The 72,089-nt window shown below is 38.8% G+C and overlaps 5 protein-coding genes across 9 annotated transcripts in view; 4 read left to right on the top strand and 1 right to left on the bottom strand.

Annotated features, from left to right (window-relative positions):
* Positions 1-25,772: 25,772 nt before the first annotated feature.
* LOC306883801 (neurite extension and migration factor-like) lies at positions 25,773-29,441 on the top strand (the record flags this gene model as incomplete). Its single annotated transcript, XM_079439289.1, has 1 exon — positions 25,773-29,441. The coding sequence occupies one exon, from the start codon at positions 25,773-25,775 to the stop codon at positions 29,439-29,441; it is 3,669 nt and encodes a 1,222-aa protein (XP_079295415.1).
* A 10,539-nt stretch (positions 29,442-39,980) lies between these two features.
* Positions 39,981-50,933, top strand: LOC306883421 (E3 ubiquitin-protein ligase RLIM-like). 5 transcript variants are annotated; one of them, XM_079438668.1, is made up of 5 exons: positions 40,520-40,657; positions 41,440-41,633; positions 45,381-45,525; positions 47,136-47,240; positions 47,345-50,927. In XM_079438668.1, the coding sequence occupies exons 3-5, from the start codon at positions 45,507-45,509 to the stop codon at positions 48,982-48,984; spliced, it is 1,764 nt and encodes a 587-aa protein (XP_079294794.1). In that variant the 5' UTR covers positions 40,520-40,657; positions 41,440-41,633; positions 45,381-45,506; the 3' UTR covers positions 48,985-50,927. The 5 variants fall into 5 exon arrangements, with proteins under 5 accessions (XP_079294793.1, XP_079294791.1, XP_079294794.1 ...); XM_079438669.1 differs by lacking the exon at positions 40,520-40,657 and adding an exon at positions 41,198-41,250; XM_079438667.1 differs by lacking the exons at positions 40,520-40,657; positions 45,381-45,525 and adding an exon at positions 39,981-40,095.
* Positions 50,934-54,186: 3,253 nt separating this feature from the next.
* On the top strand, positions 54,187-59,089 carry LOC306883420 (glyoxalase domain-containing protein 5-like). Its single transcript, XM_079438664.1, has 4 exons — positions 54,187-54,396; positions 57,318-57,470; positions 57,553-57,708; positions 58,877-59,089. The coding sequence occupies exons 1-4, from the start codon at positions 54,343-54,345 to the stop codon at positions 58,997-58,999; spliced, it is 486 nt and encodes a 161-aa protein (XP_079294790.1). The 5' UTR covers positions 54,187-54,342; the 3' UTR covers positions 59,000-59,089.
* A 6,535-nt stretch (positions 59,090-65,624) lies between these two features.
* On the bottom strand, positions 65,625-69,126 carry irg1l (immunoresponsive gene 1, like; the record flags this gene model as incomplete). Its single annotated transcript, XM_079438286.1, has 5 exons — positions 65,625-66,552; positions 67,543-67,748; positions 68,314-68,406; positions 68,638-68,825; positions 69,045-69,126. 5 exons carry the CDS (start codon positions 69,124-69,126, stop codon positions 65,625-65,627), a joined length of 1,497 nt encoding a protein of 498 aa, XP_079294412.1.
* A 2,113-nt stretch (positions 69,127-71,239) lies between these two features.
* The window catches only part of LOC306883809 (uncharacterized protein), a gene marked incomplete at its 5' end in the record, with an annotated part of 4,481 nt that continues 3,631 nt past the window's right edge, over positions 71,240-72,089 (top strand). Inside the window, 2 exons of the mRNA XM_079439300.1 lie at positions 71,240-71,396; positions 71,579-72,089. The exon at positions 71,579-72,089 is cut by the window's right edge and continues 956 nt beyond it. Coding sequence (XP_079295426.1) covers positions 71,240-71,396; positions 71,579-72,089 — 668 coding nt within the window. The remainder of the gene's footprint in view (positions 71,397-71,578) is intronic.

Here is a 72,089-nt window from a genome sequence, read left to right as displayed (position 1 = left end):
AGGTCCCTCTGTTTGCATGTATCCCATGTGAAAATGACAAATTTACCAGCTTAAACTTTAACGCACAAAACCTTATAACCACTCTGAGGTACTAATATGCATCGTTTAGGGGTAAAGAAGGTACAAAGGTGTCCCGTTGAGAGTCCTACCCCACTAACTGTTTACCCCTAAAGTACAGTTTTTGCATTTTGTTCTGACAGTGTATGTGAATTTTGTGACAGTGGCAGATTTTTACCACCGCGGTGGTAATGGACCAACTACCGTTGGTGGTACGGTGTTGTTGTTTTTTTATATATATATATATATCGCGATTAATTGCATCCGAAATAAAGGTTTTTGTATATGTGATATATCTGTGTACTGTGTACATTTGTTATATATATATATATATAAATACACACACATGCATGTATATATTTAAGAAAAATGTTATATTTGTATATTGAATATATTTATATATAATATAAATTATGTAAATATAAATATATACATGTAAATATTTTCAAAATATATACTGTATGTGTGTGTATTAATATATGCGTAATAAATATACATATATATTAAACACAAAAAAATGAATGAGGCTCAAACATCTACACGTGTGTTTATTTTAGCACTTCCATCAAACAGGCATCCTGCAAAACACTAAAATAAATATCAAAGAAATAATACAGTTAAATAAGAAAGTTGTGAATTGACAGACTTACAGGCCTGGTTTCACAGACAGGGCTTAGACTAAGACAGCATTAGGCCATAGTTAAATTAGGACATTTAAGTCATTTTTATAATCGTGCCTTAGAAAAAAAAAACATTTCTGGTGTTCATCTTGAGACAAAACAAAGACATTGATATATTTCAAGATCAATCAGTGTAATTTTCTTCCAGATGAAACAGCTCAGATTTACATCTTAGTTTGGGACTAGGTTTAAGCCTTGTCTGTGAAACCGGGGGATAATCTATAAAACAATTTTCAACTGAAACAATTAATACACTTGTATAAATAACTTTGTATTTTATGCTGGTTATAGACTGTGTGACGTCACATGCACTTCACATCACATTTTTTTATTTCATTCACATGTGTTTCATAAACACATAATCCTTTCTGGATTACAATCCGCCATCAAAATGATACACTTAATTATTCTAGCTGCTGTGAGATAAGTCTATAAACAATGCTTCACATGCAGGATCCTCACATGCGATAGCCTACTAGCCGGGACAACTCCTTCATGTTTACAGACGTGACGTAATGACGCAGCGGCATGCTCTAATTTCCCGTGAAAACCTACCCGTACCACTCAGATTAGAAAACATTATTATACCCTAACCGCTGTGAATCGGGCTAAAGTAAGGTGATAGTTTTGAACACTGGCTGGTTATGTTTGCTCAAAAATTGATTTTGGATCATTTTTAACCAAAAAAAGTTACGGACTGCAGCTTTAAGTACCAAAAGTAAATTTATTTTTTATGTTTTATTATTGTTGTATGTAATGCTTGCAATACCTCAGAAGTAGCTTGCAATACATTACATCTACTGAATACACTGACTAGCTTATGGTATCCTTGGAATAAAGAGCTTTTACTCACCCCCACAAAAGCAGGATGGTAAATACTGAGTGATAAGGAATAAAAAACAAACAAACCTGCTTTAAAACCATGCAACACAACTGTATAACTTTACAACAATAACACTGCTTTAACAAAAAAAGCAAAACAGCAAGATTTATTTGACATCAAAACAAAAATTTCAAAAATGTTGTCTAATCGCTCTCGCTGTACTTTGCTGTCACACACAGAACGGTCTGCAGTGCTGCTTCAAGTCCAACACCTATTGTGTTTTATTAGGAGACACACAACAGTTCTTCTGTGGCTTTATAGGTAATATTATCACTTTACATTTATGCATTTAGCAGAGGCTTTTATCCAAAGCGACTTACACTGCATTCAAGTTACAGTTTTTACATTTTATCAGCTCTTGCTTTCCCTGGGAAACGAACCCATGATCTTGGCGTTGCCAAGTTGGTAAATCAAGGTTGGACAGAAAAGATGCAAAAGAGTCAGGGTCACCATCAGCAGAAGAAGTACAGAGGTTAGAGTAAAAAGAGTGAAAGGCTATATTAATGTCTTTAGGGTCTGTCATAATGAGCCCAGATTGGGATTTCACAGCTGAAATATTAGCAAACTTTTCATTGTTGTGTAAACTTAGGGCTAAAAGGTGGCTTGGTCTACTCCCTTGAAAATAATAATTCTGCCTGGATCTTTGGATCAGGAATTCTGCCCTGGATCTCAGTAATGAACTGAGTTTGGACCTAAATGCCATGATTTTACTGAGTGTATTGCCTGAGAAACAACGCTGATTATCTCTAGTCAGATTCTGGAGCTGGGATTCCAGTTCAACTATCTTTTTGTGTCGGTTTTTCTGAAGGAAAGAGGCATATGAAATTGAGTTATTCCTTATAAATCCTTTAACCCTGTAGGCGCCAGGGATATTTTGGAAAAATGCTGGATTTTGACATCAAGATTTCAAAAGCTTGTGGCTTGAAAGGGCTTAAAGATAGAGATCTGCTGTAAATTAGAAAAATGTTGGGCATGTTTATGTGGGGTGTAAATATACTCATCTAATTTGCATATTATGATGTCACCAGGGGGCGGCCCTCTTGAATTTCATAATATTCAGGAAATAGTCGATATTGAATTGATGTTTGAACTTATTTGCATGTTTTTTTTGTTGTTGTCTTTTTCTCCTCATTCCACATTATCAGAAAAAAGGAAACCAACAATAAAACAGGATAAAGTACTAAATTATTACTATATTACTATTCTATATAGTAGTAAAATGCATGTCAACAGTAGCCTACTTTTTGATCAATTCATCAGTAATATTCAGGAAATAATAGATATTGAATGGATGTTTGAATTTATTTGCATGTTTTTTTGTTGTTGTTTTTTTTTATCCTCATTTCAAATGATCAGGAAAAGAGGAAATCAACAGTAAAACAGGAGAAAGTAGTAAATTATTCCTATATTACTGTGCCATAGTAAAATACATGTGCCTATTTTTTGATCAGTTGACCAGCTATCTGCCCAATCAGGTATCTATGTGACACAGTTTATAGTTGTTGAGAGTATGGTACCTCTCATTGCATGGCACAGCGCACAGACATACCCCACACTGACTGCACCTGTCCTGTCTGCTGGCAGCCCTAGGAGCGCGCGATCAGAACAAACGGTGCAATCTGGCCGATTATCAGAGAGCAACAGCTCTCCTATGGACACTACGACCACGTCCACCCCTGCCAGCCCCATCCCCGTTGGGCAAAGTGTTGAAATGATCACTTGTTTGTGCTTTGTGAACGATCGCGCCTTTAATCTTAGGCCATTAATATTACAACTCAGAATATTAAGGTCAGTCATAGGTATCAAACAGAATTACTGCATAATAAGACAAAATACAAGTTTGAAAATAAAACCATTAAACCACCCCCCACCCTCCCCGTTACCATTCAAAAAAACAAACACATTCCCATGAACTATGGCAGATCTATGACGACTTTCTTTTGTTTTCCCATCTCCGCTGTAAGAAGATCCAGTTTAGAGCATAGCGACTGAACAACTGACATGAGAGAGGCGAACTCGTTCCTCATCGCCGTCAACTCGGTTCTTAGAATATCCTCAAAGTGTGTAACAGTGTTCGCCATCTTGTCCATCATATCGCTTGAGTTTGGTGACTTGGATTTCTTCTTAATCGGAGAAGCCAACGGAGACAACTCCTGATGTTTACGACTGCATGCCATCAGGTAAAGCAACACCAATGACTAAAACTTAAAACAAAATAAATAAAAAAATCAGCAAAAAGAGGCCAAACATACGGAGCTCTACTCAAGTGCAACTAGGTTCATGAGCGCGTCACGTGACCCATCATCAGAATTAACTTACAGAATTAATAAATATCACATTTGCAACTGGTCAGTGTTAAACAAATGCTGGGAAATCACTTCATGTAGCCTTACGAGAGTGATTACTGATAAACTTTCTGAAAAAATGAAAGTCACATTTTAGAGAAGAAAAAAATCACCCACTGACTTTCAAAGCTGCTACATAGTAATGACTTTCTACTTCCAGGACCTTGAACTGTAGTGGAGTGAAAAGTACAAAATTTGTCTTTCAAATGTAGTGAAGTTAAAGTCAAAAGTTTCCAGAAAAAATAATACTCAAGTAAAGTACAGATACTCAAAAAGTGTACTTAAGTACAATACTTAAGTAAATGTACTTAGTTACTGTCCGCCTTTACCTACTTTACGCACAATTTTGGTTTGTGATAGAAAAAGAAAGCTTTGCATTTCTCCATAATTTCATGCTTAGCTGATTTTGAATGTGCGGATGTTTGGGTGTCCTGTTGGAGACAGACTGGCAGAGCCGCCCACGCACCAGCCATACCTTTCCTGTTTCTCCTTGTCACTTGCGAAGAGTTCAAACGATAATGAGGAAAGCCAGGAGCGGAGCATTAGAAGTGTGGCGAGGAAAAAACAAAAGGTTGCAAGGGCCATGTCAGCAGCAGCAGGTAAACACTGAGGTGACAGACGTCCTCTGAGCTCCTTCAGCTCATGCGCCACGTCGCTTTAAGATCACTCATGTAGAAGGTGCTGCGTCACTCTGGTTTGTAACTTTCCCTGCTATTTGAATCGTAAGGGGGGGCTTTCATATCCTTGCAGGATGAAGCCTATTGCCTGTCAATGTAATAGCGCATGCTGGATTACGGGGTTATTTCCCTGGAGTGCAGATATGAGAGAGCATGTCACTCATCCGTTTCTGGCTCCAGCGTTGCCAGGGAGCCTCCTTGCACCAAAATTTCCACGGCTGCGTTCTGGACCCCGTGCCACACGGCGGAGCGGTATGAAATATGCCATTTGTTGTTATTCCAGTCACACTTCAGATGCGGCGAGCTCCAATAAAATTCGCTCTAATTGGCAGGCTGCAGACAGAGCTCCTCCAGCACACGTGGGGCTTTCTCCAGGGTTTATTAAAATGCCTATTTCTTTAATTAGCAACTCTAATATGTGTGTTAATCAGTACAGAGCTCTGATTGAAAGAGCCACAGATTGCAAATGTCAGAATTAAGCATTAATTACTGTTTTTTTTTTTTTTAAATAAGATAACACATTTTATTTACCTTTCATGACAATCAACGGCTTCTTCACCTCTCCTTATCTGTTTCTTCTTAAGTTATTATAAATATAGAAGCACATTAAGTAGCTAAGCAGTGATTGAACATTTCACTTTTTTACATTACATATGTAATTACGTCAAGTTATTAATACTTAGATATCAAATGCTTATACATAGATGCATATAAAGACGTTTTTATGCTTTTAAATGAAGAGAAGCTGGTTTGATTTGGAATGTGCCATATTTCTATACAATTTTAAATTTATATTTGTGTGGCAAGTACACAAAAAATAAGTAGTCATTGTTGATCCTATTGTGAAGGTTGACTGATAAAAGATAAATGCACTCCATTTTGATCAATTTCTTAACGTTGATATAGCAGGGAAATTAGTGTCATTTACGTATTTTTAGAATTACAAACATTTTAGTTAAAATTAATTTAAATACTTGATGTTTAGGTTGACGTGTGTCAAATTACAGTTTGAAAATCATTGCATTATTAACATAATATTTAAAGCTGCAGTCCGTAACTTTTACCTCTTCGTCGCCCTCTATGTTTGAAAACCTGGAATTGCAGTTTCTTGCGGAGTTATCTATCTTGTGATCCGGTGTTCCAGCGCGGCTCCAGTGCAGATGAATCTAATGTTTTGAGGTGAATGTGTAGTTGTCGGTCCCTGCACCGGTGTGGATATTTACTGCCTATGTCTTGGAATATATGACCCAAATCTGAATTTTCACCATATGTTGCTATCTGAACAAGTAAGTAACAAGTCTACCACGCTTGTTCTGCCCAACTGAGGAAAGAAGCATTACAATAAATCGTGCTACCAATGGTGATTAAATCTAAAGATCCGTTAGCTCACATCTAACTGTGCAAAGTATTATCATTGTTATACTTTGTTCTCAAATTATTAATGTTAACAACATCAGCATTGCGTGGACTAAAGTAAGGTGATAGTTTAAAGATAGCCAAAGATGGTAAATCACAGAAATTGCTTTCTTTTTGCCTCTTCCCTCTGTTATTTCCAGTAATAATTTTCTGTTCTGAAATGGATTGCTTTGAGCAACAGAGCAGCTAAAAAGATATAAGGTAAAGATTGACCAAGACAGGATGAGAATATACTTCTGGACCATAATGCATCAGTCAAGCAGATACATAAGAAAAGGCTGAATTAGTCAAGGGTTCTGCCAGATAAAAATTCACTGGAGAAAAGAGCAGCAGATTCATGAAGAACCTTTGTCTCTAGAGACATGATGATAGATTCGAGTCTCAGGCCACATCCTAATGGACAATTACCAACAGAGCTGACCGGGACGCTTGATGGAGAAATTGACTTGTTTTTTTCAGAGCACTGTCACAAGCTTTCAGACCTGATACAAGGATGATCCCTGGAGAACATGGATGTTAGTTGTTGTTTTTTTGTTCGTAACCACTGCAGACAGGCAGATTCCTCGTCATGTTAAAGTTGATGAAACAGAGCGCAACACCAGTTTGACGGTCAGGAGTGATTTCACACCCTGAATACTGTCTGATTCATCTGAGCCTAATTAGTATAATGAGCTTTTGTCTAATCTATACAGTCTGGCATTGCACATACAACTGAAACATGGCTGAAAGACAAAGGTGTGCTCTAGATCAACATGTCTCATCTCAGTTTTATTGATTATTTCACCCCAAAACCGTGCTTTTACATTTTACCAAGAGTGATGCTTGCCTTTTGTAAAACTGATGGTCTGGGATTGCAATGCAGATGTTAAGGTGTCCTGAGTATTTGTTATCATGATGCTAAGTTTAGGGGCTGTCGACACCGAATGCATTTTTCCATTTAGTTTTGTTACATTTCCATTGTTTTTCTGTGCAAACAATCACCATTCCACTTTTTTTTTTTCCCAAGCAAAACACACGTTCTGTGTGAAGGGCCAATGTGAAGAGAGCCCACCTTAAGTCTCTGTGATATTCTAGTCTCTAGATGCATCTCAGGTTCAAGCTTTATATAAGTCTGTATTTTATCCACGATATTAAAAGGTGAGGTTCAGTCACTAAGGAAATTAACAGCATTCTTCTCTTCAACACGTTGCATGACTTGACACATAATTCACATCCGTAGCACAAAGGTGAAGGAAGAGTTAAGCACTGTGTAATAATCAGGACAGGAGTTTGTCAAGCAAGTCTCTGAATCTATGAGCAATAGTAGTAGTTAAAACTGCGCTATTACCTAAAACAAAACTAAAATCGTAAAGGCCTTGATTTAATGAACATCTGAACTGTCACCGACATGGAAATCTGAATTCTTGGAATGCAATATCTATAATAATATATTCTCAGCTTTCTTTGAAAAAGTTGTGTTTATAATTTCCATGATTTTGCTCCACTATTATTTTAAGCATTGAGAAGAAGGAACCACCTCTGGACAGTTATCATTTGCTTTTAGAGGAACACATGACTGGAATAGACTTCCATCAGAGCTAAAGTAATTCAAATATCTTACAGGTACTTCCTCTAGAAAACTGAACATGTGGTTACTGTTGAATCAGATTTATGACCATTTGTATAGATTTTGGAGTTTCTTCATTCGTTGTGTGTTTAGAGAATACATTGTCTGCTGTTTTCATTGTCCTTAACATCAACCAGCTGTCAGTGAGTCCCAGTCACCGCAGTCATCAGCCAGCACTTACCCACGATCACAATCACCTGTGTTCTGATCACCTGCACCTGCCAAGCCCCAATCAAACCACCTATAAAGCCACGCTTCACTCACTCACTGATCGTCCGGTCTACCGGTCACAACAGGAACTAAGCCAGACCCTCTAAACCAGGGGTGGGGAACGTTGATCCTGGAGGGCCACTGTCCTGCAGAGTTTAGCTCCAACCCTGAAAAAAATATCTACCTGTATCCTGAAGACTTTGATTAGCTTGCTCAGGTGTGTTTGATTAAGGTTGGAGCTAAACCCTGCAGGGACTCCGGCCCTCCAGGATCAACGTTCCCACCCCTGCTCTTAACTTTACTTACCTCAGATATCCCGACGATTCTCCACCGTTCCCGATCTCCACCGCTCCTTGGATTCCTCCTTGTGCTCGCCTGTCCTTCCCTGGCACCGGCTAGCCTGCCAACCTGCACTCTGTCCCCTGGATCTGCCTTCACGTAACTCCCCGGTTTCACATCTGATCACCTCAATAAAGTTCCCTGTCTGATCAAACTATGGATGAAAATCAGCCAGTTTGGCTAAATCCGACACATTTTAGATGTCATGTATTATCAATGTGTATTGTCTCTCATTAAATAAATAAAACAGTTTGGTCTCTTATAAAGAAAATAATCAGCAGATTGTCATTTTCAAAATAAAGTAAAAAAATCTATCGACGTTTACTGTAATGAAAATGTACTGGAAGAAAAAATATATTATGGTCACACTTTATTTTAAGGTCCAATAATTTTCACTACTAACAAACTACTGCAGTCCTCTGGGATAGTGACAGCTTCGGCGATATGACCTTTAGACACCTAATCAACTTTTAACACCTCACTGGATCTCCTCAGCAGAGAGAGCGAGAGGAAGATGACCAGTCGGTGAAATCACCCAATCTGCTCGATACGAGTGCGTCGGCCCCCGAGGTGTTGCTTCAGCCGGAGAAATCTGTTGAGCAGCAATCTCTGTGAAGCTAGAAGCTTTTTATAGGAGATGAGAAGAACAATCTGACCTGCACAACAACTAAACAGACAAATACAGAGCGCTGGCACCATTTATCAAGCCGTCGTGGTTTCTGTGCAAACTCTTTTGGTCGGTTCACATTTATAGTAAATGCGTTTGGAAACCTATTGTTAGTACATGTCTCAGTTTCTTAAATTCTCTTTAAATGCTTGGCAGAATCTTTCTACACAATGTTTTATCAATAATGTCATATACAAACTTTGAAAGAATTATAATTATGCAGTCATGCTATCTTTGTCAGAGCGATTGCAATTAGGTGCTCTTTTATTCCAGGGATGAATTGATTGGAGATGTCAGTCTCGCATGCTATATATAATCCAAAACTACTTCATATATATATATATATATATAATAACCATGCATGCTGTTTTTCATGACAATTAATGCAAGCTGGGTTACTATATTGTGTCCAGATATTTTGATATTATTATTATTCTTGTTTTCAGCTGGATCATCTGTAGTACTACAGTATTTTATTCAGTTTAAATCAGAGTAAAAGCAGTACATAAAATATGACCATAATGTATAAACTGTTTGTTAATTATGTAAGTACTGTATGTATGTATTTATTTAACATTACAGTAATGAGATTTATTGCATTATTATATTGAGAATTATGCTTATTTGTCAAAAAATAATGTCGCAAGTTTTAAAAATCATAATAATCCTAAAATGGTCACTTTTTTATCATTTTTTTTCTGAGTAAGAACATTAACCTTATGCAAGAACACAACAACTAACCCATTGCCCATTACACAATATGGAAAGTAATAGGACATTTGGGGGAAAAGTACCATTTAGTTCTCAAACACATAAAGCGTTATTTTATTGAGCATCTGAAGAACAATGGACTAATTCAGTTGTGGAGTGTTTTAAGATGCATGTTACGTGTAGAGGCAGTGAAAGCAGCGCGTGTCAGCAGAGGAATAATGAGAGGTATATGAGAACAGATGGTTAATTCAAGCCTTCCTGTCCGCCTGCCTCCAGCTCTCAGATCCACAGCTTTGACTCAGTACTGCAACACAACAACAGCTTTTCTGTTCAGACCTTCATATTTATTTATTATCTTTTTTTAGAATAGAAGCTCTAGTGTAGGGGTGGTATGACCCACATCTGATATTACAATACAAGTACATTTATTTCACAATAACAATCGGTATCAGTTTTTTTAAATTAAGGATTCTGATTCTGAAGGATCACTGAGTCAGTGTTAATTGTCTTTTTAAAATACGCATATTTTCTGTTATGTAATAAAAAACATGTTTATAATTTAATTGTCTTTATTTATTTTTTCTGTTTCACTCATGGTTTTGCAGCTCTTGTGATTTCTTTTGATTTATCAAATATCGAATCTAATGCCTCTTTATAGTGAAAAAGAAGCCGCAAACTGATGAAAAAGGTGCCAATCTAAATCTGAGTTACACAAATGTGACGGTTGGTCTGCATGTGTATAAGAGAAAGTATATGCAAATGCTGTTTAATATTGAGGCTTTCGATCGCAGGTATGTTGGCAGATCTGAGCGCATCTGTTCAGAAACTATTCAACTAGACATGTGAAATTACTGGGCTGAAGTCTGCTTTACAATTAATCTCATTTCTGTAGAAGAAATCATTTTATGTGATTGGGCTTTCCTGTGGGCAGAGGATTTCAAATGGGGAGAAGTATGTGCAGAGGTGTGTGTGAGTGCATGGGTGTATGATTATTGTGAGTCTTGGGTCAAACATGCTTAGATGAAGAGTTTTTTGGTGAGGGAGGGAGAAGACATTTGTGATTAATCACTCAGAATAGCCTTTTGTTCACATTCGCAATTTAATATATGTATATTATATATATGTAGTTATGTGCTCTAAAGTGGAGTAAATGGTTGACATAATTTCAACCAAACCATTTTATCCAGTTGGATATGCATACAAACTCCTACAAATGCATATTAAATATTGTGAGCAGCACAAATAACCGTGTCCATGACTTTCACTACATGTCTTTAGTAAATCCTGACAGAGGGTTTGCACTGGCATAAGCTGTTAGTAAATCTGGCCCTTATTGTTTAATTCAAAAACTATAACGGTGACAATTTGGTTTAGTCAGAATATGTTTAAACACAACACCAGTCATAAACGCCTAAACTAAATGACACATGGAGACTCCTGTGAACATTTGTGATTGATGACGCAAACAAATCATTGAATCAGAGCTTTGAAAAAATCAGTTGTAGCGGACAGTTTGAACTGATTCACAGAACTGATTAACAGCATGTTTGGTTCAAAATATTACAACAATACACCATTATATATATAATATTACATCTCATTGAACCTATACATCTATCCCTTTCATTCACATCAAATTAAATACAGTGTCTACCCTGACTAAGGTCCAATAAAAGTGTATATGTACAACAGAATGAACTCTGTTCTGGGACAGAGATGCCTCCAACACATTACTGGAGACAGGTTTATTCTTAAATGCATTTGGCCAAACGGCAAATTATCTGTCCTAAATAACAAGAATTAAAAAATAGGGGCTATTCAAAAAGAACGTTTTCCATTCAACTGTGCTACTTTCCATGTTTTTTTAATGTAAACACACACTAGATGGACGTGTCTGACCATTGTGCTTGCTGTGTCTCTTGCAGTGTTTGTACATGACAGTCTAAAAACACTGCAGTCAAGTTAAATAAGTTCAGCTTTTAAAACAAACGTGACCATATGTTTTATCTCTGTTCCACTAACCGCGTCTCACATTTTTTTTATAGCATATCGTAATGTGAGTTTCCCACCACTTTTAATTGTTTTACTTCAATGAAAGGCTAGAATTTTGTGATTTTTTTTTTTTTAACTGAAGATCGAAAAGATAAATGGATTTATTTTCACAGCTGCCTTTGCTCACATTTACCAAAGATGCCAATATTATTGGAAGGCACTGTGTATCCTTATCATCAAATAAAATGACTCGTATCGTGAAATAAGATTTTGGTCATATCTCTCATCCCAGCTCAGGACCTCAAATATGATTTTAGTGAAACAAGTTTTGTGACTTTTTTCAACATCGGAGTTTTGACAAGGCAAAACTAACTTATTTGGCAATTATCTCAACATTAAAATGTGCTTTCATCAAATCCCTACTCACAGTGCATAGATTTATATTAAACTAAAGTTTGATTCAGTGTCATAATGCTTCATGGGGTGATTATGGCTTTATTTCTCATAAAGATTTGAAGTAAATAGACTTTTTCTCCTTTCAGAGCATGTTTGTTTGGTTCAAGAGCTAGAGTTGTTGCCTATTGTCACGAGTCTGTTCTGTTTTTGCCTTGTTTTCCATTGACCCAGTTTCCCCGATTAGTTAATTAGCTCCTCACCTGTTTCTGTTCTCCCTTAATGATGACCTGCCTTTATAAGCCTGTGTTCACCCTTGCCATTTTGTCTGCTATTATTTGATGTTACTGGATGAAAGCTCTTATTATTAAATACCTCTTATTCTTTTTGATATCCCGTTGCCCGTGTGTTTTTTCCGCCTGTCTGGAAGCACGTTCCGTAACAGAATAGCAGACCGAAACAGTTTTTTTTTTTTGCGGCGTTTTTCTTTTTGCTCATTTTTGTTTCTTTTTCCTCTCCCTTCCGGTATGGATCCCGCCTTCCTACTCCTTTGCCTGGAGCAGAAGGACCGTTCGCTGGTGGAACACACCATGGACTACATCAACCTGGCGCGCCTTACACACTTTGAAGACCGCTCGCTCTGTGTGTTCTACATCGCCAACCTGAGCGAGCAGTGTAAGGTACGCCTACCAGCGAACGGTCCCAGGGAGAATTTCGCCGCTTGCGTGGAGTGGGTGCTGGAAAATAATGGACTGTTTATCTTCGGTGGCCCTGCTGAGGACAGCTCCAGCCCCACTCCCGATCCAGAGCCCAGCCAGCCCTCACCAACTCGCTGCACGGAGGTTTCGCCAGAGCCCACCACAGTCGCAGAGCCTGAGCCGGCCGCGAGGATAGAGCCGTCACCGCGGGAAGTGACCGAGCAGCTCATTGCCTCGGGAACCGTACTCGACGCGACTGACCAGGTGTGTGAGCCGGCAACATCGTGCGTCGTGGGAGTCTTAGTGGAGATTTAGGGAATGGAGGAATCCCCAGCCCACGCTTTCACCGCTGAGGGTGAGCAACAGCTGGTTTCTGGAAGCTATTTTGAGGAACTGTTGGACCTCTTCGAAGAAACTCTTATTGACTGGTTTGGGGAGGCATTACCCCACTCTGAATCCCCTGTGTCTCCACTGGTTCCGTCCAGCCCTGAATCTCCTGCGTCTCCGCTGGCTCCGTCCAGCCCTGAATCTCCTGTGTCTCCGCTGGTTCCGTCCAGCTCAAGTCCTTCCCTGTTCCCTCCCAGCCTCCCTCTCCTGCCTCCTCGGTACCAGTCAGCCAGTCCTTCAGTCCTCCCTCAGCTGCATCAGGAAGGCCCCTCAGCTCATCCTCAGCATGCCATGTCCGGTGGATCGGTTGAGCTTCGGGTCTCCCTGCAATCTACCACCTCGGGATTGGAGGATCCCCAGTCCTCGCCTCCAGCCTGCGAGACCCGGACTCCACCTCGGCCCTCCGATCCATCGGCTCCACCTTGGCTCGTGGCTCCCTCATCTCCACCGTGGCCCCTCACTCCACCAGCTCCGCCGGGCTCCCTCGTCCCTCCGGCTCCGCCTTGGTCATTCGTCCCCCTGTCTACTCCATGGAACTCCACTCCTCCAGCTCCGCTTCGTCCCTCCATTCCTCTGGCTCCGTCGGGTTCCTCCCTCCCTCTGGCTCCACCGTTGTCCTCTGTCACTCCGGCTCCACCGCGTCACTCGGGATCCCCGCCTCCGCCTCACTCGCCTGAGCCGCCGGCTCCGCCGTGGCCCTCCGGCCCATCCGTGTCACCCTGGCTCTGCGGCTGCTCTGCTCCATCCTGGGCTCCTTCTCCACCGGCGTCATCTCCGGCAGTCGGCCCCATGGTGTCGGTGGTCCCATCCCCACCATGGCTCCTCCCGCCATCGACTCCGCCATGGGCCGCCATCCTGGCTGGCCTCTGGACTGCCATCTGGCTTCCCCTGCTCCGGGCTCCTCCCTGGCTCCTCCCACCCTCCACTCCCCCTTGGACTCATTTTTTGGACTGTTTTTGTTTTTTCCTGCTCCCTATTGCCCGGATCCCTCCTACTCCATGCCCGCCTCCTGAACCTCCACCCTCCCTCCTCTGTTGGTCTGCATTTTTCGGTGCAGATCTCCTCCATTTCTGTGTGTGATTTCTGACACTTGCACACTTATATGTCCTGATTCTTTTTTGTTATAGCAGCGATTTACACCGTCATTCTGCACCATAAAATATTACTACTCCACTTAACATTATTCATGCGAGTTGTTTCAGTCTCAGAAGTTATTTCACCCAGTTCCTTTTGCCTGCAGTGAATAAATTGTGACTGCTTGAAGTAATTACCATAAACAAATATGTTGAGCGCTATATATACATATGCAGTTTCCAGGGGTTAACAACTGTACTATGGGTCTTAAATTGAGCCTAAAATAGTAGATTGTTGCATGCAGTTGCTGTGGAGATGGAAGCTCTGGGTCTTTACTTACATCTTGCCGTGCAGCTTTTGAGTTCAAACTGTAAATGTCTTGGTTACAATTAGTTTAAAAGAGAGAAATGTATAATACATCATAAGGGTATTCTTAAGGCATTATAATGAATGCATAATGCATTATAAAAAACCTTATAATGTGTTATAAAATCTCATGAATAATGAACACCATATTAAATCTACTTCATTTATAATGGGCTATATCATAGCTTGACGTTGTTTATTTAAGATCCGCACAGTACCTTACAACATTTCTTGAGTGTATGAATGTTTATATAAAACTAATTGTATTAGTAGACTTAGGTAGGGTAGGTAAAATGTTCACATACTTGCAAAGAATCAGTATGTCTGTTGAGGAACCATCAAAATAAAGTGTTAGCATACAGTATATTCAGCAGACACACTACTAATACTCTCATGACTGCTAGTTGACATGTAGTTGCAGAGTTTATTTTCAATAGCTGTCTAAAGTGTGACATCAAAATAATCAAACTGATATTACAATGGTTCAAAGCAAATGTGTCATATTACACATTCATCTGATCTTATGGCTGTTTGAGAAAAAAAATATTGTTATTATTATTACTTATAAGTGGTCTTTGTCTGCTTTAAGTAAAGTAACAAGTAACGTGGCAAGATATGAGACTTATAATACATTATAACTATGAGAAATATAATCCATAGTAACTTCTGGATCGTGTTTATTGTGTGTTATAAATCATCATACTCTTAAAAGCTATCACCACAAATAAGTAACTATTATAATATATTAAAACTGTTCTTATGAATATTCATGATACAACATATTATAAAGTTATTTATAATGCATTATACATTCATTATAATGCCTTAAGAATACCCTTATAATGTATTATTAATACGGGCTTCATAGAAAGTGTTACCATGACTTGTTATTTACGAATCTTTTTATGTTTATCATTTAAAGGAAATGTACACCCAGAGGACCAATATTTGCTAATAGATAAACTTTGTGTCCGATGTCATTGTGTGTGTCTGTGTAGGCAGGAGTGATATAACGAGCACCACTCGAGCAGGACAGACTCCCATTGATGGACAGCAAACAGGCCTGGATCATCTCGCATGCTTTGGGCTCAATAGAAACCAGTGAACTGGACCAGACGGGTAAGAACATCAACCACGGTGTTTCAGTGGCAGCTCTGTAAAATAGCTTATTTTCTTCTTTAGAATTTCATGTTGCTTTGGTTAGGTTATGTTCATATTGCAGCTTCAAGTAGACACAAACCACAGTTTTTGTTTCTTTTCTTCTTTTCTTATTTGAAATAGCTTTCGTTGTTACTCAGTGTTTCAAACCAAACTATTAAAGGAATATCTCACCCAAACATGAAAATTTGCTGATACTTTACCCTCAGGCCATTCAAGATGTAGATGATTTTTTGTTTTCTTCAGCCAAACAGTAAAGAAGATTTGGTAACACTTTAGAATAGGGAACACTTATTCGCTATTAACTACAACTTTTCTCTCAATACATTTCTAATTTGCTGCTTATTAATAGTTAGTAAGGTAGTTGTTAAGTTTAGGTGTTGGGTAAGATTAGGGATGTAGAATAATGCATTAATATGTGCATTAAAAGGTAACACTTTATCTTAGGGTCTCTTAGCTAGTTGCTTATTAATATCTGAGTCTCGGCTGGTTAGGGACGTTGCTGCTTAAGGATAACAGAAAGAGATGTGACATAACAATCTGTAAAGTGGCAAATATCGCAGATGATTATGCTTAATAAATCAAAACATCACAACTAAAATATGATTTATCATGCAGCACTAGCAGTATACGTTTCTGCTTTTGAAGAACAGTTACCCTGTAAACCTCCATAGTAAGAGCAGTATTGCACGTGTTGTTTGATAAGAAAAATACATTATATTCTGTGGTGATCAACAGTATGTCAGAGATGCTGTTCACGTTGGATGAATATCGGTTGCAGTCTTGGATCAGAGGTTTGCTCATTCAGTGGCTGTGCTTGGGCTCTCAGAGCAGGTTTGACTCAGGCCTGTCATGGCACTGCAGGCTTTGGTTTATCATAAGCGCACTCCTCTCAGTTCCAGCTCAGGGAATTGGGGCCTGGAGCTCAAGCAGCCACACTATCACAATCAGATAAACGCTGAAAGAAGGCCCACTCTCAGAGACTGAAAAACAGCTTCATTGAGCTTGCAGTTTTAATAGAGGGCCAATAAATCATCCTGCGTTTCTTTTGCTCTCATTACCTACATCCGGTGCAGATAAATTGATCCTTTGTATCCATTCACAAATGCCAGAGACCATTAAGCACTGGACGTACGTCTGTGAGTTGATGGATGTCCTGATGCTGTTTTCCACACCTCGGGTATTTAAGTTTCTGCATGTGTGTGGCATTGAGATGAGAGAGTGGAAAGGACACGGTAAGGTGACAAAAATCTGTCTTTAGACAGCTGCATGATGTAATAGGACTGCTCGATTAATCAAAATAAAATCACAAGTGAGATATGGCTTAGTGCAATTATCAAATACCAAAGGCTGTGATTTAATTAAATAAATATAAATAAACACTGTGTCTTTCAGAGTGAAGCGTAGCACTGTGTTCATTTACACATGATCCTCCAGTGTTTGCAGAGTCTCACAGTAAATGCTGCTCTGCACAAACTCAGTCTCTGCATCTGCATCTGGGTTGCTTTAATGTGCATTAGGTAACATAACATATGCTGACCATCTTCTCATACTTCTGAGACGCGATTCTCAACCAAATATAAGCTTTAAGGGCAAAATAGAAGTTTAATGGTTTAACTTAAAAATGACTAAAACCAGCCATATATTAGAATTGTAATTTTCCTTTTGTAATGAAAAATTTAAATATTGCCATTTTATTTTATAAATAATATTTTCTTACATCTTTATTTCTTACAGTAAAATATTACAATATTAATATTTCTTTGTGTTTTTATTTAGTTATTAATAATAATAATAATAATAATTTATTATAGTATAAATAATAGTAATATTCTAATAATAGTATATTTAATTCGTTACATTTATATAGCGCTTTTCTAGGCACTCAAAGCTCTTTACATAGTAAGGGGGGTATCTCCTCATCCACCACCAGTGTGCAGCATCCACCTGGATGATGCAACGGCAGCCATAGTGCGCCAGAACACCCACCACACACCAGCTTATTGGTGGAGAGGAGACAGAGTGATGAAGCCAATCAGTAGATATGGGGATGGTTAGGAGGCCATGATGGTCAGAGGCCAATGGGCAAATTTGGCCAGGATGCCGGGGTTACACCCCTACTCTTTTTCGAAGGATTTTTTTATGACCACAGAGAGTCAGGACCTCGGTTTAACGTCTCATCCGAAGGACTATTTTATTTATTAAAACCATAGCCATATTGATATATATAACTATATTTTGGAAAAATTGTACAGTCCTTCAAAGAAGCACAGCAAACCAGAATTTTTTTTTATTTTTTAATTTTTTTGTAATTGTTTTATCTGAACAATTGCAATTCGATTTTATTCCCAAATTATGCAGCTCCATGTTAGCTACACAGCATCATTTTGGCAAAATCACATGCGCTGACTTTGTGCTGGTGATATGTGATCTGCTCTCTTGTATGAAGATGAGGATACATACAAACATCATATTGTGCTTTAGTTAGTACATTTACATTCTTCATACGCTTCTTGTGGTTTTAAGAAACTATTAAGAAAGATTAGGCTATAAGAAAAAACAAGTTACCATTAACATTTGATTACCAACATCCATTTCAGGTGTTCCCTATTGAATCCAATAACTCACTCACACTATATCAATTACACACAAGCAAATCAGGTTCTTCATTGTAATGTCTTTATAGTGCAGGTGATCATGTATAGCATGTGTGAAGACTATGTTTTTGGAACAGTGGAGTGGATGGGAAGTGATTTTCAGGTAATGAGGAAATGTCATTATGTCGGGTGGGTTGTGAGGAGTCTGCTGGTCCTGGATCTGTTAGATGGCAGTGGTATCAGTCTATAATGGTTGAATGCTCTGTAATGATGCTGAGCGTCTTGTGGTAGATGTCTAGCAGTGATAGTCTGTACTGCAGTGCTTTCTGAGCCCGCATAGAGCAGTTGCCATAACATGTAATGAGTTTGCTCTCAATATGTTCAAATAATAAGACCACCCTTCCATTCAGAAGTAATAAGAATCGATTACTTCACAGTCATAACTCTGAAAACAAAGCAATAAACCGCTGGCCTTGAGGATATCATGTGCAAACAAAACTCTTGAATATCTTTGTCAAGTCTAGCAATTAGCTCGTCCTCAAAAGTGCTCATTGTAGCAGACAGTAAATATGGTTTTGTCCCAGCGGGCTGATAAAAACCTGTGCTTTCTGACTCCGAATATTGTGTAACACAGAGAATGAGATCAAAGATTGCAAAAAAGGCTCTTTCTGTTTTTGTGTGCGGCAGACAGAGCGTATCGCAGCGCACGTTAAAGGGATCATTAACCCCAAATTAACATTGTGTCATCATCAAATCTGTCATTGTAGACCTTGACAGTCGGAGTCGTTGACATCTCACCGACAATTACCTTCCTTCTTCCTCAAAAGATGTCCAAGATGGCTTTCATATTTTGAAAGCAAAACTGGCTCATAATCATATTCATGATCCAATTTCACCATCTGTGTTCCTCGTACTGTAATGTAGTTATTGAGGGATGTGTGGAGCTCAAGGCCACATGTGTGGATAATGCAGCACCCAAGAGCTGAAGCTTCGGTAAACAGGAATCCCATTTGGGCATATTTTCCCCTCTTTTCTAGTGTAAGTTAACCCCAGACGTAACGCTACAGCAAAGACAGAGGATGCTGAGCGAGTCTGGCAGAGGTTAGGTGTACCAGAGCACTGACACCTGCCAAAAGACCATATGCTCTCCTGTACTTCCCCGTGGATTTATGTGATCTAGTCGGTTGTCAGCTGATCCAATATATTATCCTAGAAGAGGAAAACAACATTTCACACATCTTATTCACAGCAAATCCTCAAAGATTCCTCATTTATACTTCATACGTGCTGGTTGATGGGTAAAGTCCCTGACATTTTATAGCAAGAGAAAATAAACTTTTTCATCCGATGTAAGAACCAATAACTTAGTTAGCACCATGCAAGTCTACAGCACATGATCAGTGCTGTCTGTAAGCTGTGCACACTCAGATGTCACACCTGCCATGTGAAAGCCATGTGATTCTATTATAGTGAATGAGTGTCACACTTTACCAGGAGCACGGAGCAAGGAATTTAGCAAATCTAGAGTCTTTAATAGTCCAACGGGGAACATAGAGCACAGGAAAGACATTCAAGAACCGATAAACACTAAGTGAAAGGACTAGGGCTTATAAACATAGGGTAATCAGGGAAGACGAGACACACCTGGAATCATATTAACAATCAGACTGGGGAGAAACTGGGTCACACGGAACACATGGGGAGCAAAACACACACAAAACAGTCCACAATCCTGACATATTGCCCCCCTCCCGGAAGGTGCGTCCTCGCACCGTAGTAACATCCAAAGGGGAGGGACGGGCGGGAACTAAGGAGGAAGCTCAGGAGGAGGACGGACACCCAGGAGGGGGCCGGCAGACAGAGACCAGGGAGGCGACGAAGGAGGGAGGAGCTAGGGAAGGGACAGGAGGGACCCGGAGCAGGAGGCGCACAGCTGGACCTAGGCCACAGCCATGAAGATGGCCCACGGTGGAGCCGACGGAGGGAGGAGCCATGGAGGAGGGATGGCCGCCGACTCCAGGGGGCCGACCAACGGCGGCGGAGCAGGTGGTGGAGGAGTCTGAGGCGGAGACGGAGAGCCAACGAGCCAGGGGGATGCCGAGGATCCGGGAGGCCATGATGGAGGTGGTGGATCGATGGGTGACAGTGGAGGCGAGAGAGCTAGGAGCCAAGGTGGAGCCATTGGGTCTACGGGCCGAGGCAGAGTCCAGGCCTCAGAGGCTGGAGGCGGAGGTGAGGGATACTTCAGCCATGGCGACGCTGGAGTATGGCAGACCCACGGGGGCGAGCGGGGGGGCTGCCAGACGACAGCGTGGAGGAGGCAAGAGCGGGTGGGAGGGCAGGCATTTTCGAGGAGCGGGCACTGGAGGGCATTTTCGAGGAATGGGTACTCGAGAACACTTTTGAGGAGCTGGCACTGGGGGGCACATTCGAGGAGCAGGCACTGGAGGATCTGACGCCCCCTCTCTGTCCAGCAGTCCCAGATCTCTCATCAGCTCACCCTCAGACGCGGTGCAGGGGGCGGAGCTCCACTCCGCGCTCACACCTTCCACGGCTTGCTCCCTCGAGATGGGCTCTGTCGCCGGCTCTCGCACCTGGTCTGATGGGTTGGGCTCAACTTCCGGGGTGATCATCCGCTCAGTCGCTCGGCTTTGCACTGGCTCGTAGATCGCGGCAGCAAATGGCTCTCCGTCATCGGTGGGCTCGGGCTGGTGCTCCGCACCGCGGGGAAATGGTGGGCAGGGCTCTGGGTCTGGAGTGGATCAGAGTCCACTCCACGAAGGCGGCGAAATCCTCTCAAGGACCATCTTTGGACGAAAGCGCTCTGCACGCAGTGTTTAGGCTTGCATTATAGAATGAGCAGAGCGCGTCGTCTTGGTAGCTGGTGGCGTTAGCTAATAGGAGGAACAGTCTGGTATGGTCCTCGAGAGATCGGTCCCCCTGCTCCAGCAGGAGGAGGAGGAATTCGGCCGGACGAGGGGAACACAACGGAAACAAAAAACTGAGCAAAACGGCAAACAAAACGGAGGGTAGACGCAGAGGTAACTGTTGTTGGTCGGTTCTTCTGTCACACTTTACCAGGAGCACGGAGCAAGGAATGAGGAGACGAGGAATTTACCAAATCTAGAGTCTTTAATAGTCCAACGGGGAACATAGAGCGCAGGGAAGAAATTCAAGAATTGACAAACACTAATTGAAAGGATTAGGCCTTATAAACACAGGGTAATCAGGGAAGACGAGACACACCTGGAATCAAATTAACAATCAGACTGGGGAGAAACTGGGTCACAAAGAACACAAGGGGAGCAAAACACACACAAAACACTCCACAATCCTGGCAATGAGAAATAATTGTAGTCTTCGGGACTACAAAATTATTGTTGCTAGAGAGTTGAATATAAAACATTTCTTGAAATAATATAATAGGCGGGTGCACATAAGTGGTGTGCAGGTGTATTTTAATGTATATAAAATGTTTTTATTTAATACTCACTTTTTATTTTAAAATATAATAGTATTATCACAGTTTATTATTTTATTTACTAAATAACATGCAATATTATTATTATTATTAAATATTTTGTTTTATATAGTTATATTTAATAGTTCACACTATATGCAGTGTGAGCACCAAACCAAATCTCCAGGTGATGAAAAACTTTTGTGCACCCCTGATAATAGAACTAAGTTTAAGTGCTTCAATTAGCTTTTCTTATTATATTATATTATATTGATCTGTTCTGCCTTACTTTTTTAATTAATTACTAATAGAATTTCAAAAGAATCGCAAAGTTAACAGCACTGTTAAAAAATGTTTTCTCATGTTTCCTATGTTGATTTACCATAACCTATGTTGGGGTGGTCGTGGCCTAATGGATAGAGAGTTGGACTTGTAATCCCAAGATCGAGGGTTCGAGTCTCAGGTCCGGCAGGGATTGTAGGTGGGGGAGTGAATAACCAACACTCTCTCCACCCTCAATACCACGACTGAGGTGAGACCCTTGAGCAAGGCACTGAACCCCCAACTGCTCCCCGGGCGCCACAGCATTGGCTGCCCACTGCTCCAGGTGTATGTTCACTACTGTGTGTGCACTTGGATGGGTTAAATGCAGAGCACAAATTCCGAGTATGGGTCACCATACTTGGCCACACACCACTTCCCTTTCCCCTTTAATCATTATTTAAAACAGAATTTGAAGGGTCAGTTGCAACTTCAACTGTTGAGAAGTTCAAGGCTGATTCCAGTTTTAGTTGTTCTGGTTGTAGTTTAATTTAACAATTCCTTAAAGATTCTAATTATTAAATGAGCAGTTGAGTACTTTTGAGGAACATAAATGAACAATGCTTGGAAGACAATTCTTAATGTATTTACTGCATCAGCAGCCTGTATTAAATCAGATTTATTATTATTATTTCAACACTTTTTACATCCAAATGTATTGCAGATTTGCTGTCTTTGTTACATGGAAAAATAATAAAGGTGGCATATATGCCACAAAACAGATGTTTTGGTGATTGAAAACAATAAACAGCACACACCATAGTTTGTTGCACAGACAGAGTACTGCATTGAGCCTCATGATAAATTATATATTATCAATATGGTGTTCGGTCTGCAGTGACAGATGAATGCAGATGTTCTAGAACTGGTAACAAATTCAGAAGTCATGAAAATCAGTTACAGATTATTTAAAAAAAAAAATACTTCTCAAATCTACAGATGTTATATTTTAATAGCACAGGTGCCTGCTGCATAAAGAGCCCTTGATTAAAGAGTGTTCACATCTACAAGTACTCATTTTGTGAGGTCCAAACAGGTCTTTGTAAACCTGTTTCCGAAGAGTAGAAGCACACTGAAACTTGAAATACCTAGACTAAAAATAAAAACCATTTGCATAATTTTACAAAATAATAAACAATACAAGTGTAATTAGATGAAGAAAAAAAAGTTTGCCCTTTACAGGTAGACAGGAGTCTTGGGAAGCACACTTCATCAATTAATAATTTGTACCTCAAGTGAGCACAAAAGTGCTCAAAATCATATTTTGTAATGGTCTTTTTTTTTTTAAAGAGCCTCATTTTGAATGTTGCAGATTGTTTTAATTTAACAGCTTGGACGATAGTGAAATAGGCAGGTGGATATAGTAGTGGTTATATTGTTTCCAACATACTGGTATGACTGTTCCCTTGAGTTTGTGCTTTTACTGCACCAGAGCGACGTCGCACTGAACGCTCTTTGTTTGCATGTGTCATTGTTTTCTAATAGAATAAATGAAACGGGACAAAGTTAATCTTGACAAACTATATATCATTCTGAGGGTCTAAGCATCAAGCATCGACGACAGATCGCTGTTTTTCGATGGAAAGCTTATAAGGAATGAGTGGCACAAATTTGCTACATTTGTGTAAGCAGTACACATCCAAACACGCAGAGTAAAAAAGCCGTACGTACCTTTATCATTGTAATAACGAGCCACAAACGCGTCCACTGCTGAAATCCCAGTTTAGTTAGAGAGGTAAGGGTCCACAGAACAACATCCCAGCGAGCACTTTTAGTCCAGCGAAACAATAACGTTGTAATAAGGATGAATATTCCTTTGTTTACGTTTCATTTCTTCAGAGAGTTATTGTTCGCGTCCGTTATGGAATAAATTACGCTCAAAAACAGCATCTTGGTGGTAAAAAAACAAAACGATGTTACAGCATACGGTTTTACAAACACAATGAGATCATCCACGGAAAAAAAAGTCTCAGAAAAGCGGAATATAGATTATTTGAATTTGGCGCTCCCTCCTGCCGGCAGTGACGCAACTGTCATCTGAGCGGGGCGTAACTTAGCGATCTGCTTTATCCATAAAAAACTGTTTTTTTTTTCTTCTACATTTTTTATATGTGTGTGTGTGTATTGTGTGGGGAATGTGGCCGTGTCTGCATGATTATAATCTGTATGGACGCACATCAGCGTGTTTATTAGCGACTCTATGACGGCTATCATTGTGATTCATTGATCAGCTATTATTGATTATATGGCCCATCTGTTTGATTATAATCTGAATGGAAGCACATCAGCGTGTGTTTACTGACTCTATGACCATGTCTGGCAATATCACTTCACGTCTGGCAGTGATATTTATCATTGTAATAACGAATAACGAAGAATACTTCAGTATACATACTATATACAAAGCATTTTTTTTCAATTTTTTTTCCTTTTTTATTACTCAAATAATTATTTTTGTATTTTTTAGTGCTCAAATAAATCTGTCTATTATTTTATAATTGAAAAACTATGCAGGAACATGTATAATGACTAAAATAGCTTGTATAATTCTGCAATCCATTTGGTCGTTATTTTTCCTCAAACAGGGGGGTGGGGGTACTATAAATAGTTTCAGAAAAAATATTGCAGGAATCTCATTTTTCATGGTATCTTCTTCAAATTTGAAATATGAACTCATGAGACACATGGCGTTCGATCCATTACTTTTCTGGATTGCTCCAGGACTTATTTCATGTATTTGTATATGAAATAAAAAAACATTCAGTGTGGAAAAATATTTTTCAAGGCACGTCAGTGCCTATAACTTTTTATCTTTTTGAGCATTATCAACTCTGGATGATAGATAGTAAAGCCCAGAGTCTCTTCTTTCCAAAGATACCTAATTTGTTTGTGTAAGCACACTTTGTCACAAACTGTTACCATTTTAATTTAGGTAGGTTATTTTCACCTGCGAGGCCACAAATGGGGGTGAAGGTTAACAGGTTGCTATAGACCTATTAGTCAAAATAAGCAAACCAGTCACTCTGTATAAACTAGCCTCATATCTCTAATACACTGCTATTTTCTTCTGTTATTTGTATTATTAACTCTTGACTTTAAAAAGGAAAAAAAAGCAAGCTCATCCTATATACTTTAATAAATTGCATGGTTCATCAGTGAATGTTTTTTATGCAAAAATTGTTGATTATATAATATTTCATTTAAGTGTAATAACTATCTACCAAAGCCTCATCTGCAAGACAAATAATATTATCCAATTATATCAACACCCATGATCTAGTCAAATTCTGATGGTATTTATTTAAGTACCATTGTTTCACTTATGTACATCACAAAAAAATGCAAATGCATTGCAGTGTCTTTAAAGTATATACATTTAATGATGTTATAAACTGTTAATATTTTACTTGTTTTTCTTTGCCTAGGTTCACATAATCTGAAGAGTAATCTAAAGCTATATGTGGCCACAAAGCTGAATGGTGTCGCAGATGCTGCCTTACACACATCCTCCAGAGCTGCTACAGTGAACACAAAGAGAGACGACTCGTTCTGCCTCAGTGCTAAATTGGCCTTAAAGAAGCAGCACTTACCACGGCCACTGTCAACACAAACTCCATTAGAGGACAACCCGACTGATGAGTCCTCGAACTACACAATATCCCTCACACCCTGTGCTGCCAAGGGCTTGAGCCCCCTGGGCCTTACCAAGAAGAACGCAACCAGCTCCATTTCACCATGATCGAACCCGCGAGCATTCCTGGGCTCACACAGGACTGTTTGATTCAGCAGAGTCGCACCTGTCCCAGCTGCTTCATTGAGACCAAGGATATGTCCAATGATATGTCCAACATCAAAATGTCTGACATGAGCCAAGACTACAGCACCTGCCCTGTCTCTGATATTAACATGCAATGCATGAGCACTAGTGAGACGGGAAGTTACGGAGACCAGCTCCTCTCGGATCAGCTTTTGAGCTTTCCTGTCCCCAAAACTCAGCTAGTTGAGAAGGACACAGAGAAAACAGACTTAGATGATTCGGCCTCCAAAAACCTGTACGAGGGCCTGCTGTTAGACAAGTGCAATGGAGAGGATGGTTTGCTTACTAATTCAAATCAGGACTGGGGCTACTTCGAGTCCTTCATTAGCGAGAGTAAAATGGAATTGCTGGATCTCTGCTCCAAGAACGAGCTCTCCGTAAATCTCTTCTCTGAGGAGGACGTGGACAATTACATGTTTGATGACGATGATGACTCCACTCTAAGTAGCGATGTGTGCTCGTTAAAGATCCGCTATGAGTCCTTCCAGGACAACATGAGGGAGAAAACCAATGTTCTGCAAGAAGAAACCCAGTTCAACTTTTTCCCAAGCGTCTTGGTGAACTGCACCAAGAAAGAGGCTGGTGTGGTAAAACGAGTCGTGGATGAGCTACCACTTAAATCAGAGGAGCCTGGATTTCAAAGTGACAGCAAAGGAGATGGAAACGACTGCTCCGTAGAGCAGACACCTGATTACAGCCCCAAAATTAACTACTTGATTGATTCAAGCAACTCTGCTGATCACTCAGGGGAGTATAGTAATGACAGCTCCTCCACCATTTCCTCTTTTGACACCTTCCAAGACAACAGGCCCAAAAACTTGTTCTCACGAAAGAACGCAAGCTGCTCCAACCATCTGAACTATGGGTTGCGGGCCAAGAGAAAAGTTAGGTATAGCGATGACTACTTGTATTATGTCGAGTCCACCGAAGGAGAAAGAAATGTTGAAAAGCGAGAGAAACCACCGATTGGTCCAAAGCAAGAAAAGGATCTTGACTGGTGCCCTAAAAAGAGACGAAAATCCTCTCGCAAGGATCCACCTGTAATAATCAAATACATTATCGTCAACCGGTTCAAAGGAGATAAATGCATGGCTGTGAAGCTGGGCAGAATCGATTCAGATGACACGACTGTAAGCTTAAATGAGGATACAATCAACAAATATGAGAAGCTCGCACCTCTGAAAGATTTCTGGCAGGAGAAACAGAGAGAAAGAGAGGAACAGCTTAAGCTGGCAGCAGGAGATAAACACAATTCTCACCACCATGCCTTTAGTTCCAGTCCCCCCAAAAGGAAACACAAGCTAGCACACAGGCTCAGAATTCAGAGAATTCAAACTGTGGAGCAATCACCCAACACGCAGGGCCTCTTTGCCTCTGATCCCAGGCAGGAGGTTGCTTCTACAGATGAAACTGCCTCCATGGGAATGCCATTAACAATAGCCACCAGCTGTGCAAGCACATTAGACCCAAATGACATCATACACACTGCAGCCCGGAAGAGCAGATCACAAGAGAGGGAGGAAAGGAGAATAGGGAATAAAATATTCAGAATACAGAAATTCAGAAGTGAAGCCAGGCTTAGGAGCAAGAAAATGAGAGACCTTGTGGAGAATAGCGAGAGTGTGACAGACCTGACAGAAGTTTGCTCGCTGCAGAAAAATATGGACGCAGTAGGAGGTGCTGAAGATGAAAACGTCAGCCCAGCTGCACACAGTCCCCATTTGCGTGAGAGTCAAATGGCTAATGCCACTGAAAAATTTGTTTTTGTGTCTAGCACCTGCTCCCCTAACAAAGATGCATCGTCTGAGAATGTGGCCCCAAGTGTTTCCGTTATCCCGGGTGGCTACCTGCAAACATTGTTAGATGCCTCTGATTCTTCCGGTAGCACCGGTATCCCGTTTTTCCCCCAGCAGACCCAACACTCGTTGGACATCTCTTTGGAAAAGCAGCAGTGCACCTCAATTCAGCAAAGCTGTGTCCTTTCTCCCGCATCAGAATCAGAGCTCCAGCGGTCGCCCCAGAATTGTCCGACACTCACCCAGATGTGGCACTCCCAGCTTGGTCCCAACCAGCAGTTCGCCGCTGCAGATATTGCTGAATCTGCGATCCAGCCCAGCAGCTTCACTGGAGAGATGGCGATGCCGTTGTCTGAGAGTTTGACTGTGTCAGGCTACAGCCAGCTAAGTCTGGAGAGCAACAGAATGCTGTATGAAAAGAATTACATGCCTGAGCAGCCGTTGCCTCCTGACTCTGAGTTTCAGGCATGTCAGGGGCAGCCACAGTTTCAAAGAGCCACACTGCACACTGACAACGGCCGGCTCATCAGTTTCGACTCAGTTGGCTCGCTGTCAGCAACTTCTAGCAATTACAGCTCTCTGAGTCTTAAGTCCTGCGAGAAGGATGGCGAGGATGATGTGAACGAGAACTTTCTGGCCCACTGCAGTCCCAAACTGGTGATTCAGCAGAGTATCGATGCAATCACACCCCTGAGGGAGTCTACAGACTTGCTGGATATCTCCAACTTCACTCCGGATAAATTCAGACACACATCACTGTCAGAGCTCTCTCCTCCAGAGACGCCTAATTTATCCCCTCAAGTTATGGGCCATGAGATGAAGATAGCTGGGAAGGCCGCTGATGGGGCTAAGATGTCCTGCACCAAAGACGTAGACTGGAACTGCAAAATGATCGAGCAGCAAGATATGGCTAGATATTCAGTAGATGGGCACGATTTTCAATTGCACATTTTTAACGGCGAAGACAACTTAAGCCTGGGGACAAAGGAGGAACATCTAGCTGACTTTGATGGTGATATGATGACTGCAATCAAAGGGACTAAGACAAAGAGGAAAAATAGCAACAAACAAACTGCAGGGCAGGGTACCAAAAAAAGCAAAGCACCAAGAGCTCCTAAAACAGTGAAGGGCAAAATTCCATGTCAGACTTCACGAGCATCTAAAAAGTTAAAGGCCTTGCTGGATGAGAAGGGTGGTAAAGGCCAGACTGAGAGCATTACTCATTCGCTGAAGGACAGCGGCTCTGAGGAATGGACAGGAATAGGTAGTTCAGAGAGCAAAAGTCAAGTCCACGATGACCAGCGAGAGTTTGAAGAGCCATCCAACATCTTGTCAAATATTGTCTCAGGGATGGCCGAAGTACAGAGATTCATGATGGCCTCTGTTGAGCCAATATGGGGCCCTTCAGCAAATATCTGCCTGCCCTCAGAGGCTAACAGCCTTAAGTTAAAGACTCTCAAAATCCTAGCAGGAACTTCATCCGACCCCAAGAAGAAAGGCAATTTGGCTACTGGGGGCACAAAAGGCAGAAAAGGTGGGATGAAAGGTGGCAAAAACCAGGCAAAGTTCAATGCCTCCTTGCCTTTTTTCCCTCAGTTGGCTTTGGGCTGCAACATGTTTGACAAGCCTAACCTTGGCGTTCCTGGTATAAATGGGCCAGCGCACAAAAAGATGTACCGTCACAAAACCAGTGCAAAATTCCCTCGGATTGAAAATCTAAAAGGCACGCAACCTGAACGAGAGCCAGATAAGGACATATCGTTAATGGCATCTTTTGAGAAACTGAGGTAATATTTTATATCTAGCTGCTGATGCACGTTCCTCACTTTCCCACTTCCTCCTCATTTCTTGACATACCTACACTGACTCAAGACCAGAGATGCATGGAATTACGTTATCCTTTAATACCCCCTCCTTGTTTTTGCCCCCGAAGAGGATATTGATATCTTGCATGAGAAACTTCTTGTACTCGCAAACTACATATTGATTGATTGTGCAAGGCTTGATTGAGATTTTAAATGACCATGGCTGCATTTTTCTTCTGCATTCTTGTTTTTGCTGTTTCTTCCCCTCGCAGTTGCTGATTAGTTTTTGTCTGAAGAAAAGGGGAAAAAAAACTTTAAGTGCAAATTCTGTTTTTGGACCTTTTTTTTTGTTCATTTCTCAGTGAATCTTGCTGCCCTTATGTAATGATATTTCTCTCTTCAAACATGTAGCTATTATAAAATGTCTTTGTGTGAAACAAGCTCCCTGTTTGATTATGTATGCTGAAACAGATGCCCTCCTCTCTCTTTATCCTTTTACTGCCCGACTTTTTAAAGTGTGAAATGCTCAGCCCCTTGTCTGTCTAGGATTACAACATCCTTCGTAGATCCCTAAACATTAACAGCACACAATGGGACCATTTTGTATGGAAGACATATCAGATTACTGTTGTTCTAATTTCTTACTCTTGGAATGTACTTATGATTTTCTCTTATCTACTATGCTTTTTACAGGAGTTGTACTGGAAATTGTCTTAGAGGGACATTTCTATGCCATGGAAATCCCAAAACACCCCATTTTTGCTTTCTTTTTTAATACTTTCATTTAAATAATAATAATAATGGTATTGAATGGTAATTATTATTGACTGGACTAATATATTACTACTAACAGATTATTATTATTATTATTATTATTATTCAGTATCATTGTACAGAAATGCTCTGTTTAAAGCAAAACATGAAATCTATCCGTGTGCCAAATGTAAACTTTCTGTACACATTTATAATCTGTATGACTACTGGCTGTTTCATTTAATATCCTGATGAATGCTGGCTGTTCTCCTTCAAGACTTAGCAAGATCTGACGTTTGTTTTTGGTTAGTAGTTTTGTTTCCTTTGGGGACCCTATCGTTTGAAGAGCACCTGCAGCTGACAGTGGTACAACCACTCAACCAAAGCAACTCAACTTTTTTTTTTTTACCTTAATTAACAAATTCATTGTACCTCAGCATTACGTCCGCTTGGAATCAAAAAGAGAAGCAAAGATGGACTCTTCTAAACACAGGAAGAAAAATCAGAAAGGTGGACACTAATAATGTTAATTGAGGATGGCATCTGTCTGGTACCAGTCGACAAGCAAATATTTCACAATCTACTGTAACAGGAACTGTTAACATAATGTTTCATATTTTGTGTATTTGTTGAACGGAGTTTTTTTGATGGTTAAGAAAATGTAAAGAATTTTGCTTTAGCCCACTTTTTCCTGTGCGAACAATTACATCTGACAACAACAATATATATTTTTTATTATATTTTAAGTTTTCCGTGAACTCTGTTTTGGTGAACATGCTATGTTTTATTTCATTAATTTTATTCAGCCCAGGCTCATTGGAAATACATGCTTGTGGTGATGTTTCTGCAACTCCATTATGTTTATAAAATCCATGTTTCTCAGCAGTTTGAAGGTGAAATGTCCAGTGAGTGGCGCAAAAAAAGCTTGCTTAATATGTGACAATGGCCACGTTTTTATTACATTGGCACTGGCACATATTGTACCATTTATATTACGTTGCTTCAGGTACGTATGGCGGCGGTTCAGAATTCAAATGTCCAAGTAGTGTTGCTAAAAGATTAAGGGTCTTATCGTGTTCCCAAATCAAACCTACCCTATAGTGTAAATGAAAGCAAAAATTATATAAAAACTTATTCGCTGATGTAACTGTGCTATTTTAACTTATTTCTATGTGGGTTTGAGCTGTTTTGTCTAATGTTAGTTTCACAGGATTAACACCGGAGCGCTTCACCAAACAAGTGCAACGCCGTATCGGGTGAGCTACCGAGCAAACTTACGTCTGTTAGAAAACCATACTTATGAAGCTGTATTTGTGATGCTAACGTTCAAAAGTGTAATTTTTCAAATCTCGCAGCATGTTAAAATCATTTCGAGGTCATAGCATAATATTGTGCAATCGTCTGTGTTTTACTGCCTCTAGTGTTAATTTTAACTGGAAACTGCAGCGATTCGTACATATAGGCAGATTTTTTGAGTTTTGCAGAAATGTAGGTAGAGGCATGTGTTTCCAATGCACCTGGGTAGGTTTTATTAGTGGCACATTAGTGCCCCCTAGGTTTTGTCACAAATTGCATCTCAGTTCATTGTAGCTGGAAAACCTTTGAAACCAAATTCGTCCTTTGAAAAGCACCGAATCCATTGGCATTTACCACACATAGATGAATAAACGACACCTTTGATTTAAAAGAATCACTCTAGGAGGATATCTCAGGTAAAGTAATGCCTTATCTATAGCTTTTACCTTAGAAAGATTTCACTCCGTCCCCTTCTGCCTCCAGCCGGCCATGTTTAGCAGCAGGATGATGCTGATGAGGAAACTGCACATGGGCCGCTCGCCCGTCTAGCCTGCCTTCTCTCATTTCTGCCTGTTGTCAACTGAATGTACTTCAAGTTTTTTACAACGTGCCACTGTTAAGCTGCCTCCTCCTACTGGTGCTAAGAGGGTAACTGTATTCACCCAGAAATTATGACAAGGATTATAAGAATCGAAACCCTGCTCCTCTCTTTATGAATGTACAATATATGGTTCTGTTCGATGTTTTCACAACACAATTCTTTGTCATTAATTGGAATTGTTTGCCTTTTTGTTGGAGAAATTATTGAGCTTTATAAATATTGTCTAGAGTTGATACCAGAGGGATTCTTAATTAACTCTCGACATGACAAAAATATTGTATATTTTTCTCTGTGCCAATTTGTAAGATATTTTGTAAGTGTATATTTTTCTTAGAAAGTGCTGTGAAGTATTAGTGTGTGTGTGTGTGTGTGTGTGTGTGTGTGTGAGTAACCTTTTTTGTGCCTCAGTAGGCAGTGAAAAGGATGAATAATGACAAGCTTTTGGTTTTAAAAACCAAAATATTAAGAAACAAAAAATGAAAAGAAATAAAAAAGGCTACATTTTGTTGCAAGTTTTGTAAGAGGAAACTTATCTTGTGAGAGTGCTGTGTTATCGTGGAAAACACTTATAGGCAAAAAAGTACAGACAAAAATTGTGAACTATTCGCTGTTTTATAGATTTTCATGTAAATTATTCTTGTATTATTTTATGTTGTATCTGTTGCAAAGGTTTTAAATATTTGTGAACAAGCCTGTATGGTGAAATGTAATATTGGTAACTTGCTGAGTTTTGTAATAATGTTTATGGAGTACATATACATATACAAATTAAAATGAGATTTTGAATGCTGCCTTTTGAATGTTGTCACATTTCTTCCATCGCTTTACTCTGTTAATGCCTAGATTAAATGTGAACAAAGATGACAGTAGCTGATGCCATTGCCTTTCCTAGTTCATTTAGGTATATTTATAAACTTGTTATATCCACACTTATGTTCATGCTCTCTCTCTAAAAGTCAGCAATGCATGGCTGAATGGTAAATATGACATGAATTAGGGTTTAATTAAATGTTTACCCATTTCAACTGTCATCATTATCGTGGTATGTTCTGGTTGAGAGTATTAATGACTTCCAGTGACTGAAACTGGTTGTTGAGTTCAGTTTGTAATCCCATTATGTTCTTGGTTATTTTATATTTGCATTTTGATACAAACAGTAGACGGACTCGGTTAGATCAACAGAGTTAACCCTCAGCAGCTGTATATCCCTCATTTTCTGCCTTATTTAAGATCTGTCCTTGCTTGTTTCAGTTGCCGGTTATTATTGTTGTGAATGCTTGTGTTCCTTTCTGTCTTGGATTAACCTTCATCTTATCTCATAGATCTTCTCTTCAATAGTCAGGAGGAATGAATGTCCCCAAAGAGTGAGAAACACTCTTCTGTCAGTGTGTCAACAGACTGGACGAGCTTCGTTTAATGTTTTCTCCTTTGAAACGTGTTCATTTTTTTTTAGTTGAATTAATATTCCACATTTATTGCATTTGCTATCTTATGAACAAATGTTTAAAATAATATTTGAGTTATTTGTGCCGCACCGAGCTAGCACCTATGTTCTGGTTACCGGTAATGGCATCAGTCAGTGGTTTATGAGGACAGTGTCAGCGTTCAGAGCTCGGCGCTCATCTCAGTGGGAGTAAGTCAATCACATTAGCAGGTGCTTCATTAAGCTCTCAGAATAAAACAAGCATTTACTTTAAATACCTGTTCATTTACAATAATTATGTTTTCAGTAAGCTGATGAAGAGATGAAAATCTTAAATCTGTTTTTGTCCATGGAGAAGTTTTAACATGCATTGACGAACATACTGCTTTTAACTTTTTAACCATTAGTTTGATTGGACACAGAGTCAATGATACTAACAACAAAAGATATGGTAAGTGTCTGTAAAAAATGCCAGGAATTTACAGGATTAAAAAATATTATTTTACAATAAATGACTATAGTCAGACAAGAAATCAATGCATGCTGAGTAATTTTCTTACAAATGACTGTGAATGAACAGCAAAAGGAGGCTAACATCACCATAATGTACTGCTCTTGTTTTACTGTGAATTCATATTACAAAGTTGTCTTTAACAGTGCCACTGTCAGAAATTTGCTTGTTTACTACTGTAATTGTTTTGAAGTCACCATAATGGTGATTGGTGATCCCATTTGTTTGCTTGGACCTTGTACATTCATATTAAAAAATTATATCTAGTCATGTCAGAAGTGTCAAATGGAAACATTTGAAATAGGTAAAATCTTAGCATGAACATGAAGATTTTATTTTAGCATTAAGCATGAAGATTAGTCAACAACTTATTTCATATTCATAACAGTTTGTGGATGGATCAACTGCTGAAATACGTCATTGAAAGATGTGACTCAATAATACTCGACATACAAAACACAACAATGTAACATTCAGCAAATAAAAACTTACTTGTTGTATTAAAAACACTTACAACGTAAACCCATCACTGTAAAATTACTGTGAAAGTAATGCAATTATTAATCTGGAATATAATGTAATTTCACACTCAAATTTTTAACAGTGCAGTTTCTAGAATCTTTGGACCCCACTGTCTTTCACTGTATGGAAAATATCGTCTTTTGTGTTACACGGAACAAAGAAATGCATGCAGGTTTGGAACATGGTTGATCCGAGACTTCTGCGTTCAGTTTTAGGATAAGAGAGTGTATGAAATAAGAAATAACCAGGACAGGGATTGAAAAGCAGGTTTAGGATTTGTGGGTAAAGCACCTCCCTTTTTTTCAAGAGCTACTGTTTCTCTTATTTTCTTTCTATATAAAATTCATACAAAGTAAAAAAAAAAAAAAAAACCTTGTACTTCCTGATCATGATTACTCAGAATTTATAGTGCATACAGCATTATCAAATTAAATTAATGCTGGAAGTGGAGTGGATGAAGTAGTGTTTAATCTAAAATTTAATGGCATGAAAAGTGGACAAAAAAAAAACATAAGTATGATACCACCTCTTACAAACACCTACTACAGGTACATGAGAAACAAATCATAGATATTGGATTTTTTATTTATTTTTTGATATTGTGATATTATTGCTCGAAGCTTTTATTTTACAGAATAACCTGCTAACCTGCATGACAACCAAGCAGACTTTAACAGGCCCTGTGATGAAAGCAACCTCTGTGTTTGAGAGACTATTCATTGAGCCAGGAGATGTGCCCTGTGAAATGTAGCATTGGCCCTGCTTCATTGATCTTTCAACATTTCTTAGATGTAAGAGGTGTCTACCAAGATCTAACTACTGGAGTACCACAAGGTTCAGTACTTGGCCCCTTCCTCTTTTGAATATCTTTATTGGGCCCACTGTACATACAGGCACACGGCTCATCTAATCAGACAATCTCACAATCCCAATGTTCTTTCTGCTTGCTTTTCAGACATTCAACCAAGAACTGCCAAATCGACCTATTATAGTCAAAACATGTGGGGTCTCATTTATAAAATGCTGCACAGAAACCATCCTAATTTAATCTTACGATCATCTCTCACATATGCGTGATTCATAGATTGAATGTATACGCACAGAAAATGCACATACACTTCTCTTTCAGATGTGAAATCTATGAATTGCAAATGAACTTGAACTTGCACGCAACTGAATGGTTTCAGCTCTCTGCCTTGTAAACGACCCCTAATTAATGTCATTAACATATAAAAGATCACCAGTCATCGTCCAAATCCTTTAGAACAGTGAGTTTACATTTCCAAAAACATGCAGTACTCCGACAAGAAAAAGTGAGTAGCCTATGTCTGCTAAGACCCTGACGTGATGCTCTTTTCCATGACAAAGACAGTTTTTAAAAATATGAGCGCTGGTGTGGATTTAAGCATATGCACACTTTATAAATGAGGCCTGTGATCGCACCAGACCCATCAGTCGAGCACAACATCAGTGTGCATCTGGACACCAGCTAGATCAGACAGGGGCCTGTACCATGAAGCCGGTTTAGCTCGCTAGCCAGGTAAGTTTCGGTTTAGTTTGCGCCAACTGTGGGTTTTAGGTACCATGAAAGTGGCTTGGCTTTTAACAGTGTTCATCACCATAGTAACTTATGCTCCAAAGCTAACCTGCTCCGGGGCAGCTTACGCTCTGGTTTAGAGAGCTCAAACCAAAATTTGACCAATCAGCTTCAAGCAAAGTGACACATCTCTGATGCAATAAAGCCACTCCCCCAGTTTCTCTTACTCCAAATTAAAGGACGCTACATACTGTAGTAAAACATTTTAGATAATATCGTCTGATTTTTAGAGATGATTATTTGTGTAATTATTTATATAATTATTTTATATTATATTATATTGTTCAATCTTTTAATCTTTGGTAGTGAATCGCACTGACTCTCAAGAGAAGTGAATCACAGTTTCAAGGCATGTGATTGGCTATTCATTAATGATGTCACACTTTCATGTGCATGCGCTCCATTAACTCTGACGATCAGCTTCATGGTACCAACAAAGCCGGTGTTATGGATCAACTGGGGATCGTGTTAACTGGGGACATGCGCGTGCACGCTAATAGTTTTACCTGAGTTTCCAGCAGACGTTGGACCTCCACAGATTCGTCACAGGGAATTTTCAACGGAACAGATTTCAAAGCTTTCCACATTATTTGTGAATGTTTTGTATTATTGGACTTATGTATGGACTTTGTATTATTGTATTATGTTCCCCTGTCCATGTTCAAATGTATCTGACGCGGTTTAAGGGAAGTCTTAATGCGTTTTCAGGTCACGTCTCAGACCACGCCCAGATTAATTTGTTTAGGCTATCTTAAATTCGTTTCAATATATATATATACAGTGTATATATATATATTCTAATGACAATTGTACATTCATTAAATAAGGTGTTACTTTGTTTCTTTGCAACGCGTGTGTAGGCAGTTGTTCAAAAATATTACTTAATTTGTGTAAATGAATTCGAGCATCAATATTGCTGTGGTCAAAAGAATGTCAAGCATTTCATTTTCTTTCTTTTTATATTGCTAAAGAATGAGCGATAAACAAGCTATAGTTTTGCATTATGCATATAATTTCGAATTAGTGACAGATAAAATGCAGTGAATTATGCTGAATAGGGAATGTTCAACAAACGTATATACATAGTTAGGTGTTGAGGCAAACACACACACACTTTTACATTTATTCATTTAGCTGGCGCTTTTATCCAAAGCGACTTACAATTGCTATATATGTCAGAGGTCGCACGCCTCTGGAGCAACTAGGGGTTAAGTGTCTTGCTCAGGGACACATTGGTGTCTCACAGTGGATTCGAACCCGGGTCTCTCACACCAAAGGCTTGTGTCTTATCCACTGCGCCATCACCACCCCACTTTTAATAATACATAGCTTAAAGCATCTTTACATAAAATGCTTTTTCTTTTTTTTTACTATGAAGAGAAATCTGCTGTCAGAAATGACTGTTGATGTAATGTCCATATTGCAGAAATGTACAGTTTTATAATAGAGGTCTGTCAAGTCAAGTGAGGTCACCTTTATTTATATAGCACTTTATACAATACATATCGTGTCAAAGGAGCTTAACAGTGTTAAATACTGAAATAGTGTGTCAATGCAAAGAAAGTTCAATTCAGCTAAAGCAGCTCTAATATGAGGACAATAGTAAACAGTCAGTTTCTCAGTTAAAGTCAGTTCATCGTTGATTCAGTGCTCAGTTTAGTTGTGCTGATGACTGTCGAGGTGAAGAGGTCTTCGCAGGGGATCTGTCTGTAGGGCACATCTTGTCCTGGTCTCCACTGACATTCAGAGATGTCGTGGTCTTCTCTAGGAGCTGATCCACCATCTGGACTGGAAACGGGCTGGATCTGGGTAGTGAACATCATTCAGTTAAGCACAAACATGTTTAGGCAATGATTGTGATCATAATGATTGCAATATAAGGATAATTTAGCAGTTTTGCATGTTGATTCGGAGTTGGGATCATAAGTTTTTTTGCAGGGGTTGTTATCTCTTCACAGGTGTTAGTGTCATCTAAAATCTTCAGAAAGGCTGAATCCAAATGTTAGTGAGGTTCTTACCACTGAAATGAAGATAACTGGCATAATTCAAAATTATCTATATATATATATATATATATAAAGAGGCCCACACTCATTATTTATGAAACTGACAGACTTCTTTGTCATATTTTTAGTTCAAGAAGTCTGCAATAAAGTAAATATTGGTTTTCCTATTCTAAATAATGTTTGGGAGAGAGGTATCATATTTGTGTACGATGCCAAATGATTATGAGGTTAGTGATGTATACTGTCTTTTGCAATATTAGCCATATATGTAATTATTCATCCTCAGAGTATCATGCTCTGCCTGTCAGTCATGAAAAAGTTGTGGCTGTTGAGTGATTGTCACAGGACTTTCATAAAAAAGACAGTATGGAAAATAGAAAAATAAGATATGAGGCAGTAAGAAAGATCCTACAGCATGGCTCACTTTTATTAGACGCCTGTCAATCACTTTGTCACCTTAAAAATGTAAACATTCCATACATGTGACATATCGCTCACACATATTGTGGAAAAATGCCTTCCTGTGTTCATCACACATACAGTATTAAAGAGTTGGCTTGAATCCTGCTCTGCTCATAACATGTTTTCTCTACGGTCGGAAACACAAGCATAGTCTGGCAAGAGACCAGGCCTGTATGTAAAATGAAAAGCAGGAGTCGTGAACTTAGAATTAACTTTAGACAAAGTGTTCTCTACACGTTCAATGAAACAGAGTCACAACATTTATATTCAAACACCTAACTGAGCATAATATACAGTACAGACAAACGTATATAAAATGAAGTTAATTTAATTGATTATATTACTATAAGAAACTGAATACAGCATTGTTCTGAAAAGAGTTCTAAGCCAATGCAAAATGTTGATTTCTGATCAGTCACAAATCCATGATGAAACTTTATGTCCAGGGAAGAGTATACAGAGGCACCAGAGCTGACTGTAAAAGAGATCTAAGATAATAAAATCAGCAGAGCAAAATCACACAAACTCAAGCCAAAGTAGCTTATCTCTGTTTTTTTCTTCACACCCCTCCCCCCTCTCTATATAATCACTCAGAAAAGAAATAATTTGATTAAGAACAATCGTAAACTCAATGAACAGGCTTGTCAATAAAAAAAAAATATTGACTTTGCAATTCATGTTTGTTTTAGGTCTACTGCTAATTTTAACTTAATCTAGGCCCATATCTGTTCATTATAACACATGACAACACACTACAGACACAATGTGATCCAGTAATATTGAAAAGAAAATACTTCCATTTGTATTTCAGTTCGTAGTAGAGTTTGATCATCCATTGAAACTAATGTCCCATGTTAAAGTGGGCGTGGTTGTGAGCGTGACTCCGGAGCATGGTAAACTTCCCAAAAACCGCGGGACATACACAGGTACGGACATCGCGGAATCAAAACGCTTTATTATGCTTGATGCCAATGTATACAACTGGTGAAAAACGTTTTTTAGTCTATGATCCGTAGAATATCTCAGTGACGAATCTGTCGCCGTCTAACATCTGCTGGAAATCCAGGTAAACATTTTAGCGTGCACGCGCACACCCCCAGTTAACACGATCCCCAGTTGATCCATAACACCGGATTGGACTGCTTTGGTTTTGTCAAGTCAAAATGAATCCTGTAACCCTGAGTTTGTTCAGCCACCATCATGGTACAGGCCCCAGGTGTTTGTATAACAGCATCTTTGACAGATTTGAATATTGTTGTATGCTATGTTTGGTTTTCTAGAATTCTGAAATGTATTAAGTCGCTGCTAATAATTTTTAAATGTAAATGTTTGCTTCTTGCAAATAACAGTTGATTGTGTTTGTATTTCTCTTTGTTGGTAAATTAAAGATTGTGTTTCACATGTGGACTTTGAACATTGTCATCAAGTCATTATGACTTTTGGAAGGATCTATGACATCTGATAATCAGGTACTGGATTTTTATAACAAACACTTGATTAATAGTAATAATGAATTCACAAAATATGTTAATACGAGTCAATTGAATTGATTTTCATTCACCCTTTGGTAATAGACAAACAAGCCGCTTTTGGTTCTTCCGGTGTCTCTGTTAAAATTTCATAATAAAAGTTAATCTCTGTCTATTTTGAAACAAACTATTAATTACCGTTATCAATGTGCGCACGTAAAATTGTGTATATATTGTCATTTTGGGAAAAAATGGTTGTATAATATTTAAGGTGTAAGAATACTTTCAGCTGAATATCTTTTACGGGGATCTAAACATGTAACAATTTAAATGTACCAATATTCTATGTAAAGCCTGTCACATCTCACCTGTTAAAAGCGACTGTTAAGACTTTTAATTTGTATTACCGTTCCGCGCAGTTCCGCACACCGGAAGTAGATTCGACGCTGAAGAGACGCTTGAGAAAATGAACTCCTGAATAGCTGTCAAGATTATAATTTACAAACATCTACGAGGCAGATACGGAACCGTGACTAGATAAGGCTTCGACACGTTTATTAAGGTATTCTTCCGCGTTTTTCTCATTTCGTGGGTCAGTTGTTAAGATCGTCGAGACGGAGAGCTCGCGGACTGCTGGCTGTTTTGATCTCATAGCCGTGCTAGCGTTAGCTTCGCCTTAGCTTAGCATGAACAAGACCGCTGTTTCTCTTGGGCTGTGCGAGCGAGCTTAAACCCGGTTTGTGCTCATGCTACAGTTAGCATTAGCTTTACCCCTTTCCTCAGTTCATGTCTGCGAGAGGTTTGTCGTCACACATTGCGAAATGCACCGTTAATGTAATATTGGAAATGTTTCATTGATGTTTTAGCAGCACATTTATGCTCTGACTTACATTAGGAATTAATTTACTGTGTTAATTATATGTAGCATCAAGGACACACGTAAAGGTTGCCTTCCTTGAAATTCCTGAGCTTTAGCCTGTTTAGCTCGTTGATGCCATTTTGTTTTCAGTCTCTAGTTGCAATCAGCTAATTATATTTGAACAGATTTGAGAGATCACAGTCCAACTCTTAATATCACGTTACTCTTTAATAACTTAAAAAGATTATTCCAGTCAACGAGCGCTTTCATCTTTTAACCGGTTTCACTGGCTCCAGGTAACAGTAAAACACACACCTACAGAAACTGTGTGGCAGTATTATCATTTCATAGTGATGGTATCATATGGCTAGTAATGGAAATACTATGTTTATTACAGATACGTGTCTTGTTCAGTTTGTGGTCAGTGTATCTGTGTGTGTTTGGTCTGATTGACACTAACGTGCTGTTTCTGCTGTTGTGTGTAGTTGGATCTGACAGCTGGTGGCAGTGATGGAGGGTCAGGATAATGCAGATCAGGGCAGCAGCGATCAAACTGAAATACAACGCAGAAGACAGCTGGACCGTCTGGACAGAGAAGAGGCCTTCTACCAGTTCGTCAACAATCTCAGCGAAGAAGACTATCGGCTCATGAGAGACAACAATCTGCTTGGCACCCCTGGTAAATCCTTTGTTTTTTAAACATTATCAAGATTACAAAACTAAATGTGCTTTAGAGGTATTTTGGTCATTGCTTGTGGTGTAATAGAGCAGTGTTTTGGTTTGTGGTATTATTGGGTTGTAAATTGAATGAGGATTTCAGTAGAATAATGAATAATTATACTTGGTTGAAGCTGAAGTATATAGTTGCTGCTGGGTTTCAGTCAACATCAAGTAACACAGCTGTGCTTGATATGACGTGCTTATTAGAGCAAATATACAAGCTACATGTGATGCCAGCTATATGATCACAGACTTATTCTCGATGTTTTGGATTTCAGGCATTAGGTTTTCTTTCACTATGTAGCTCTAAATATCCCATTAGGGTAACTGAAAGATGAATTAACTCGACAGACAAAAACAATTCTACTTACAAATCAAGGCTTGATAAATTTCTTTCTCTGTCGTGAAAGATAAGAGAGATTTCACAGAATATCTGTGCTGCTCTTTTCCATAACAATGAAAGAGACTACGACTCCTAAAATGACAAAAAAAGATCCACAGAAGTAGTCCTTACAGCTCAGTCCACGGTGTGTGCCGTTACAAGTCTACAACACATTTATTGTACAAAAGTCGCTATACACAGATCTACCCTTCCACTGTAACTCATCCTATTCACGTGTAGACGTTCATAATGCATCACCACACCTGGTTTGATGCCGGCGATGAGAACCAGTGATTTTACACACGTGATTCAAGACCAATCACAGCTAGAGATGCACCTGAATTAATTGTTTACTGAAACGACTTCAGTAGCCAAAACTGAACATAAAGTCCTCAGGAAATTAAAATATACAATATTTAATTTGTTAGTGCACATTGTTAGTCTTAAAGTGAACAATTAATCTGTGCAAATTAATCCACTGAAAAAAAATAGTTTGTCTTGGTAACCTTTAATCAAAATCTGATCATTTGCTTCCGCTCTGGAATGGCATTTCTTCTCTGATGTCAGTTTCACGGCTTGGGCAGAATATGCATAAACAACCATTAGTTTGTTAGCTATGATTGAGAGATGGAGAGGAGGAGTGTTAAAATCAAACCCTGTTCTCTATTCATTATTCCATTTCAGTTGGAAATTCATCACCATACTGTTGGCAGCAACTTCTGGTTCACGCGGACTTTAATCAATGAATTAATCTAATTTGTTGCATACAGTTGTTTTCAAACATTGCACTAGGCATGGGCCGGTATGAGATTCTCACGGTATGTTAACCTTAGATAAAAATATTGCGGTTACAGCTCTAAAATATTATTTTTAAATGTCTGGGTAAAAAGCAACAACTTTTTCCACTGAACACAATACATTTTATTTTAAGAAACATAGAATATTTTGGAACAGTAAACATGTCAAGCTAAATAATTAAAATAAATAATTGAATTGCAGCTTTCTTTTCTGTAATAAAAAATGCAGTCACTTAATGTGAGCCTAAACCTGCAGCTCAATAATCAAAAACATAATCAAAACATAATTTCTGTAAAAAAAATAAAATAAAAACAAAGCAGCAGTCATTAAACCTGCAGCTCAACAAGGTTTTTGGAGACGCGCTCACTTTCTACACATTCATCTTTCAGTCCAAGTTATGATGCAGGAATGTTCACCTTTCCCGGATTAAGTTTGGAGCGGTGAGGTACTAGGATGTGTGCACATACACCTAAGGAGAGAGAGAGCGGGAGTGTGTTACACACACACACACAGTCTCTCTCCGTACAAGCAAATTTAGTTTTTTAAATGTCGTGAACAGATGTAAACAATGGCAGGAAGCTTAAAAGTATAGATGTGATACAATTTAATTATTGTACTAAATCGCAGAAATAAGTACTTCCGTCTGCTATTCCCCGCTCTGTGAAGTAACGTGAGGGAGGAAACTAGTGGCTTGCTAACTTAGCAAGCCAAATGGTATTTATTTTAGCACTGAAACAAACGGCGGGTGGGAATATAAGACAATGTTTTTTTTCTTGGAAACACAAAAAATGCGGTTGTCTTATATTCAGGGTCTTGACATGTTAATAATACACCCACAACAATAGATGGCGCCAAACACGCATAAAACAAGTGTGCCATGAAATATGTAATGTAATGTGTGTTAACTTGTAAAGATTGCGAGTGAAAACTAAAGAAAAGAAACTGCTTACAGCGGCATGAGTCGTGGCTGTCATGTTAGCCTGATGGGACCAAACTTCCTCTGTAAGTGATTTTAAACATAAAACAGTACCCAGATTTGAAGACTACAGTAAGATTTCACTTCTACTGTTAATAACATTTTGGTAGGCTACTACTGTATGAGATGGATAGCCTAAATGTTATATAATTCAGATGGGCTACCTGTTATTTTTATGGCATATCAAAAAGTGTATATTTTTAAATATCATTGTTACATTTTACCAGTATTTACCATGCTTTCAAAACAAGAATTAAAATAGGAAAAAATATGCAATATGAAAATAATTTAAGAAAAATATTTTACAGAGAAAAAACAAACAAACAAGATTTGGCTTTCAAAAAGCCTTTTTCCAAAAGGTACATCTGGACGAAGGGGGGTTGTCTTATAATCAGGGTCGTCTTATATTCGGGCCAATACAGTTTATGTACAACCTGGAAGTATTTATTTAGCGATCGGTGCTAAAACGTCATCTGTACGGAACATCGTTGTGATTAGTGTACGTTACCGGAAGAGTTCCCATACGGCAGACTTCGTCTTTTTCGACGGGGGAAAAAGTTCCAGGGATTCACCGCCTTCGGCTATCATCATACACACAGGTGACTCTCACTGACTGCTCACACCAGCCGGAGGACAAGGGGTCGTGTAACTCGTTACGCTCTTCTGTACACAACTGAGGGAGTCCTGCACTTTCCGTCTTTGACAACACGTAGGCTAAAAAAACTGTGCATACCGCAGAAACTGTATAATGGAAAAAGGAATTGGTTTTGAAACGTGACTTTTCCAAACCACGGTATACCTCGAAACCGGTTATCGTCCCATGCCAACATTGCACATACGCCAGTTTTTTTATCAACTTTTTAATGATAATGAGATTATATTTCTCTAATTTGTTGTTAAATATAAACATTCAAATGGTGGCTGTCATAAAACAGATTTTCATGACGGATCTATTCAAACATACATGCACATATACATATACACTATATTATATAGCCTAATTATTATATTTAGCAAAATGCTCCTCTAGACATTTTAGAAGCTATGGAAATTGAATGGCTTTATTAAGGTATGTGTAAATTTACGTGACGTGTTTTTATTAATTTAGCTGATGAGTGATTACATGAGACATGATACATTTCAGTAAGTTGTACTGTATTTTTCAACGCCTGATGTTCGTTTATTTTGTGTTATAACTAGTAGAAAACTGGAAGAGATGATCATTTCGCATGCCACTACAGCAATCTGTCGCCCATTAAACAGCATAAAAACAATTATTTTAATTTCATCATAAAATTGACAGAATTTGAATGCTGAGACTATTTTGTTACCACAATCTTTTCCACTTTGTGTGCATGAGATGTATTTCTTAAACTGCTATTTCGGTCAAATATTTTTGGCAGAAGAGCAAGTTCATCCCTTTGTTTTGATTCAGAAATTGTGAAACCATGGGTCTTTCGATTCCAATTTAGGTTATTTTTGTAAGCAAACATTTTCCAATTTAGGTTTGCATTTTATTTGAATGGTTTGCCTTTTGTTTCTGTCCTCAGAAACAATTAAACAAACATAACGCAAACTTATGAAGACACCCAATCCTTTAATGTCCCAGGACAGTGGGAAGGAATGTTATTTTGGAGCGTCCTTTAGCCGTGCGCCCTGCCAGGAGATGGCATTGAATGAACATTTCTTGTCCTGGTAAGTCCGGAGGTTTTCAGTACTGTCCTGTTCTGTTGCTGTTTAATGAGGAGTCTTTCTGGACAGCTGCTGCATAATGACTAGACTTCAGAAAGTTTGAAAAGCACCTTGGATATGGTGTATCAAAAACAGCATGTGTCATGTCATTTGAAACGTCTTGATTTTGTAAACGGTTAAACACTTTGCACCTTTTTACACTTAGCATTAACGTTAAATCTCACTTGACCACATTTTAATTGGCAGATGTAAATGCACCCAAACACATTATGAATGGACTGTGATCGGATCACTTAAGCCACAAAATATTGCTGCAAATAACCATGTCACTTTTTATGGACTGAACCAATAAAGTATAATTTTGTGGGTTCTTGGGTTTTTCTTTTTATTCCGCACTCAAAATGTAAAAACAACAATATCTATTTATTTACCATATAATTATTTCACTGTATTACATCTGGATCTTGTTTCTAATATTTCTCTTCATAAAGAAAGCGCTTCAATTTTTCACCCTTTTCGTCACTCGTAATATTACTGTATCATTGTTGCAATATAAATAATCTAGAGAGGTTTGTAAAGAGAAGCAGCACACAGTTCATCCAGTCAATGAGAGTGACACCTCAAATATGCAAATACAAATGTTGGCTTAGAAATGTAGAGTATGAAATATCAGCTTATGAATATCCAGAAACATTTAGATAGCTCATATTTATTGAAATGTGTTCTTGCAATACTCATAGTTAAGCTGTATGATGTAATGTAATACTTTTGCGTTTTTCCATTTTGATTTTGTTCAGTAATCTTAACACGTTCTTCAGAACACTACTATTGCTTTTATTAATTAATTTTTTACTTACCATATTAAACATTTTGTTATTATACATATCTACTGTTTCCAACCTGTTTCATTGTGTATCAACATGGACATTCAACAGTTTACTACATTTTATTTGTTTTATGTGTAAAAAGGTTACATTTTTAACCATATCTCATTAATCAGGATGTTTTGTTGTGCCAGCCATGCAATTATCAATAAAAGAATTTGAGTCTTGTTGCTTTCATTCACATTTCACCCTATCGGCCACCATTGGTTGACAAGCTAATTTATCTTTACTGTGTTGACATTTCTTCTTGAAACAGCGAGTTTGACTGCAACTTTGTTATAGACTTGTCACACCAGTAAACTATGATTTTTAAGTTGATGTTGCTAGTCAGAGGTAGGTGCTATTAAAGGGAAATGATTCTAGAGAGCATTGTATTGGGTGAGCATTTGGAATTTCCCCTCAGTGCATCAGTTTTTGGACTTTTATCTCTGAAGAACAAGACTGTAAATTTTAAGTGTGCTTGGCTTCTATAAGTTAATTTTGTTGATTATATCTTTTAGAAGAACTGAATTTTAGATGCCCTCTAACTAAAAGCATTAGAATTCTGATTTCATGGAGTCTTTAAGAGAAGGTCGAACTGGAGAACCATTGAAAATTTACATGCATGTAATTGTTCGGATTTGATCACAGTGATCAGTGCATTGGATCGGTCAGGTTGACTTTTCTTTTCTGCAAAATCCCCACTCTTTCTCTGGCATCTCAATACTAACCCATTCGTTTCTTGGTCAGGTGAAATTACGGCAGATGAACTGTTAAGCCGCCTTCGGCAGGTCAAGGATGGCCCTGAGTCGCCCAGCAATGGCTCCACTGAGGAGAGAAGGGAAGAACCTGCTGGTAATTCAACTGTTTTTCTGTTTATACAGAATCCATATCAACCAGATGACTTTCCCTGTAATTCTGCCATTTCAATAATTTCTTAATTTTCTTGTCATTCTCAGCAACAGAAATGGAGGGCACTGAGGAAAACCCCAGTGGGGAGACCCTTCTTGACTGGCTCAACACCGTACGACAGACAGGGAATACAACAAGGAGCGGATACCGGGGTAACCAATCGTGGCGGGCCGTGAGCCAAACCAATCCCAACAGCGGTGATTTCCGTTTCAGCTTGGAGATCAATGTCAATCGCAACATAGCTGAGCAGCAAACGCAGACAGAAAGGCTGGAAGGGGGCCAGGAAAGACCAGATGGCCCTGTGTCTGAGCCGGAGAGTCTTATGGAGACTGCAGAGGTGGTTGAGGAACCAGTGGTGGATGAGCTGGCGGTTATAGTAGAGCCAGAGCTTCCAGTTCCTAGCACACCGACCCAAAACACGGAAGTTATTGCGCCAGATCCACCAACTCCGCCAACTCCAGCTCCCCCGACTTTGCCCCCAGTAGAGCAACCACGTAGGGGTCAAATTAGGGCTCGCAGTAGAAGCCCAGAGCAGCGACGGACAAGGGCTCGCACTGCAAGAGGTCGCTCGCCGGTCAACCTCGAAAGATTGGATGTACTTCCGCCTACCCAGCACGGCCTGCCTTCTCGCAGTCCTGAGGTCCTTCCAGAGCCCCAGGTCGAGGGAAGCTCGCGGACTCGACAGTTGTTCCTGTCTAGGCAGAGCACAGTAGAAACGGAAACTCAAGAATTGGAAGCAGCTCCCGAGTTACCCGTAGCACCTCAGGAGAGGGAGGCAACTGCTGGAGAAGCAGGAGCCTCGGGTCGTCGTCCTCCAACTATAATGCTGGATTTGCAGGTACGCAGGGTGCGTCCCGGAGAGTATCGCCAGAGAGACAGCATCGCTAACCGTACCAGGTCTCGTTCGCAGACCTCCAACAACACTTTACTGTATGAGACTGAGCGCGGAGGTTTCCGTCGGACCTTCTCCCGTTCGGAGCGGGCAGGAGTGAGAACATACGTCAGCACTATCCGCATTCCAATTCGCAGGATCTCAGACACTGGGCTCGGGGAAGCCACTTCTTTTGCTCTTCAGTCTATGATTCGTCAGATCATGACTGGCTTCGGTGAACTTAGCTACTTTATGGACTCAGACTATCCAGACGCGAACCGTGAAGACAGCCCAGCTGCAGAACTCAGTGATGGACTTGTTATCCCTGATGCTTCCACCGGAGCCGCTGCAGGTGAAGCGGACGCCTACCTTCCTGGGAATGGAGGCTCTGACCAGGGTAGTTTAGAGGCACGGACAGAGGAGAGGGAAGTGGAGGGTGGAGCGTCCGGTGCTAATAGCCCTCGGGAGAACAGAGGTAGACAGCGGGCGCCCATTAGCTTGGATGAAACTGGATCTCTGCCCTTTCTGCGACTCGCGCACTTCTTCTTGCTCAACGAGGAAGATGACGACCAGCCCAGAGGTCTCACCAAAGAGCAGATCGACAACCTGTCCATGCGAAACTTCGGCGAGAGCGATGCGCTCAAAACCTGCAGCGTCTGCATCACGGAGTACGCCGAAGGCAACAAATTACGGAAGTTGCCCTGCTCTCACGAATACCATGTGCACTGTATCGACCGCTGGCTCTCAGAGAACTCAACCTGCCCTATTTGCCGCAGAGCGGTTCTGGTTTCCACCAACCGAGAGAGTGTCGTCTAGCCAAAGTTGGTTTTGTGGCACTTCGACATTAATTCCTCCCTTCCCTTTACATTTATTACCTAGTCATGTGAGAACTCGTATTGAGATTTTTTTTTTTCCCATACATCCTATATGAAGCCATCAATAAATGTTATCAGATTTGCTGGTTTCCCCCAATTTACACATTAGTGTATTTTGACGCATCTTACAATGGAATAAATATTGGTGCAAGATGGAGCCCTGATCATTTGCTTGTACTGAACATCATAATTCAGCAAAATTATAGGTTGAGGGGCAATGTAGAGTGGTACATACACTTTCATACTAAAAGAGAGATTTGAGTCCATATCAGATTATAACAATCTTTGCGTTTTAATAAAAATGAATTATTTGAGCGTCAAGAATAGCATTAAAGATCAAGAAAAGTGTAATTTGCTGCATCTAACATGATTTTGGTTTCATACAGTGTTGGTTGTGTTGGTATGAAAGCATAGTGTGTGATGTACCAGTTGCACCGTTATCATAAACGACTAAATACAGATAAATAGTACATTTCACAGTATTTCTGAGTGAATTCGTCATCTTGTATAGAATAGACTTTGATTTGGCTTCTGAAGACGTTCAGTAATACTGGTTTTGAAAAACATTTGGCCAGACACTTTTTACGGTTACAAACACGAAAGGCTGTAAATATGCTACGTGGACCCATCAGGTTGTATTTCTGCCCATCTTCCCAAATGACGATGATGCATCAGTTGACTCAAATCTACTTCAGTTATCTTAAAACTTGGCTCCGTATAGGCAATGTCGTGCAATGCTAATAAGGAAAATGTAAAGGACATTTTGACATATTGACTTGTATGTTGTAGTCTGTAAATATTAACATTTAAAATGAAGACTTAAATGGAAGTTTTTCTAACAGTTCTGTACATTGAGAATAGCATCGTTTATCTTACTCTGAGGAGGAAATTATTTTTCTCATTATATAATGGTTGGTTCATATGGTAGCTAAGGTCCTTTAGTCCCATGCTAGAAAAACAAAAGCAGTGTTATTTAGAAACAATAGATGAAATATCTGTCTATATTGTTTCTGTGTTGACTTGGGATACTAACCCTAAGCATAATGTTCTCCACCATGAGTTGCGTCAATATTTCATGAATCATAAGCAAGCCAACCATTGTTAAAAATGCATATTCTTATGTTCAGAGGTCATGTATTATAAGAGCGAGTTACTCGATAGAATTTCTTAATTTTGTCAGCATATTTATAGCTTATATTTTGAGTCATCTTTGACTAGCTTCCAGTTTGCTGTGTTTAAAATGAATAAAATGATTTCCTCTCTTGACCGTTTCTCTGTGGCCTTGCCATCATGTTTAGTGCTGCTGTGGAAGAGAGGAGCTTACAGTGAATCACACAGCCCTTCTATCAGCCGGTCTAGTTTAGCAATACATACTAAATAATATGCTGTGAAAGGTTTTTATTGGTTCTGCACGTTCTGGTTCAAGGTTTGTATTTACCAATAATATTGGATTTCCACAAATGTTCAGCATTATATATTCGGAGACATTTGCTTATATCGCACCAGTGCTACTGCACACAGACGTCGCACACTTTCTGCTCGGATGAGAGACATCTACTAAATATTGATCAGTCTGTTCTGGCTTCATCAAGCCATAATGTTATTTGTATATTACAATAAAAAAAAAACATGTACAGCAACGTGACTGCGATTTGTTTGTTTTGAAAAAACAAACAAGTTGCATATTTTGGTTTTGATGTGATTTCACTCATTATTTGTATTTTTTTTTTCCAGTACTACTGTTTTTAATTTTTGCAGACACTAATATAAGTACCTTGATGCGGTTTTTCCTTGATCCCATTTTAACACTTTTTGATAGAACACTTTTTTTTATGGATATGGTAAACATAAAGCTACGATGATTTGTTCATTGAACTAAATCATCTGTTCAAAATGACAATATCTGCACATGACTCTTATTTAATCACAATGATCTAAGACTGCTCAAAAATAAGTAACTGTTGCATTAATCTTAATGCGTAGTTTTATGGAAACTGATGAACAATATTATATATTTAGATCATGAAACTTTGATGAGGATAAGGTCCATTGACACTAGATGCCATGGAACATGAACTAACTGGACTACATTATCAGTGGATGTGATATTTGATCATCGGTGTTCAACTCACACAGTTTATTGTCCTAAATACCACTTTTCCAGACCATATTTTCAAATCTGACATCACTGTATGTATTCAGGCCCTTGTAATGAGAAGCTAACCAAGTCCACAAGTGTTGATGGAAATATTAAATATCTATATACAGTCGAACCAAAACTTATTCAGACACCTTCAACATTTCTCACATTATCACAGTTTATTTGCTATAGTTTAGAAAATAGTAATAAAATATGACAAGAATTCAGAGTTAAACTGTCAGAACAAATTAATCTTGATAAAGTCGTGTAACTTTGATAGAAAGGTATGTAATGAATTCGGTTGAATAGCTGTCAGCAGTTAAAGTTAAGAACACAATTAGATAAAACCAATTTATGTCGACCAGTTACCAAGCACTGCTTCATTTTGTTCAGTCTGTGGTGGAAAAAGGTCGCATGAGCAATAGAAGAAAAAACACTTCAGCAAAACATGCTCAGGTCAAAGTGTCTGAATCATTTTTGCTCCAAATTTTTTATCAGTTTTACTGGTAGTCCACTGTATGAAGAGTTTTCGGGTATATGTCAGTTTTTTTTTATATATATCCTCACTTTACATAAATTAATCACAATGTCCTGCAGCCACTTGTAAAAAAAAATAAATGTGATTGGTTCATCGAGACCAGCGCTGAGAAAAGTAACAGATTCCACGCGACAACAGCGTCAATATGCTACTTCGTAGCAGTACGATCGTTTACAGTAGTACACATTAGAACATGAGTTTTTATTTCAAGCACTAAATAGAATTGGTTTTGGTGACTCCTTCTGTAATATGGTCAAAATGCTGTATAAACAGTAGTAGCTCCATTAAATTGAGTAACGGTACCTCTCCCAGATTCTTCTTAAACCGTGGTGTTAGACAGGGATGTCCAGTATCTCCCTATCTTTTCTTAATTGCGACACAATTTCTTAGTTTACACATCAAAGCAAGCCATCTAAAAGGCATCAATATTGGCAATACAGAGATAATTATTAATCAGTTAGCGGATGATACTGCTCTGTTTTAGAAGACTCTCTGCAAATACCAGCAGCCTTACGTACTCTTCATCTCTTTTCTAAAGCCTCTGGCCTACATCTAAATCTTAATAAATGTGAACTACTTCCGATAAAAAAACAGTATGTTCTCTTAAATTTGTGGCATTGCTGTTAAAAACTGTGTTACATATTTGGGTATACAAATAACAAAAGATAACTCTAGATGCTCTGCTAATCTGGACCCAATTATTATAAAAACAATGAAACGCCTGAACTGCTGGCTGCAGAGAGACCTTTCTTTGAAAGGCAGAGGTTTGCTTGTTAAAGCAGAAGGTTTGTCTCGCCTTACTTATGCTGCTCAGTCACTGTACATTGATTAGCACACGTGTAAAATTATTGATGGAATCTTAGTTAAATTTTTATGGAAAAACAAACCCCATTATTTGAAAAAGTCAGTGATACTGAATTCTCAAAAAAACGGTGGCTTAAACTTCATTGATTTTAGTTTACTAAATAACACAATTAAAATAAATTGGCTTAATCGATTCCTTAAAAATCCCTCTTCTATTTGGAATATTTTTCCTCAGCTTGTCTTCTCGAAAATTGGTGGTGCAGAGTTTGCTATAATGTGTAATTATGATATTTATAAACTCCCTGTCAAGCTATCTAACTTTCATCAACAAGTTCTTTTGGCATGGACTCTCATATACAAACACAATTTTTCTCCTCATCGGTGTTACATATGGAACAATAGGAGTATTTTATTTAAAAATAAATCTTTGTTTTATAATCATTGGTTTAGTAATGGCATATTTCATGTTAGACAGCTTTTTAATAACGAAGGTCTACTTTTTAGGTATGCAGAATTTCTTTCAGAATATAATATACCTGTAACTCCCAAAGAGTTTGCCACAGTTATGGATGCTATTCCATCTGGCATACTCATGCTTTTCAAAAATAACACTCTCTCGTTGGGTTCATTATCTTTCCTTGAACCTGTCAACACTCCTATTGGTGAGACATGTTTCACTGAAAAAAAAGGAAGAAATTATAAAGTGAGAGTTCTATTCCTTGAGAACATTATTTCTGCCCCTCCTGCAATCTCATATTGGAATGGTCTTTTTGATAATTTAGATTGGAAAAATATATGGTCCGTGCAACAAAGATTTCTCCTCACAAACAAAGTAAAAGAAATAGCCTTTAAATTAATTCATAATATTTACCCAGTCAAAAATTTCTTTTAAAAAAAATTCAATTTTGATTTTGACACTAATTGCTCTTTCTGTCAGAATGACACTGAAACTATTCTTCATTTGTTTTGGTCGTGCAGTTACACTTTGCAACTTTGGAGACATAGTTGGTTTATCTCAAGCAATATTTTGCAAAATTTCTCTATGAATCCCAAAACTGTTATTTTTGGCTTTTTTGAAGCGGATTCAAATGCCTGCTTTATAATAAATTTAATTATTTTCCTATGTAGATTTTATATTCACAAATGTAAGTTTTCAAAGTGTAAACCATTTTTTTTGGTATTCTTACAAGAGATAAAACATTATTTGATTACAATTTCTTCCTCTCTTAACCCAAAAGCACTCAGAACATGTATGATTTGCAAGACATACAAACTCTTTTCCTTACTAAATGTTTAGATATCTTTTCTTTTAAGTAATGCCCTCTGTCTTTCTCTTTTGTCTTATTTTTGTTTCTTTTATTTTATTTACATCACTATCTAACTGTTTTTTGTTTTGTGCGTTGATATTGTTGAAGTGTGTTCTTTCATTATTGTAATATTTTTGTTATTTGTAATAATTATTGTTGTGTTCTTAGTTTATTATTTTACATTGTAAACTGAATGTTCAAATAAAGCATTTAAAAAAAAATAAAATAAAAAAATAATAATATACAGTAGTCTAACGACAACGATAAACTTTGACAGACTGTGAATTAAAAATACATAGAGTTTAAGCAAGATATAATTTAGACAGTCATCTTCCAGGCCGCTAAGCGCCGCCCATATCAGTGCATGCTTTCTAATAGTTGATTGTGTGTATTCGTGGCTCTGGATGGTGTGTGTAATAGAGTGATTACGGCAGGTGACTCGCGCTTATTCTCCAGTTAGACTGGTGTCTGTGATCTTGTGAGCTCAGACAGGTTAGCACAGGTGAGAACATGGCTCTACGCGTATGCAGCACTTTTCTCCGATCTTACTCCACCTATGGCAAGGTAACAAAGTCTCTCTCGCTCTCTAGTTTGATAAGTAGCTTCTGATAGAAAGCTCTAACGTAGTGCATGAGAAAACATATTTTAGAAAGGGATTGTATGAAGTTACTACTTGCAGGTTAATAGCGTTTCATTACTTTAAAAATGTGAGAGATATTTCCTGGAAGCGAATTTATGAATCTTACTATGATGAAGGCTTGGCTCATGAATATTAATTAGGGAACTTGACGCTCGGCCACTGATTGGCTCAAAGTCAGGCGTCTGTTAGACTCTACTGTTTCAGTTCGGTTCACATTTATTTGTAAAGCACTTTTGACGATGTGAATCATTTCAAAGCAGCTTTACAGAAAATGCATGCTTCAGATATTATAATCAAGAAGCCAGAAGTGTCTGTGTGGATTGGAAGAGAAGAGACATTGGAGTTGTTAATATTCGTGAGATAAATATTGATGTAATTTAATTTCCTGGAAAATGTGATTGGCAGTGTTGCACACAGTTTTCCTTATATCTTAACGGATTAAGAGAATTCTTTAAGACGGATAGTTAGACACACCACCAGTCAGAAGTTTGGAATAATTCAGATATTTTTATGTTTTTGATGTTTACTCTTATGTTTACCAAGAATGCATTTTTAAATAAAAAATACAGCAAAACAGTAATATTGTGAAATATTATTACAATTTAACAGTTTTCCATGATATATATATATAAATATAATTTATTTCTGTGTTCAAAGCTGTATATTCAGCATCAATACTCCAGTCTTCAGTGTCACATGATCCAAATAATCTTTCTTATTATTATCAGTATTGAAAACACTTATTATTTTTGTGGAAAACTTGATGTGTGAGTAGACATTTCAATATAAATATAAATAGCATTATAAATATCTTTACTTTCACTTTTGATCAATTCAATGCATCCTTGCTGAATAAAAGTATCTTAAAAATATCTTACTTTTGAATGGTAGTGTAAGAATCAGAATTTTTGAGTAAAAAGCAAAAAACTATTTTGAAATTGGACAAAAAGACAAATATGCAAGACTACAATTGCATAAACCATTGTGAGCATTATAATAAATTAATAATAATAAAAAAACTATGAAGAACATACAGTATTTCACAGAAGTAAGTACACCCCTCACATTTTTGTAAATATTTTATTATATCTTTTCATGTGACAACTCTGAAGAAATGACACTTTGCTACAATGTAAAGTAGTGAGTGTACAGCTTGTATAACAGTGTAAATTTGCTGTCCCCTCAAAATAACTCAACACACAGCCATTAATGTCTAAACCGCTGCCCACAAATGTGAGTACACCCCTAAGTGAAAATGTCCAAATTGGGCCAAATTAGCCATTTTCTCTCCCCGGTGCCATGTGGCTCGTTAGTGTTACAAGGTCTCAGGTGTGAATGGGGAGCAGGTGTGTTAAATTTGGTGTTATCGCTCTCACTCTCTCATACTGGTCACTGGAAGTTCAACATGGCACCTCATGGCAAAGAACTCTCTGAGGATCTGAAAAAAAGAATTGTTGCTCTACATAAAGATGGCGTAGGCTATAAGAAGATTGCCAAGACCCTGAAACTGAGCTGCAGCACGGTGGCCAAGACCATACAGCGGTTTAACAGGACAGGTTCCACTCAGAACAGGCCTCGCCATGGTCAACCAAAGAAGTTGGGTGCACGTGATCAGCGTCATATCCAGAGGTTGTGTTTGGGAAATAGACGTGAGAGTGCTGCCAGCATTGCTGCAGAGGTTGAAGGGGTGGGGGGTCAGCCTGTCAGTGCTCAGACCATACGCCGCACACGGCATCAAATTGGTCTGCATGGCTGTCGTCCCAGAAGGAAGCCTCTTCCAAAGACGATGCACAAGAAAGCCCGCAAACAGTTTGCTGAAGACAAGCAGATTAAGGACATGGATTACTGGAACCATGTCCTGTGGTCTGATGAGACCAAGATAAACTTATTTGGTTCAGATGGTGTCAAGCGTGTGAGGCGGCAACCAGGTGAGCAAAGATAAGTGTGTCTTGCCTACAGTCAAGCATGGTGGTGGGAGTGTCATGGTCTGGGGCTGCATGAGTGCTGCCGGCACTGGGGAGCTACAGTTCATTGAGGGAACCATGAACGCCAACATGTACTGTGACATACTGAAGCAGAGACTAGGCCGCAGGGTAGTATTCCAACATGATAACGACCCCAAACACACCTCCAAGACGACCACTGCCTTGCTAAAGAAGCTGTCAAGCATGTCTCCAGACCTAAACCCTATTGAGCATCTGTGGGGCATCCTCAAATGGAAGGTGGAGGAACACAAGGTCTCTAACATCCACCAGCTCCGTGATGTCACCCTGGAGGAGTGGAAGAGGACTCCAGTGGCAACCTGTGAAGCTCTGGTGAACTCCATGCCCAAGAGGGTTAAGGCAGTGCTGGAAAATAATGGTGGCCACACAAAATATTGACACTTTGGGCCCAACTTGGACATTTTCACTTAGGGGTGTACTCACTTTTGTATCCAGCGGTTTAGACATTAATGGCTGTGTGTTGAGTTATTTTGAGGGGACAGCAAATTTACACTGTTATACAAGCTGTACACTCACTACTTTACATTGAAAAAAAAAAAAAGAAAAGTAATTTCTTCAGTGTTGTCACATGAAAAGATATAATAAAATATTTACAAAAATGTGAGGGGTGTACTCACTTCTGTGAGATACTGTACATTGATTTTAAGAAGTTGATTATAGGCATTGCATATAATATGTGGTTCACATAAAATAAAATAGGAAGGCCGACTCGATTACGTAATTTGTGGGTACTTCATTTTGTTTCTTTGTATGTTCATCACAAATACATCTTTGCTTGCATAATTTAGATTTGAGCTATTTTAGCTCTTTGCTCATGTGGATGATGTGTTTTTCTCCCTCAGTCAGTTCTGGGTGGACTCTCATCAGTCCGGTTCAAAAGTTCCTGTCCCGTTGACATCAGTCATCTGGATCACCTGGTGCTCACGGTTCGAGACCTGAACAGAACCACGCATTTTTACTCCAAGGTTTTGGGGATGGAGGTTGTCACTTTTAAGGTAGAATGTCACTCAATACAAAAACACACTGCAAACAATACCACACGGTGGCAGCAGAGTCTAAGCAATCCTGTCACTTCAGGGCGACCGCAAAGCTCTGAGTTTTGGAGAGCAAAAGCTCAACCTGCATCAGGCTGGGGAGGAGTTTGAGCCCAAAGCCAAAACCCCCACACCAGGATCTGCTGACCTGTGCCTCATTACCAAAACCCCTCTGACAACCGTCGCTGCCCACCTCAAGGTGACTTATTCTGCTTTGTTCACAGAGTTTTGACAGAATTGGTATGAACCTTTCCGTTCATGAGAGGGAAATTGTTTTGAATTGGCCGCAGGATGTTGCATTGGAATGAAATTGCAATTAAAAACAAATTCACGCAACAGATAAATTGATTAGCCCAATACAATTTTTGCAAATTGAACAAATAAAATAACAGCTATTAATTTTTTATTATTTATGCTTATTTATTAATTTTGCCATACAGTACCACAGAATGTCCACCACGTAAATCTCTGATTTTAAGGTAATTGTTTTAAAAGTTCTTCCTGCATGCTTCATAGTTAAATCAACATGCTTATCACCGGCATGTTGGAATTCAGTAAAATGGCATGCAGTTCTATCAGTTCTATAAACAAGAATTTCATATTGACTAACTTACATTTGAGATGCAATATTGGCAGCTACTTCAAAGCCATAAATCAAACCAATCAGCTCCGAGGTGAATCACAAAGACAAAGATACAAGACGGAGTGTACTCGGCATCTTTAAAGAAGGAATAAACTACTGTGAGCAATATAATACAATTAAAAATTGTATTATATAAAAATTGTATAAAGAGTTGTTGATTATAAGTATGGAAACAGTGTAGTTCAATTAAAAATAATAATAATAATTTATTATAAAGCAGACATATACAAATAGTCTGCAAATGTAGGAAGATGAGCTTACATTTGAGACACATTTTGTATATTTTTACAGCAATTTTTTACATATATATATATATATATATATCGGAGCAGTTGTTTATTTTCAAATGGTCTTTCCTGGTTTTGAACTCTGCCAATCAAAATCAGGTGGCAAAGCGAATTGTTAAATAAAGTAAAGTTAAATTTGAAAACATATTTCTATAGATAACATTTTCAAACATTACTAATGTCACCAAACTAAAATACCCTGCATGTTTTGTATAGTGAAAATAAAATGTGTAATTAAAACTATAGACATACAGTACAGCAGTTAATTAATTTCAAATTCCTTTAATTTCAATTCAAATTATATTTCATCCTGTTCCCTACTTCAATTTACACTAAATAATTGATATTTAAAAAGCTCTCTCCGTTGAGTTCTGCACGGTTCACAGATAAACCCTGAAGCATGCAGGTGATGGTATGCTGCTGCTGCTGTGTTGCAGGCGTGTGGAGTGACGATAGAGGAGGGCCCCGTGGACAGGACGGGCGCTGTGGGGCCCATCAGATCCCTCTACTTCCGTGACCCTGACCACAACTTGATTGAAGTCTCCAATTACCAGCAGTAGACAGCAGGGGCGCTGCATCATTGCCTTAAGATGAAGATGTACTCAGATGCCTTCCTAATGATGATTTTACATGTAATAAATAATAATGGGAAAAACACCATGGTTATTTTCACTTGTGCTTTTTTCAGATGTGCTAACATTCCCTTATTTGTATAACTTTAATGTGGCTGCCGCAATATCAAAGCATGTGGTCCAAGCACAAATCCTCTCATGCTGAAATGCATGGTTTTAAATGGTAAATATGCTGTGGGGTAAATTCATTTGAAGCCATTAAGATTCACTTAAGAAGCGCTTTTACCCAAAACCATTTTACCCGTTCTGTCTGTCACTGATCATGTAATGTAGTAGAATTTGTTTAAATGTATATATTTTCAATTTAAAATATGATGTCAAGTAAATTACTAAAAACAGCAAGTATTATCGATGTAATTCAAAAGAGAAATCTGCAGAAAGCTGCAATCTGTGATCTCGTGCAGTTGCTGACGCTCGCTAAAGCGTGCGCTGTTTTATCGGTACTTTCGCTTTCAAAATCGATCGAGTTCAGCAACAGTAACTCGTTTGGGCGCCTTGGCGCCGGCCCTGCATATTTACTGTGTTTTATAGGAAATGAACAGAGACATATAAGCCTAATAAGTGCTGTAACAGACCCAAATCATCACTGCTGCATAGTTGCATTTTTCCAGTTGCCAAATATGTTAATGTAGTGATTTCTGGCGCCATGGCAATTCTGCGCGGTGTCTGAGATGTTAGCATGTCTTTAATAAGATCAGTCACAAACATGATTCCTGCACGATCTAATGTGTAGTGTCTTATTAACTCACTGTCATCATTGTGTGCAACACATTTCTTCTCCCTCTTCATTTTCGTACATTTTCTCCGCTGCTAAAGAAACTCTTAAGCCCCTTAAAAGTCCTCGTCCGTACTCCTAACAAGTTTGACCTTAAGACCTCTTTTAAGGGTTAAGATGCTTTCTGAATTACTTTTTTCTTTACTAGGATTTTTTCTTTAATTTTAAGAGTAAATTTCTAAGAATTTCTAAGCCCACATTTCTAAGAATTTTCTTAGAATTTTGTCACTAGGAGCTACTTTTTGCATTAAAATTCTTCATGAATACGGGCCCTGGAGTTTTTTATTTTTAGGATCTGATAGAGCATGTTGACTTGGAAACGGCAACGATTAATGATAAACAATAATAATAAAATGAAAATAAAACAATGGCCAAACCTTTGCACAAAACTCTGTGAAACACACCTGACGGACTTCTTGTGAAGAGTTTAACCCGTTGTTATCTCATGTCTCATGTCAGCTTTGGGAAGTCCATGTAAGGAAATCCCCCCTGTAGTTTCTGCTCTGAATGAGAAGGAATTCAAGCATTGTCCTGAAGAGGCCACTCATCAGGTTTCTGGAGGCGTGTAGATGTAGCCACCCTGCAAGGGTTCGTCCATCAAAACATTTACAGGAACAATGCTAGTTTTGGTGCTTCAGCCTGAACAGCAGAAAGAAACAAATTAATTTTGAGTTTCATCTGGTGATGCAATTTATAATAATACTCCAACCATCAATCTGTTAGTGAACAGGACTTTGATTGCCAAACCAAAACACTGAATGGTTATTTCTCTTTTCCGGTCCCACTTTACATTAGGTGGCCTTAACTATACTTACATAAAAAAGAAGTCCAATGCACTGTATTGTCCAATATTGTATTTTAAAACACTTCTGCTCAGGGCCTAAAAGGAACACTGCTGAACGCATACAGAGCTGCACCAGTAGCGCTTCAACGGACAAAAACACACAATTATTTCAAAATACGCGGTTTTGGCGAGTTAGCTCGTAAACGTAGTCTTAAATGAGCTATAAAGAATTATAGAAATATTTCCATAATTCATCAGTTAATACTTGTGATTAGTTATGCAATTGTAATGTCAAATGACAAAATATTAGAACATGAGAGTATGGTGTTCCCGTAAAGCCTAAACTTTCAGTTTCTTCTTCTTGACAAAACAATGAGTTGGCCTTAAGATATCTTAGAATGATTTATGTAATCATTTTTCTTTTTTTTCATATTTTTTCATTGCTTTATCTTGAGGTCAAATCTTAAAAGCAAACACTACGTCAAATCAGTGCTTCCTTCTTTTTTGTTTGTTCAGTTTCTCAGAATAGTTTGCCAAAGCTTCTTTATTTGGTCATTTAACACTCTTAAACCATTCTCTGTTTATACTGGATCAACACATTGATTCATTATCTTACTATTTTTTTTTTTTAAAGCTAATCTATTAAGTGTTTCCGGCTTCCTTATGTTAAAGGGTGTCTTTGACATCCTCATAACTGGCTGCTGATACATTGTTTTGTTTCTTTTCTTTTTTCTTTTTTTTTTTTTCCGTGGGTGAATAGTAAAAATTTCCCATTAAAATGTAAACCATTAACCAGCACGCTTTTAATAGCAAATGAAAATCACATTTGTATATAACCAGAAAAAAAAGAAAAAGTTTTTATAAAATTTTCTTTGTCTAAGAATGTGAATGACTCCTGATAAATACGTTATATAACAGACAAAACTATGATGTGGTATTTGACACTGCTGTGAAATCCCCTATATGCATCTTTCAATAGTTTCTATTGTCTCTTTCCAAGGAAGTTACAAAATACAAAGACAAACCTTTTGTTCACAACTGACAATTCACATACATCAATAGACGATCACAGGCGTCAACTAACTCCAAACTGGAATTACATAACCTGCGCCAATTACCGAAAGCTGTGCCATTGATGACACATCTGACCATAGAAATGCAGATGCTGGGTCCAAATCAGCCAATATATTTTGGTGGACAACACTGTAAGATGAGAACTGTGAACTTCACGTTCTGAATGAAAGCCAACAGAAAGCAAAGTTTATCGCACTCATCGTCAGGTAAACCAAAACTGCTGAGCACACCTAGGGAGCACACTATTAAGTTTTCCCCAATGCACAATGCATGTGTGACCTGTATCGATTTTTAGCTGTTATTGTCCTCACAGCACTTTGAGAAAGTGTCTTGGGAGAAGTTTCCTCTACAGTCTGTGGTACAGAGATACACAGGCCTACTAACAGGCTGTAAAGGCATCTTTTGTTCAGCTAACCCAACATTCCTCGTAAGTTATCATTTAGCAGATAACTGTATCCAAAGTAAACTTATTACAGGAGCAATATTCCTGACACAACCTGGCACTGAGTGCCTTTCTTGAAAGCTCATGACTCATTTCTTTTCAAGTATTTAACAACAACCTTGAACTTCAACCTCGCCACACTATCCTCCACTGCTGGATTAATATAAAACAGAGGATTTCTGTTCATTCAGCTGTTTCGACATTGAAGGACTCCGTAATGGGAAAATATCAACTCCCCAAATATTTTACCCTTGCTGGTGTTTATCTCTTCAGAAGTGTATGAAACACTGAGACGGATTTCTCTTACCCCCAATATTTAATTAAAATTCACCTATTGACTCTCCAAATATAGGCTACATTAATACATACAATCTTACTACAAACACAATGTTTAGTTTGAACTCAGGAGACAAGCTGTGATGTAAATTGAAGGAGACACACTTTGGACAAAAGCATTTCCTATTCCTAACAGTATACAGATGTTTAATTTTAAGATATATGGTAACACTTTAGTATGCTGGTTCATCTGGCCAGAGGAAAACTGGTCCCCGACTGAGCCTGGTTTCTTCCAAGGTGTTTTTCTCAATTTTCTGTCACTGATGGAGTTTCAGTTCCTTGTCGCTGTCGCCTTTGGCTTGCTTAGTTGGGGACGCTTGACTGATTGCTCAGATACTATTTGAAGAGAGCTGAACTGGATGAGGACACCACTGAATCATGAACTGACTTCAACTGGAAAAATTGACTCTTTGTCATTGTCCTCTTGCATTATTGACAAACTATTTCCTGTTGACTCTGTAAAGCTGCTTTGACACAATCTGTATTGTATAAAGCGCTATATACAGCTGATTAAGTAAGTATTGAACACAACACCAATTTCCCAGTAAATATATTTCTAAAGGTGCTGTTGACTTGAAATTTTCACCAGATGTTGGTAACAAGCCAAGTAATTCATACATATAAATAAAACAAAACAAATAATTTCAGAAATTAAGTTATGTGTAATAAAATGGAATGACACAGGGGAAAAGTATTGAACTGCTGAAATTTAATACTTCGTACAAAAGCCTTTGTTGGTAATGAGAGCTTCAAGACATCTCCTGTAGGAGAAACTACACTGTAAAAAAATATATAATAAAATAAAATAAAAAAAGTTGAGCAAACTTAAAAGTTTAAGGCGACCAGCTTCAGCAGATTTTTTAGTTTTCTCAACTTATTGATGTATAAACTTAAAACAAGAAGTTGAGAAAACTAAAAAATCTGCTGAACCTGGTTATCTTAAACTTTTAAGTTTGCTCATCATTTTTTTTCTAGTGTAGTGGCATATATTGCTCAGGTGTGATTTTGGCCCATTCTTCCACACAAACAGTCTTCAAATCTTGAAGGTTCTGTGGCCTCTTCTATGAACTCTGATCTTTAGTTCTTATTTTCTATTCAAACACAATCAAACCTCTACAAATGATTCAGAATGCAGCGGCACGACTGATCTTCAACGAGCCCAAAAGAGCGCATGTTACACCTCTCTTCATCTCCTTGCACTGGCTACCAGTGGCAGCTCGCATCAAGTTCAAGACACTGATGCTTGCATACAGAACTACCACAGACTCAGCACCCTCCTACTTCCACTCACTATTACGGACCTACATCCCCTCCAGAAGTCTGAGATCTGCTAGTGAGCGACGCCTTGTGGTACCATCACAGAGAGGCTCAAAATCACTCTCCAGAACATTCTCGTTCACCATTCCTGGCTGGTGGAATAACCTTCCCACCCCTATCCGGAACGCCGGATCCCTGGCAATCTTCAAGCAACAACTGAAAACTCATCTCTTTTGCCACTACTTGACTACATTCTAAACTAAAAAAAAACCTTCATCTTTCCCTCTATCTTTCTCTCCCCTTACTAGCTTGCACTTATTTGAACAATGACTGAGACTTGGTGTTACGAGCACTTCCTCTGTCTGATTGCCTCTTCAAGATGAATCGCTTCTTGTATTCCCCAATTGTAAGTCGCTTTGGATAAAAGCATCTGCCAAATGACTAAATGTAAATGTAAATGTATTGGATTCAAGTCAGGTGATTGGCTGGCCGCTCTAACCAGTCGAGAGTTTCCATGGCTGTGTTTGGGATCATTGCCACCCTTGTTTCATCTTCATCATCCTGGTACTGTAGGTGTTGGGACTGAAGCAGCTAATATTAATTTTTCCCGCTATAAATAAATGTGACTTGACTTGACTATGGGGACCAGTTCTCACTATTAACTAGTCACTAAATAGCATTCCTATTATTAGTATACTGGGTGTTTAATAGTATTTACAAAGCACATATCCTGCATGACCATATTCTACATCCCTAATCCTACCCAACACCTAAACTTAACTTACTACCTTACTAACTATTAATAAGCAACAAATTAGGAATTTACTGAGGCAAAAGTCTTAATGATTTGTTAATAGCAAGAATTGGACCTAATAAAATGCCACTTGTTGACTTCTGTGACAAAAATGTTGACAATTTATTTTCCAAATGAAAGTACCAATATTATATCTATTGCCATCCTTTGGAGATATCTATTTCGTATTTATGGTTCAAAAGGCACAGTTATAGTCCCCATGACTAAAACAGGATAGATCAGTGAAAGTGAACTTAATCATTATTTAATACTTGTAATTAGTTATATTTTTAAATGTTAATGTTTCATTGGTATACTTGCTCCTACCATGTCCCTAATCATCATTATTTCATTTTGATGGGCTTCATAGAGCTTTTTTTTATTATTGAAGTTAAAATCTCATCTCTCATCTTTTCTGTGAAAATGTTATATTTGTTCTGCTCTTCATATTCACATTTAAAATTTCTATTGAGACCATCATCAGTGTTCTTTTGGACATTAATCCCTTTAATATTTCGCCCAATTTATACAGTAATACAGACTCTTTGATTAATATAACTACTTTTATGGAAGATGACGAACATGATTCAAGATTCAAGATTTTTATTTGTCACATACACAATTATACAGAGTATAACCAGCAGTGAAATGTAGGTGGCCGAACTCTTTTACTTTTCCTTTCTATATATTCTCAGTGAAATAAAAAATGAATGAGACATCATCATGTATAGCAATAAATTTCATCTTTATTGAGTTTCAGTCCAAACAATATGTTACATAATTCAAGCCGAAGTCATCACAAAGATTCCATTATACAATATTTAAAAAGAGCGTACTAGAGAAAAAAACATTTATATTTACAAACAAACCTTTAGGGATTTTGAGAAATATTAATAAATATTGCATAAACTCATTTGAAAACAGACACAGTAAGAAATGAGACAGTTCTACAGTATATACATCGAGAGAGAGAGTGTAACATTTTTGAGTAGTACTTCTAATTAAATAAATCCTACAAGTCGTTGCATTTCACTAAAACAATTAAAAAGATTCATTATACATTATTGGTGCCATAATAAAGCAGCATGCTGTTTACTGCAGCTGAGCCAGCAGTGGTTTACAGTCATCTAAATGGTCCAGGCCTTCGACCGCTTCAATCAGCCTCTCCACCCTCTCGTTGGACAGAACTGCACCTGCATTGCTGCGGAACTTCTTCTGAAGGCTTTCCTGGCTAAGTGGGTTCCTCCAGTGACCATAGAAGGTGTCACAACGCCCCTGCAGGACGTCTCCACCTACCAAGGTGACCTCCACCTCACCGTACATAAAGTTGAAATTGGCCGGGTTGTCATGGGGGTGCTCCACACGGACGCGGGAGAGAAGCGCGAGGAGCTCGGGCCGCTGGAGGGCCTCCGGGTGGAAGGACTGCACCGTGACTTCTCCATCCAGCAGAGCGGTGCAGGCGTTGAACTGGAAGGAGTGGCGCGCCTGGTGCTCAGTCTCCGGGAATGGGCGGTTGATGTACTTGGACAGTGGCACCCGAAGCAGGATATCCTGCACCAGGTTTGGAGAAACGCTGCCTCCTTTCAGGCCAACTAGGGTCTTGTGCACAACGGCGGTGGCATCGGCGATCCAGTGCATGCCGAGGTGTGCAGGAAAGCGCTTGAACGCGATGTCTTGCGACTCTATGAGGAAGCTGTGCCCATGCTCCTCCAGGGAAGCAATGGGGTTCGGTGCGTAGTCTTCGTAGAATGCACTGAATCCGGCGACCCCGGGTACTGCGTCCAGGACTAGAGGACTCGCCTCCAACCCACGGGACGCCAACAGGGCTGCTTCGAGACCCAGGCGCGAGGCGTTACCGATGTGAAGAGGTTTGGATTGCGTTGCTGCATTAGCCATTGGTGCACCTGCCAAAGATGCAGCGATGGCCAAGGCATTACTGCACTGATTGCGATCCAGAGAGAGGAGGCGAGCACAGGCTGCTGCGCTGCCCATAGTGCCCACCACACTGGGAGGATGAAACCTGATGGGGAAGACAGAGAAAGAGTCATTATTTCACCAGCTTGGATGAAACCAGCTCTCCACAACTGTGCTAGAGTGCTCTCGCCTAAAGCTTAGATTATTCTTAATTTTGTGGAAGGCAGAACACATACTTTTCGAAATATAATCCATTGGGAGTTTTGTTTGTGTCCAGTGTCCAAAGGTTTTGTATTTGCAATTAAATATGTATTTACACTTGTTCAAACTAGAGATGTGAGCTTCTCTTAATCCCGTCACTAAGTGCTGGTGCATTAGTGTTTCTATTGTTGTTACATCAGTAGTTTGTAGGGGCCTCATTCATAAAATGTTGCATACAAACCAGATGTGATTAAGAGAATGAGCATACGCAAAAAAAACATGCATACACTTCTCTTCTAGATGTGCAAATTATAAATCTGAAATGGTTTCAGATCTTCTCTTGTAAACACCGCCTAATTAATGTCATTAACATATAATAGAGCACCAGTCAACGTCCAAATCTTTTACTTGCGAAAAGTGAGAACGTTTTTATGCATATAAACGTTGGTGCAGATTTTTGTTATTTTTATAAATGAGACCCCAGGTCTCTAATTATGTCTCTGTTCCTCCTTCAAAATTAGTATATCTAATATTTACACTCTTTTTTTATTGTTTGCAGTGTGAAAACACCGTAAAAGTCTGAAATAGTAATAGCAAATCCAATTAGATTCAATCAGCTTCTGACATTATTCCAGAATCCAAGTGGATTCTGTTTTCACAGCACTCAGGAAATAACAAATTATAAGTGTTTAACTATATTCTCGGAGCACAAACAGAACTGCTCTGCATAAACAGCTGTCTGAAGGAGCTTTGACAACTTTCACATGGCATTTGGGATGCTCCTACCCACCCAGCTGAGTGTGTTTTACCTCACAGAATAACACTGTTACACAGGCTGTGCTGTAGACATGCAATTATTGCTATCTTTAGTTGAGACAAAGAAATGGACTCTAACCTCTTAGGGATGTTGTGAGCCTTGTTGGAGAATCTCATCAGTCGGCCTTGGATTTCAATGCCCACACTGAAGGCGGTTAGAAAGTCAAGCCCACTTGGTTTGCTGTTGTTGTGCAACATGTCGCTTATAGCCAGGAGGGCAGGCAGTACTGCTCCAGAGGGGTGGGTCGCGGGATGCCAAGTGTCATCAAAGTCCATCGAATGAGCCTGTGAAAAGCCAACATTTCAGTCAAGGTCTAGAGTGTCTTTCTGTTTCTACATATCGGCATTCATGTCTCATTGCCATGTCATTGCCTTCAGACATCTCTAGAATAGCCAAAACACTAGAGAGGTAAAGGAAAATCCTGTGCATGACTGCTGGTAACATGAGCAAGACCCAATAAAACAGCCTGTCTAGTTTCTATTTGAATCACTTCCTGGAGTGTTATTGGTTAAACACACTCAATTTAGCGGGTTTGCAGCAGACTTTCCTACAACACCATGGATGTTTCTGTACTCAGTGAAAGTTCCACAGTGCTGAGGTTTCATCATTTGAGTTGTTTTCCACATTACCGCATTTGGCTGCCAGCTGCCAAAAATGGTGCTGAATGTTGCAAAACATAATTATAATTAATGCTTCATTGACTGTCTTGGCTGGATGCTAATTTCAAGACTCGCGGAACAGGACTTTCTGGAGAAACACTAAGAATGTGACCAGGATGTTGAATCACACATTCAGCGCAAGCTGAACTAGGAAATTCAATTACAACTCAATGCACGTGATGACACTTACTGCTACTCCATTGACAAATGCTGCGAGGGTTGGAGAGAGCTTCACACCTGGGCGGCCGTAAACAAAGCTGACGTTATCAGGAGCGTACATGTGCTTGAGGAAAAAGATAAATGACTCATTCACATATCAACATACCAGAAATGGCCAACATTACTGTTCAAACATAGACATTGTTTACACAGACATGGTGTCCAGGGAGGAATTATATTCTGTAAAATCATGACTTCACTCATTTCTACTGAAAAAAATGGCGTCTCTTAATGATGGAAAAACACAGGTTGTTTTTTCTACAGTTTACTAGTTTCTATCGGCACCGTGCTCTACCTGGCAGTGCTGAAGGGAAAGATCAAACACATCAGTGGTGCTTCCCAAAAGCCCAACGCCGATGCTGTCCAAAACCATGCGTTTGCTGCGCTGGAGCACGGTTGGTGACAGATGCCTTGGCTGGACGCTCTGAATGAACCTGCCAAAACTGCTGGTCACTGTTTCCTCAGGGGCGGGACGCTCCACCACTAAAAACAGACGAGAGACAGTGTAAATAACAGTGAAACTTGACATTGCTGGATAACACCCATGCTTCTGAGTGCCAGCGACTATTATAGATTAGTCAATTGGACAGCTAAATTCCAGACCCTAACAAAAGCCTCGACTTTCACTTCTTTTCTTTTCCATCACGAGTTAACAAACAGCAGTTTACTGACAATAAGGCTTTGACAGTAGAGCTTGCTCACCATCTAGTGCAGACTTATGGAGTCCTCGAGCAGCAGAAACAGCAGACAGGTATCTGGTGGATCTCTGTGTACAAACATTCATGGTTGAGTGACTCAGCCGGACATACATAAAAAGTTAGTATAAATCATGTTTTGTTCTCATTTATACCTGTTTAAAAAGCCTAAAAGAGCAGCTAAAAAGCCAAGTTTTATGTAATTATAGATTTTCCTTGTATGAAACAACCTCAATAACAGTTATTGTAAATAGTTTTGATAATAAATTGTTTCAATGAGATACTTCAGTAAAAAAAATTAAAATAATATATATATATATATATATATATATATATATATATATATATATATATATATATATATATATATATATATAATAAAACTTGTTCCTTGTTTTGATTTTCTTTAAACATAAGGCAAACGTATATAAATCTATAAATTGCTTAACTATGTAAAAACATGAAAAACTATTTTTTACCTGTAGCGTTGAAAGCATTTTGTCAATTTTTGTTCAGGATCTGGATATGAAGATGCTTGAAATCTTTTTTCGGTGATGTAAAGTTGAAGAAATGTTGTCGTCTTCTCTCTATCTCAATGTAGAGGTGAAATGATTGAAGGTAGAGGGTGCTGATGTGCTAGAGCCAGGTGTGTCCACCTTTATATAGTATTGGACCACAAAAGACAATGATACACCCACCCACAGAAGAACCTGGGCTGGATTTTCCAAAGTATTGTTATTTTTAGATGGGATTTTCAGCAGGAAATAAACTGTCTTATTGGAAGGGTCAGCTATGTCATCATTAATGAGGACATGGGTTGGTTGATATCACTGTAACTCCTCCCAGCTCCATTGAGGATGTTTCTATAAACTTTAAAGCATTCTTCACAAGCATCTCAATACTTCATTACAGATCAAGGATCTTCACTTGGTAAGTTTCTTATTTCTGTAATCTTTTTCTCATATTATAAATGAACACAACTAATTCAAGCAACATAAATATACACATAATCAACACTAATGCTTACTGTCCATTCAGTTTTGAATGAGTTTAATATTTGTATATACTGGCATATTTGTTTGTATATATATCATGTAAAAATCATCTTATATGTAAACTTAAATGTACAAAACAACATTAACATTTCACTGTTCAGTGGGTGTATCATACGTTAAAAACATGCTGAAAAGTTGACATAAAAGTCTGCTCAAACTTACTGTAAGTTTATCCTCAAGTCTTGTCCTCAGATGGCTGTCTGTCTATGTTGACTCCTGTCTGCTGGTTGTTTGAGATGAAACAGATGAAATCTCTGCAGTTGTCAGTGTAGGGCTACTGCCGCCTAGACTGTAATACTATCATTGTTCAGCTAAGAATCTTGAGGTATCTGTGTTAGAAAATCAGTTTGAATTTTAATGCCTGAAGGCTAAAACATCCATTCTGTGAAAAGTGTTTGACTCCTGCTCAGCTGTTTGCTGAACTAGACACCTGTGTCACTTACCTACGGAGGGTAGGGAGGATATGAAACTAAACAAACCCATGAATAGGCTGTTTAGTGCACACTCACAATATGAGAAGTCTTTTGGCTCTTTTTTACACGGGTGACAAAACTATGATGGTGTTTAATGGTCCTTTGTAATAAATAAAATTTGTTTGTACACATGCTTGAAGTATTTTTATAACCACCATTTAAAGAGCAGAATATTTTATTCACTTTTGTTGGGGACCAATTCTCACTATTAACTAGCTGTTAACTACAAATGTTGGCTCAATAAACTCCTAATTTGCTGCTTATTAATGGTTAGTAAAGTAGTTGATACGTTTAGTTATGGGGAAGGGTTAAGTGATCTAAAATATGGTCATGCAGAATAAAGCATTAATATGTGCTTTATAAGCACTAATAAGCAGCTAATATACTATTAATATGCATGATAATAAATAACTTGTTAACAGTGAGAACTGGTCCCTAAACTAAAGTGTTACCATGATATACATCAGTTTTAAGTTACTTTTATATCAACTAATTTAGGCTTATCAAACCAAGCAAACCTATTTAAGCACACTGTGAATGAATTATTATTGATTATGAGATGACTGATCAAAGTATTGTATAACCACAAATGTTTGCGTCTTTACTTTTTATCATTGCTTCCTGTTTACACAACTTAAACTTATCAGCAGAAAGCTACGATTAAAGGGAAGTTCATGGCATCAGCAAGTGGCTTTCCGGCAAGTTTTTATGGAGAGCCGGGTGTGCTTGGTCTCCTGGCCAATGGCATCAGTGCTTTCCTTGTCCTACTGCAGAACTTCCATGGGGCTAGGACTGGCATTCTTGCAGAGGGAGTGGAAAACATATTAGCAGGTATCGTTGTGAATTGTTTTTGGCATTTTAATAGAACAAACAAACTTGCAAGCACTTATCATGCACTTATATACTGATATCAGAAAATAATAGTAACCTATTTGTATTGTGCATTCATGCTACTTCAGTGCAGAACACCTACATCATGCATCCTTTTCTGTGAATCTTGTTCATTCATACAGGCGTTCATCTCATTCTAATTGGTGGAGTGTGTCAGCTTGTGGCAGGCTTGCTGTCTTTCCGAAAATATGACCATCTGAGTGGGACGTCATTTGTAGGATATGCAGCACTGTGGGCAAGCTATGGGGCCACCAGAATTTTCCTAGGCGCAGACCAACAAAGTCCAAACCTATTCAATGAATCCGCAATGATAAATAGCACATTTCAAGATCTGTTGACAGACACTAGCATAAATAAAACTGACATGTTCATCAAAGAGTCTGCCATAGCTGGCCTGGTGCCTTACATCCTGCTTTCCTTTCTACTGGCCTTCTGTTCAGCAACCGTAAACTACATCATGCCCTTTGTGTTTGGGGCCATCACCCTCACGCTGATATTTGAGGCTGTGGGCCTGGTAGCAAGCTGGGGTTTGGTGGTCTCTGGGGTTCTGGAGCTCCTAATCCTTCTCTTTGCCATATATGGCTCATCGTCACTACTAATCAAGGGACTGGCCCAACGTTATGTGCTAAAGGG

The sequence above is a fragment of the Barbus barbus genome, assembly GCF_936440315.1.
Source record: "Barbus barbus genome assembly, chromosome: 17".
In the NCBI taxonomy this organism is placed as follows: Eukaryota; Metazoa; Chordata; class Actinopteri; order Cypriniformes; family Cyprinidae; genus Barbus; species Barbus barbus.
This window is presented reverse-complemented; position numbering and strand designations above follow the sequence as displayed.

What these genes read in the sequence shown, in the direction of transcription:
- LOC306883421 (XM_079438665.1), top strand. Translation starts at nt 41,465, where the DNA reads ATGGAGGGTCAGGATAATGCAGATCAGGGCAGCAGCGATCAAACTGAA. An exon ending in CAATCTGCTTGGCACCCCTG is followed by an intron (nt 41,634 to 47,135) that starts GTAAATCCTTTG and finishes TTTCTTGGTCAG; the next exon opens with GTGAAATTACGGCAGATGAA. An exon ending in GAGAAGGGAAGAACCTGCTG is followed by an intron (nt 47,241 to 47,344) that starts GTAATTCAACTG and finishes TGTCATTCTCAG; the next exon opens with CAACAGAAATGGAGGGCACT.
- LOC306883420 (XM_079438664.1), top strand. Translation starts at nt 54,343, where the DNA reads ATGGCTCTACGCGTATGCAGCACTTTTCTCCGATCTTACTCCACCTAT. An exon ending in CTTACTCCACCTATGGCAAG is followed by an intron (nt 54,397 to 57,317) that starts GTAACAAAGTCT and finishes TTTCTCCCTCAG; the next exon opens with TCAGTTCTGGGTGGACTCTC. An exon ending in TGGAGGTTGTCACTTTTAAG is followed by an intron (nt 57,471 to 57,552) that starts GTAGAATGTCAC and finishes CTGTCACTTCAG; the next exon opens with GGCGACCGCAAAGCTCTGAG.